The sequence below is a fragment of the Triticum urartu genome, chromosome 2A (genome assembly GCF_056163025.1).
Source record: "Triticum urartu cultivar PI428250 chromosome 2A, HENAU_Tu73, whole genome shotgun sequence".
Lineage (NCBI taxonomy): Eukaryota > Viridiplantae > Streptophyta > Magnoliopsida > Poales > Poaceae > Triticum > Triticum urartu.
In genome coordinates this window covers 688,539,962-688,612,050 of record NC_141874.1, presented here as the reverse complement: position 1 = coordinate 688,612,050, position 72,089 = coordinate 688,539,962, and the positions used below count along the sequence as shown (strand labels likewise).

Below are 72,089 nucleotides of genomic sequence, written 5' to 3'. Positions count from 1 at the left end.
GGAAGTCACGGAAGCACGCACCCCGGGTCGATGAGATGGCTCCATCTGCTGCTTCGTCCATTTGCTACGGCCTCCTCGTCGGTCGTACCCGTCGTCCCGCCTGGACCGCTTGAAGGGCGGCGACGGGGACCTCCTGGACGGCGGCGAGTGGCACAGGCGCGGCGGGGGCTGCAGGAGGCGCGGCAGTCGCGGTCGCGGATGCGCTCGGGACGCGAGGAGCCGATGGCGGCAGCGGCAGGCCGAGGGCCGCGGGGGCGAGCGGGTGGGCGGGGGGCCGCCGGGCGGTGACAGCTACACAGGGCGGTCCTCGGGGCTGTCGGGCGGCGGAGGCAGCGGGCGGGGCGCCCCGGAGCCGGGCGGAATTCTTTCATATGCAAGGGATTATTTGTAAAACTGAATCGTTTTCCCAGATATAATCACTTAAAGAGGGACTGCCGGTGCAATTTTCTGAAAACAAAAGGGCCTTTTTGTGAAAGTGTCATAATGACGGACGACCAAAAGCGATATATCTTTACCTACTAATAAAGCGGCTATCGCTTCTGGTCGTCCGTCATTAAAATTAACCTCCAAATTGATTAAAATTACTCATCAATGCCACCCGTAAGTGGAAAAACGAATCGTTTTTTGGGACCAAAAACAACACCCCCTTCGTTGTTTTATACGGGAGCGAAGAGTAGAGGTTACGCAATGAGGAGCAGCGGAGTGGTTGGCTGATTGCTCTTTTAGCGGCGATACCAGGGTTCGATCCCCAACTTTCACAAGGCAGAGAGCTGTGGCAGCCTCTACGACGCCGCAGGAGATCGATGCACCTAGCAGCCTCTCCACACTGCGTCATGAGGCAGAAATCAAGGCAACGAGGTTGATGACAGTGGCCAGGGAATCCATTGTTGTACCTCTTTTGGCCGTGGTGTGTGCTGGAGAAATGGCTTGCGTTGAGGTTGAGAGCTCGAAGATGGTGGGTTTATATATAAGGAGGATCCTTGGCCGGAGACAGGGCCGAGTGATGTTAAACAAAGTGGTCTTATGATTTTTTCCGTACATACCAAAACTAGAACCAAACCGATCCAAACTACATTTTGATTTTCTGAACTGAGTACGCGCTGTCGTGATCATCCTTAAGCAGAGACACTCGTTGGTGGAAGAAAACAGAGCAACAAATACGTATATATGTAAGGCAATCATGTTCGTTCTTATTTATTTATTTTGTGTTGGATTTGCTATTTCTTTGTTGTTTCAATGCAAAAACTATTTCTCAATTGCTCGAGTTGCATACCAGCACTGCAAATGTACAAATACGTTTATGCAACTTTAGGTATTAATATGTTCACATTCTAATCTCTGAATCTAAAGTCACCCATAAATATGCAACTATATGATTAACTGGTAGATAAATAATTAGCGTTCATGATATTATTCGGTTGACTAAGAAAACTTCTCCTTTTACGATAATACATTTTCTTTTTTCATTTCTTAAAATATCTTCTTTAAATAAACACAAGGTCATTGTAAGATTGCTCCAAGTGATAAATGACAGGCTCTCTATTTATACTAGTTTTTTTTCTTAAACTAGTCACGTTTCTAGTTTTGTTATCCACATGTAGCTATCATCGTCTACAAGTGACTGATATAACGTGTTGTTCCGTTATCACTATGATAGCGGAACCCGACACTTTTCGGGTTCGTATGGAAAAAAAGTGACTGATATAACCACAGACTAAAAATTGCACTTACACTTTACTACTACTATACAACTCAGAGTGCAATTTTACGCGAACTTTCAGAAAATCGGGCAACTTAGAATTATCAAAACTGAATCTATAAACCATCTTGTTGCTTGCTTGTAGTCAACCGTGTTTGTTTTTATTTTGTTCAACTTTGCTGCAAACTAGTAATTGTGTGCAAAGCATGTCTGGCAAATATAACTGGATCATGGAATAAATATTCTTCACTTGATATTTACTAGTATAATTTTAATAGTTTTTCCTGATTTTTTTGTGTTGGATATTGTGTAGAACTCTCTTATTTATAAAAAGCCTGTAAATACTAAATTACACATATAACAAACTCAAGAAAATTCAGAAATGTACATATCTCCAAAGCAAAGACATGTATAGTTTTCTTCCTGATAACACAATACATCATGTATAAGAAGAGAGCTCCTGCGATTGTACATGTAGCCATAGGTTTCTATCCTTGTTGATTGACTTTTGATTCCATATGTGATGCAAGTATTTGTGGGTTGCTCTGCCCAAAAATAAGTCTCTGGAAACTGGTCTGATTATCTTACTTGGAGGACCACAACAACGACAACGACCTGGCCATGACGGAAACCGAATGAAACCGATCAATGCCTTATCGTCTCTGTGCCGCCTTCCCGAGATGATTGACGGAAAGAGTAAGTGTACTTTGCTGGGAATATACACCGTCAAAGTTCAAAGCAAGTGAATATTGATCGACCTTTTGTGAGTGCGAACGCATTTCAAATATGGCGTTCTTGTCATACTGAATGAATATCCGTTCCTTCAGATTCAGATATGTATGCAAGAGAAGGGAACTGGAAGGCATTATACATGCGAGGGAAGGCAATGAATGAATGAAACTGGAGCGGGCTATGCCAGCTTTATTTCCCCGGAGTTACTGTTGGGCTTTGGTACGGCGATGGGACATTATGGCCGAACCCATCTGCAGGCCTTGGCCTGCTCCGTCCCATTTTCTGTTACATTTTGGAACTATATATACTCCACACTGAAGAAAGCAGCTCGTACAGTCAACAAGAAACAGGGAGCTTTATTGTGCCTCATTTTGATGAGAAGTTTTAGCGTGCCTCACATTCCCAACCACGGCTCCAGCAAGCTTCAGGCTCAGCTTCAAGAAACAGAGATTTGAAGTACGCACAGCAAACCACCACTGACAGAATGACTCCAGAGTAGCAAAATTCTGTGGAGATCCAACAACCATACCAAGATAGAAGAACCGTACAGAGTACAGATACACTGCATCCCAAAGATAGTCTGAAGCATTACAAAGATATAAAAGAAAATGGGAAGAAATGAGCTCATTAGGATGTAGTAGTACCAAGATAACACAGTACAAACACTGCATCACTCGTATCACAACAGCAAACTAGTAAACGGCGACGGCATACCAGGTTACAGGCTTGCATATTCATAATTAACAATTCAGGCACGCATAAGGGTGTCTGCCGCGAGGCTGTCCTGACTTCTCAGTCTGACTGATCAACAGATGAATTTAATTAAGATTGAAAGAACTACGATTGTGGAAGCGTATGTCTCTTGACAGGGACGCGTACGTGTTTATATAGAGAGACAAGTACATCATCGGCAGGTTGTTGTGGCTTGACCCCTAGTCCAAGATTATACACAAGATAGAGATCAAATCCACGTAACAACCTGCCTATCGGTTACAACTCAACGCACGTACACAAGTTACATCGTGGCACCTATGTCACGTACACAACTACTAGCCTATCTAACATCCTCCCTCAATCTAAACATGTCAAGGTTGAGATTGTTCCTGAAGGCTTGAAGTTGTCGAGCTTGTAGAGGCTTTGTGAAACCATCAGCAACTTGATCTCCTGTTGGGGTAAACCTGATGTCCAAGAGCTTCTTTGCAACTCTTTCACGAACAAAGTGAAAATCAATTTCTATATGCTTTGTTCTTGCATGAAATACAGGATTTGCAGAGAGATAAGTTGCCCCCAAATTATCGCACCATAAACAGGAGACCCGTGGTCTTGCAATTCCCAGTTCATCCAACAGAGTTTCTACCCACATTACCTCAGCTGTTGCATTTGCCAAAGACTTATATTCTGCTTCAGTGCTAGAAGTGAGACCGTAGCTTGTTTCTTTGCATTCCAAGACACAAGATTAGAACCAAAGAAAACAGCAAACCCACCAGTAGACCTTCTGTCATCAGGGCATCCTGCCCAATCTGCATCATCAGAGAAGGCACTTACTGTTGTTGAGGGTGACTTACAGATCTTTAGACCAATTCCAACACTTCCTTGAATATACCTTAATATCCTTTTAACAGTTGTCCAATGCAAAGATGTAGGAGAATGCAAAAATTGACAGACCTTGTTAACAGAGAGAGCTATATCAGGTCTTGTCAAAGTTAAGTATTGTAGTGCCCCAACTACACTTCTTTATTTTGTTCCTTCTTCTGGACTAAGCAATTCTCCTCCATGCAATGACAAATGTTCAGTAGTAGACAGAGGTGTACTAGAAGGTTTACAGTTCTTCATGCCTACACGTTTAAGTATTTCTGTTGCATACTTTTCTTGAGTTAGCAGAATAGCATCATGTACTTTCTTTATTTCAATGCCTAGGAAACAGTGCAACTCTCCCAGATCTTTCAAAGCAAAATCACTCTTCAAATTATTAAGCAATGCTAAGGTGGCCTCTTGAGAAGAACTAGCAACAATTATGTCATCTACATAAATGAGCATGAAGATGGTCACCTTTCCTCTCTTGAAATAAAACAAGGAGGTATCTCCCTTGGAGGGTCGAAAACCAAGTTGTTGTAGCTTTGAATTTAGTCTTGAATACCAGGCCCTAGGTGCCTGTTTTAACCCATATAGAGCTTTGTCCAACCTACACACATGTTGTGGTTTAGTATTATCCACAAAACCAGGTGGTTGTTGCAGATAGACCTCTTCCTCGAGAACGCCATGTAGAAACGCATTCTGTACATCCAATTGAAGAAGACTCCATCCCCTGGATACAACAATAGACAAAACAAGTCTGATAGTAGCAGCTTTAACAACCGGACTAAACGTGTCCTCATAATCAATGCCATAGCGTTGCTTAAAGCCTTTAGCCACTAACCTAGCTTTATACCTATCTATTGTCCCATCAGATTTTCTCTTTATTTTATACACCCACTTACAATCTATAATGTTTCTACCTAGTCTAGGTGGAACTAGATGCCAGGTTTTATTCTTCATGAGTGCATCATATTCTGCTTCCATAGCATTCTTCCAGTTTTTATCTTGCAAGGCTTCAATTGGGTCACGAGGTTCTTGAGTGGCAGCAAAGTTCACAACTTTAAAATTCTTATCATACCTGACTGTTCCATCCTTAGGAACCATGGGTTTGAAAATACCTCGTTTAGAACGTGTATTGGGACGTTCAGTAAGTGTGACCACAGAAGATCCAGTGGTTGGCGCAGAAGATCCACCACCTCGTACCATCAGAGGATCAGCCTCGTCTGACGCGTGGCCGGGCGTCGGATCCCGCGTCTGATCCAAGCGGTCGGGCGTCGGATTCCGCGTCCGCTCCAGGCCCACCAAATCTGGTGGAGGCGAATCAGGACCAGGAGACCGGTGCGTGCCATCATTACCTGTCCTGGATGGCGACCCAGGCCCACTCGGACGCCGCCAGCTGTTGGTGGGGGGTCCGCCTGCATCGGTGCCGCCGCCTCGCACGGGTGACTCGCGCCGCGTGTCACGTGCAGACGGGTTGCCGGCTGTTCCAGCACCTGGCGGTGTCGGAGGCACGCCCGTGCCAGGCTCCTTTGCGCTGCCACCGAATCTCTCGGGATCGGCATGTTGGAAATATGCCCTAGAGGCAATAATAAATTGATTATTATTATATTTCCTTGTTCATGATAGTCGTTTATTATCCATGCTATAATTGTATTGATAGGAAACTCAGATACATGTGTGGATACATAGACAACACCATGTCCCTAGTGAGCCTCTAGTTGACTAGCTCGTTGATCAATAGATGGTTATGGTTTCCTAACCATGGACATTGGATGTCGTTGATAACGGGATCACATCATTAGGAGAATGATGTGATGGACAAGACCCAATCCTAAGCCTAGCACAAGATCATGTAGTTCGTATGCTAAAGCTTTTCTAATGTCAAGTATCATTTCCTTAGACCATGAGATTGTGCAACTCCCGGATACCGTAGGAGTGCTTTGGGTGTGCCAAACGTCACAACGTAACTGGGTGACTATAAAGGTGCACTACGGGTATCTCCGAAAGTGTCTGTTGGGTTGGCACGAATCGAGACTGGGATTTGTCACTCCGTGTGACGGAGAGGTATCTCTGGGCCCACTCGGTAGGACATCATCATAATGTGCACAATGTGATCAAGGAGTTGATCACGGGATGATGTGTTACAGAACGAGTAAAGAGACTTGCCGGTAACGAGATTGAACAAGGTATCGGGATACCGACGATCGAATCTCGGGCAAGTATCATACCGATAGACAAAGGGAATTGTATACGGGATTGATTAAGTCCTTGACATCGTGGTTCATCCGATGAGATCATCGTGGAACATGTGGGAGCCAACATGGGTATCCAGATCCCGCTGTTGGTTATTGACCGGAGAACGTCTCGGTCATGTCTGCATGTCTCCCGAACCCGTAGGGTCTACACACTTAAGGTTCGATGATGCTAGGGTTATAAAGGAAGCTTGTATGTGGTTACCGAATGTTGTTCGGAGTCCCGGATGAGATCCCGGACGTCACGAGGAGTTCCGGAATGGTCCGGAGGTAAAGATTTATATATGGGAAGTCCTATTTTGGTCACCGGAAGAGTTTCGGGGTTTATCGGTAATGTACCGGGACCACCGGGAGGGTCCCGGGGGTCCACCAAGTGGGGCCACCAGCCCCGGAGGCTTGCATGGGCCAAGAGTGGTGAGGGACCAGCCCCTTAGTGGGCTGGTGCGCCTCCCATAAGGGCCCATGGCGCCTAAGAGGTGGGAAGGGGGCAAACCCTAAAGGGGATGGGCCTTAGGGCCCATCTAGCTGCGCCTCCCTCCCCTCTCCCCTCTTGGCCGCCACCCCCTTTGCCATCTAGGGCTTCCGCCCCCCTAGGGGTGGGAACCCTAGAGGGGGAGCAGCCCCTCCCCTTCCCTATATATATGAGGCCTAGGGCTGCCCCATAATAGACGCGATTCGATCTCTCGTTGGTGCAGCCCTGTATCTCTCTCTCCCTCCTCTTCTGTGGTGCTTGGCGAAGCCCTGCAGGATTGCCACGCTCCTCCATCACCACCACGCCGTTGTGCTGCTGTTGGATGGAGTCTTCCTCAACCTCTCCCTCTCTCCTTGCTGGATCAAGGCATGGGAGACGTCACCGGGCTGTACGTGTGTTGAACGCGGAGGTGCCGTGCGTTCGGCACTTGGTCATCGGTGATTTGAATCACGACGAGTACGAATCCATCAACCCCGTTCACTTGAACGCTTCCGCTTAGCGATCTACAAGGGTATGTAGATGCACTCTCCTTCCCCTCGTTGCTGGTCTCTCCATAGATAGATCTTGGTGACACGTAGGAAAATTTTTGAATTTCTGCTACGTTCCCCAACACGGCAACTCCAGGAGAATCCGCCTCGTGTCCAACGCTGGTCCAGTTTGGCCTATATGCTGCATAAAATGACAATTTGAAGGGCTGTTTTTTTCACTGTTTTGCTCAGCACAGCCTCCATTAGTGACAGGATTAGGATTATTAAGCACATGATCATCAGCAGAACATTCACCCCCATGATCAGAAGGATTTAATAAGTCGGGAGAAAGTAACAAAATTTCAGCACAGAGCCGCGCACCGGCGTTTGGATGGAGACTAGCAAAAGGAAAAACATTTTCATCGAAGATGACATCTCTGGATATATAGACACGACCAGTAGATATATCAAGACATTTAAACCCTTTGTGCAGATTGTTGTACCCAAGAAAAGCACATTGCTTAGACCGGAACTGAAGTTTGAGATTGTTATAGGGGCGAAGATTGGGCCAGCAAGCACACCCAAAAATTCAAAGGATAGAATAGTTGGGTTTTTCATGGAGTAATTTTTCAAATGGTTTCTCAAAGTTGATAACCTTGCTAGGGATTCGGTTTATCAAATAAGTAGCAGCAATGAAGGCCTCATCCCAAAATTTCAAGGGCATAGAGGCTTGAGCAAGAAGGGATAGACCTACTTCGACAATGTGTCGATGTTTTCTCTCACCCGACCCATTTTGTTGGTGGGCGTGAGGACATGAGACATGGTGAGATATCCCTATCTTGTTGAAGAAGGAGTTTAATTTTTCATACTCCCCTCCCCAGTCTGTTTGTAGGGCAAGTATTTTACGATCAAATTGTCGTTCTACTAGGTGCTGAAAATCATGAAATTTTTGGAAGACTTCAGACTTGTGTTTGATCAAATATATCCATGTGAATTTACTAAAATCGTCGATGAAACTCACATAGTACTTCTTTCTTCCTACTGTTTCAACAGCAGGACCCCAAACATCAGAAAACACAAGTTCTAAGGGAAATTTTGATTCACTTATTGACTTGGGATAAGGCAACTGGTGACTTTTGCCTTTTTGGCATGCGTCACATACAGAATCTTTATTGAAAGAATTTGCACACGAGAGATTATTCTTGCTAATGATTTTGCTAACAATAAGAGGAGATGGATGGCCTAGACGTCGGTGCCACCTATCCGGACACTAGTAGAAAAAGGGTCAAATGTGAAGCACATTAGTGCCGGTTTGAATTTGAGTCGGCACTAATGTGTCCATTAGTGCCGGTTCCAACGTCTAGGCGGGCGGACATCATTAGTACCGGTTCATGGGCAACCTTTAGTACCAGTTCATGCCACGAACCGGTACTAATGAGGCTGTGTCAGGCTGTGGTCAGGCTGGGGCCCCACGAAGACCTTTAGTACCGGTTCATGGCATGAACCGGTACTAGAGTTTCTTAGTAAGCTGATTTTTAGTCCCACCTTGCCAAGAGAGAGGCAGTATGAGCGGTTTATAAGACGTGAGTGCAGAGACGATGAAGGAGAGGCGCAATGCTCACCTGCACGTTGCTTAGCTTCAAGCCTTTCGGAATAACATAGATTGCACGGAGCTATGTGCAGTGCAGCCTACACTATTCCGAAAGGCTTGAAGCTAATTAACCAGCATTGCACCTCTTTTTTATTTTTAATAACTTATTTGAACTCCGGACTTTTTGTGTTCAGTATGCAGCATTCAAAGCGACGTCATTAATTTCCAACATGTTCTGACATCATTTTTTGTTTTTCAGTCATTTAACGATTTGTTTAGAGAGCTAAATGACCGTGAAATTGAAAATCACTACAAAATGAACTCTGAAAATGTTAAAACTTGGCATGGTATCATCATTTCACCCGCATAGCATGTGCGAAAGAGTAGAGAGGGTCACAGCAAAAACTGGACGCACTTCGTGTACAAACTGGACAATGTCTTTCGGAGTATCAGGGTTTCAGACAAGAACTCATCTGTTACATGGGCACTTCAATGTATTTTAAACTTATTTGAACTCCAGAAATTTTTTGCGTTCAGTATGCAGCATTCAAAGCAACGTCATCAATTTCCAACATGTTCTGACATCATTTGCTATTTTTCAGTCATTTACCGATTTGTTTAGAGAGCTAAATGACCGTGAAATTGAAAATCACTACAAAATGAACTATGAAAATGTTGAAACTTGCCATGGTATCATAATTTCACCCGCATAGCATGTGCTAAAGAGTAGAGAGGGTCACGGCAAAAACTGGACGCACTTCGTGTACAAACTGGACAATGTCTTTCGGAGTATCAGGGTTTCGGATGAGAACTCATATGTTACACGGGCACTTCAATGTTTTTTAAACTTATTTGAAATCCCGACTTCTTTTGCGTTCAGTACATAGCATTCAAAGCGGCGTCATCAATTTCCAACACGTTCTGACATCATTTGCTGTTTTTCAGTCATTTACTGAATTGTTTAGAGAGCTAAATGACCGTGAAATTGAAAATCACTACAAAATGAACTATGAAAATGTTGAAACTTGCCATGGTATCATCATTTCACCCGCATAGAATGTGCGAAAGAGTAGAGAGGGTCACGGCAAAAACTGGACGCACTTCGTGTACAAACTAGACAATGACTTTCGGAGTATCAGGGTTTCGGACGAGAACTCATCTGTTACACGGGCACTTCAATGTTTTTTAAACTTATTTGAAATCCCGACTTCTTTTGCGTTCAGTACACAGCATTCAAAGAGGCGTCATCAATTTCCAACACGTTCTGACATCATTTGCTATTTTTCAGTCATTACCAAATTGTTTAGAGAGCTAAATGACCGTGAAATTGAAAATCACTACAAAATGAACTATGAAAATGTTGAAACTTGCCATGGTATCATCATTTCACCCGCATAGCATGTGCGAAAGAGCAGAGAGGGTCACTGATACGTCCATTTTGCATCATGCTTTTATATAGATATTTATTGCATTATGGACTGTTATTTCACTTTATGTCACAATACTTATGGCTATTCTCTCTTATTTTACAAGGTTTACATAAGGAGGGAGAATGCCGGCAGCTAGAATTCTGGGCTAGAAAAGGAGCAAATATTAGAGACCTATTCTGTGCAACTCCAAAAGTCCTGAAACTCCACGGAACATCTTAAAATAAATAAAGAAAAATCCTCGCCAAAGATGAAGGCCAGGGGGACCACACCCTGCTCATGAGGGTGGGGGCGCGCCCCCTACCTCGTGGGCCCCCTGGTGGGTCTCCGACGTCCATCTTCTGCTATATGAAGTCTTTCCATGAGAAAAAAATAAGAAGGAACTTTTCGGGACGAGACTTCGCCGCCACGAGGCGGAACCTTGGCGGAACCAATCTAGAGCTCCGGCAGAGCTGTTCTGCCGGGGATACTTCCCTCCGAGAGGGGGAAATCATCACCATCGTCATCACCAACGCTCCTCTCATCGGGAGAGGGCAATCTCCATCAACATCTTCACCAGCACCATCTCATCTCCAAACCCTAGTTCATCTCTTGTATCCAATTCTTGTCTCAAAGTCCGGGATTGGTGCTAGTAGGTTGCTAGTAGTGTTGATTACTCCTTGTAGTTGATGCTAGTTGGTTTATTTGGTGGAAGATCATATGTTCAGATCCTATATGCATATTATTACCCCTCTGATTATGAACATGAATATGCTTTGTGAGTAATTACGTTTGTTCCCGAGGACAAGGGAGAAGTCTTGCTATTAGTAGTCATGTGAATTTGGTATTCGTTTGATATTTTGATAAGATGTATGTTGTCTAGCCTCTAGTGGTGTTATGTGAAGGTCGACTACATAACACTTCACCATTATTTGGGCCTAGAGGAAGGCATTGGGAAGTAATAAGTAGATGATGGGTTGCTAGAGTGACAGAAGCTTAAACCCTAGTTTATGTGTTGCTTCATAAGGGGCTGATTTGGATCCACATGTTTCATGCTATGGTTAGGTTTACCTTAATACTTTTGTTGTAGTTGCGGATGCTTGCAATAGAGGTTAATGATAAGTGGGATGCTTGTTCAAGTAAGAACAGCACCCAAGCACCGGTCCACCCACATATTGTTGGAAATATGCCCTAGAGGCAATAATAAAATGGTTATTATTATATTTGTTTGTTCATGATAATTGTCTATTGTTCATGCTATAATTGTGTTATCTGGAAATCGTAATACATGTGTGAATACATAGACCACAACACGTCCCTAGTGAGCCTCTAGTTGACTAGCTCGTTGATCAAAAGATAGTCATGGTTTCTTGACTATGGACATTGGATGTCATTGATAACGGGATCACATCATTAGGAGAATGATGTGATGGACAAGACCCAATCCTAAGCATAGCTCAAAGATCGTGTAGTTCGTTTGCAATAGCTTTTCCGAATGTCAAGTATCATTTCCTTAGACCATGAGATTGTGCAACTCCCGGATACCGTAGGAGTGCTTTGGTGTGCCAAACGTCACAACGTAACTGGGTGACTATAAAGGTACACTACAGGTATCTCCGAAAGTGTCTGTTGGGTTGGCATGAATCGAGACTTCGATTTGTCACTCCGTATGACGGAGAGGTATCTCTGGGCCCACTCGGTAATGCATCATCATAATGAGCTCAATGTGACCAATTGGTTGATCACGGGATCATGCATTACGGTACGAGTAAAGTGACTTGCCGGTAACGAGATTGAACGAGGTATTGGGATACCGACGATCGAGTCTCGGGCAAGTAATGTACCGATTGACAAAGGGAATTGTATACGGATTGATTGAATCCTCAACATCGTGGTTCATCCGATGAGATCATGGAGGAGCATGTGGGATCCAACATGGGTATCCAGATCCCGCTGTTGGTTATTGACCAGAGAGTTGTCTCGGTCATGTCTGCGTGTCTCCCGAACCCGTAGGGTCTACACACTTAAGGTTCGGTGACGCTAGGGTTGTTAAGATATTAGCATACGGTAACCCGAAAGTTGTTCGGAGTCCCGGATGTCACGGGGAGTTCCGGAATGGTCCGGAGGTGAAGATTTATATATAGGAAGTCAAGTTTCGGCCATCGGGAAAGTTTCGTGGGTAATCGGTATTGTACCGGGACCACCGGAAGGGTCCCGGGGGTCCACCGGGTGGGGCCACCTATCCCAGAGGGCCCCATGGGCTGAAGTGGGAGGGGAACCAGCCCTTAGTGGGCTGGTGCGCCCCCCTTGGGCCTCCCCCTGTTCCTAGGGTTGGAAACCCTAGGGGTGGGGGGCGCCCCACTTGGCTTGGGGGGCAAGACACCCCCTTGGCCGCCGCCCCCCCTTGGATCACCGTTGCTTCCACCACCACGCCGTCGTGCTGCTGGATCTTCATCAACCTCTCCTTCCCCCTTGCTGGATCAAGTTGGAGGAGACGTCTTCCCAACCGTACATGTGTTGAACGCGGAGGTGCCGTCCGTTCGGTGCTAGGTCATCAGTGATTTGGATCACGACGAGTACGACTCCATCAACCCCGTTCTCTTGAACGCTTCCGCGCGCGATCTACAAGGGTATGTAGATGCACTCCACTCCCCCTCGTTGCTAGATGACTCCATAGATTGATCTTGGTGATGCGTAGAAAATTTTAAAATTCTGCTACGTTCCCCAACACATATCAAATTATCAAAGTATCGAACGCGAATCATATGAACGTGATGAAAACTAGCTTGACGATATTCCCATGTGTCCTCGGGAGTTCTTTTCCTTATATAAGAGTTTGTTCCGGCTTGTCCTTTGCTACAAAAAGGATTGGGCCACCTTGCTGCACTTCATTTACTTTTGTTACTTGTTGCTTGTTACAATTTATCTTATCACAAAACTATCTGTTACCACTTATTTCAGTACTTGCAGAGAATACCTTGCTGAAAACCGCTTATCATTTCCTTCTGCTCCTCGTTGGGTTCGACACTCTTACTTATCGAAAGGACTACGATAGATCCCCTATACTTGTGGGTCATCAAGACTCTTTTCTGGCGCCGTTGCCGGGGAGTGTAGCGCCTTTGGTAGGTGGAATTTGGTAAGGAAAAATTTATATAGTGTGCTAAAATTTACTGTCACTTGCTACTATGGAAAGTAATTCTCTGAGGGGCTTGTTCGGGGTATCTTCACCTCGTCCGGTAGAGCAAAGAGTTGCTCCTCAACCTACTGAACCTATTGAAAATGAAACTCCTTTTGAATTTCCTTCGGGTATGATGGAAAAACGGCTAGCTAACCCTTTTACAGGAGATGGAACAAAGAATGCCGATGAGCACTTAATATATGTGGATGAAGTTTGTGGATTATTTAAGCTTGCAGGTATACCCGATGATGTTGCTAAGAAGAAGGTCTTCCCTTTATCTTTGAAGGGAGACACATTGATATGGTATAGGCTATGTGATGATATGAGATCATGGAACTATAAAATATTGAAATTGGAATTTCATCAAAAGTATTACCCTATGCATCTTGTTCATCGTGACGCAATTATATATATAATTTCTGGCCTCGCGAAGGAGAAAGCATCGCTCAAGCTTGGGGGAGGCTTAAATCAATGTTATATTCATGCCCCAATCATGAGCTCTCGAGAGAAATAATTATGCAAAGTTTTTATGCTCGGCTTTGTCATAATAATCAAACCATGCTTGATACTTCTTGTGCTGGCTCTTTTATGATGAAGACTATTGAATTCAGATGGAATTTATTGGATAGAATTAAACGCAACTCTAAAGATTGGGACCTCGACGAAGGTGAGGAGTCAGGTATGACACCTAAGTTTGATTTTGTTAAATCTTTTATGGACACCGATATTTTCCGTAAGTTTAGCACTAAATATGACTTGACTCTGAGATAGTAGCTTCTTTCTGTGAATCTTTTGCTACTTATGTTGATCTCCCTAAGGAGAAGTGGTTTAAATATCATCCTCCCATAGAAGTAAAAGTAGCTGCACCTATTAAAGTTGAAGAAAAGACTGTCACTTATAATGATCCTATTGTTCCTACTTCTTATGTTGAGAAACCACCTTTCCCTGTTAGAGTAAAGGATCATGCTAAAGCTTCAACTGTTGTTCGTAAAAGCAATATTAGAACTTATACACCTCCTGAGCAAGTTAAAGTAGAACCTAATATTGCTATTGTTAAAGATCTCTTGTCTGATAATATTGATGGGCATGTTATTCAGTTCGAAGGTGAAACTGCTAGAATTGCTAAACCTTGTGCTAAAGATAAACATAGACCTGTGGTAGGCGTGCCTGTTATTTCTGTTAAAATAGGAGATCATTGTTATCATGGCTTATGTGATATGGGTGCTAGTGCTAGTGTTATACCTTATGACTTGTATAAAGAAATCAAGCATTAAATTGCACCTGCTGAATTAGAAGATATTGATGTCACAATTAAACTTGCCAATAGAGATACTATTTCAGCGATGGGAATTGTTAGAGATGTTGAAGTCTTGTGTGGGAAAACTAAATATCCTGCTGATTTTCTTGTTCTTACTTCTCCGCAAGATAGCTTTTGTCCCATTATATTTGGTAGACCCTTCTTGAACACTGTTAATGCTAGGATAGATTGCGAAAAGAATGTTGTTACTATTGGCTTGGATGATATGGTTCATGAGTTTAATTTCTCTAAATTTAGTAAACAACATCGTGAGGAAGAATTACCTAGTAAGGATGAGATTATTGGTCTTGCTTCTATTGCCGTACCTCCTAGTGATCCTTTAGAACACTATTTGCTACACCATGAAAATGATATGTTCATGAATGAAAGGAGGGAAATAGATGAAGTATTCTTTAAACAAGAACCTATTCTGCAACACAATTTTCCTGTTGAAATTTTAGGGGATCCTCCTCCACCCAAGGGTGATCCCGTGTTTGAGCTTAAACCGTTGCCTGATAATCTTAAATATGCTTATCTTGATGAAAAGAAGATATATCCTGTTATTATTAGTGCTAACCTTTCAGAGCATGAAGAAGAAAGATTATTGAAAACTCTGAAGAAGCATCGTGCTGCTATTGGATATACTCTTGATGATCTTAAGGGCATTAGTCCCACTCTATGTCAACATAAAATAAATTTGGAAGCAGATGCCAAACCAGTTCGTGATCCTCAACGACGTCTGAATCCTAAAATGAAAGAAGTGGTAAGAAAAGAAATACTCAAGCTTCTGGAGGCAGGTATAATTTATCCCGTTGCTGATAGTCAGTGGGTAAGTCATGTCCATTGTGTCCCTAAGAAGGGAGGTATTACTGTTGTTCCTAATGATAAAGATGAATTGATTCCACAAAGAATTACTACAGGTTATAGGATGGTAATTGATTTTCATAAATTAAATAAAGCTACTAAGAAAGATCATTACCTCTTACCTTTTATTGATCAAATGCTAGAAAGATTATGCAAACATACACACTATTTCTTTCTAGATGGTTATTCTGGTTTCTCTCAAATACCTGTGTCGGCTAGAGATCAATCAAAGACTACTTTTACATGCCCTTTTGGTACTTTTGCTTATAGACGTATGCCTTTTGGTTTATGTAATTCACCTGCTACCTTTCAAAGATGCATGATGGCTATGTTCTCTGACTTTTGTGAAAAGATTTGTGAGGTTTTCATGGATGATTTTTCCGTCTATGGTTCCTCTTTTGATGATTGCTTGAGCAATCTTGATCGAGTTTTGCAGAGATGTGTAGAAACTAATCTTGTCTTGAATTGGGAAAAGTGCCACTTTATGGTTAATGAAGGTATTGTCTTGGGGCATAAAGTTTCTGAAAGAGGTATTGAAGTTGATAAAGCCAAGGTCGATGCTATTGAAAAGATGCCATGTCCCAAGGACATCAAAGGTATAAGAAGTTTCCTTGGTCATGCCGGATTTTACAGGAGGTTCATTAAGGACTTCTCAAAAATTTCTCGGCCTCTGGCTAATTTATTGCAAAAAGATATACCATTTGTCTTTGATGATGATTGTGTAGAAGCATTTGAAATACTTAAGAAAAAATTAGTCTCTGCACCTGTTGTTCAGCCACCTGATTGGAATTTACCCTTTGAAAGTATGTGTGATGCTAGTGATTATGCTGTAGGTGCTGTTCTAGGGCAAAGAGTTGATAAGAAATTAAATGTTATTCACTATGCTAGTAAGACTCTAGACAATGCTCAAAGAAATTATGCTACTACTGAAAAAGAGCTTTTAGCAGTTGTATTTGCTTGTGATAAGTTCAGACCTTATATTGTTGATTCTAAAGTAACTATTCACACTGATCATGCTACAATTAAATACCTTATGGAAAAGAAAGATGCTAAACCTAGACTTATTAGATGGGTTCTCTTGCTACAAGAATTTGATTTTCATATTGTTGATAGAAAGGGAGCTGAGAACCCCGTTGCAGACAACTTGTCTAGGTTAGAGAATGTTCTTGATGACCCACTACCTATTGATGATAACTTTCCTGATGAACAATTAAATGTTATAAGTACTTCTCGTAGTACTCCATGGTATGCTGATTATGCTAATTATATTATTGCTAAGTTTATACCACCTAGCTTCACATACCAGCAAAAGAAAAAGTTTTTCTATGACTTGAGACATTACTTTTGGGATGACCCACATCTTTATAAAGAAGGAGTAGATGGTGTTATTAGACGTTGTGTACCTGAGCATGAACAGGAACAGATCCTACGCAAGTGTCATTCCGAGACTTATGGAGGACACCACGCTGGAGATAGAACCGCACATAAAGTATTGCAATCTGGTTTTTATTGGCCTACTCTCTTCAAGGATGCCAGTAAGTTTGTCTTGTCTTGTGATGAATGTCAAAGAATTGGTAATATTAGTAGACGTCAAGAAATGCCTATGAATTATTCTCTTGTTATTGAACTGTTTGATGTTTGGGGCTTTGATTATATCGGACCTTTTCCTGCCTCTAATGGATACACACATATTTTAGTTGCTGTTTATTACGTTACTAAGTGGGTAGAAGCTATTCCAACTAGTAGTGCTGATCATAACACTTCTATTAAAATGCTTAAAGAAGTTATTTTTCCGAGGTTTGGAGTCCCTAGATATTTAATGACTGATGGTGGTTCACACTTTATTCATGGTGCCTTCCGTAAAATGCTTGCTAAATATGATGTTAATCATAGAATTGCATCTCCTTATCACCCACGGTCTAGTGGTCAAGTAGAGTTGAGCAATAGAGAGCTCAAATTAATTTTGCAAAAGACTGTTAATAGGTCTAGAAAGAATTGGTCTAAGAAACTTGATGATGCATTATGGGCCTATAGAACTGCATATAAAAATCATATGTGTATGTCTCTGTATAAAATGGTTTATGGAAAAGCATGTCACTTACCTCTCGAACTAGAACATAAGGCATATTGGGCTATTAAAGAACTCAACTATGATTTTAAACTTGCCGGCGAGAAGAGGTTATTTGATATTAACTCACTTGATGAATGGAGAACCCAGGCTTATGAAAATGCCAAGTTGTTTAAAGAAAAATTTAAAAGATGGCATGACAAAAGGATACAAAAGCGCGATTTTAATGTAGGTGATTATGTATTGCTATACAACTCTCGTTTAAGATTTTTTGCAGGAATACTTCCCTCTAAATGGGAAGGCCCCTATGTTATCGAGGAGGTCTATCGTTCCGGTGCCATAAAAACCAACAACTTCGAGGGAACAAATCCGAAGGTGGTAAACGGTCAAAGAATCAAACATTATATCTCAGGTAATCCCATAAATGTTGAAACCAATATTATTGAAACCGTAACCCCGGAGGAATACATAAGGGACGCCTTCCAGACCGTTTCAGACTCCGAAAAGGAATAGTATGTGGTACGGTAAGTAAACCGACTCCAAAACAATTTTTAAGGCAATATTTCTCCGTCTTGGAATATTTAGAAAAATAGAAAAATAAGTAGCAGTCCGGGAAGGACACGAGGGCCCCACGAGGGTGGTGGGCGTGCCCTACCCCTCTGGGCGCGCCCCCCTACCTCGTGAGCACCTCGTGTGCCTTTCGGACTTCGTTTTCTTGCACGATACGTATTTTGGTCGGTAAAAAATCATTATATAACCTCCCGAAGGTTTTGACTCCCGTATCACGCAAATATCCTTTGTTTTCATATCGAGCTGTCCCGTTGCAGATTAAATCAACATGTCTTCCCAAGATTCGGAAGGAGAAAGCTATGTGGATGATTACTTAGCAAATCCCAAGGTCTATGGAGATGTAGAACACGATGGATGGACCACGGAGGAAGAAGAGGACTATGAACCCAAGGGGAAGGAGGAGACGAGCTCGGATGAAGATGAAGCACCATTACCTCAACCTGGGGACATGCACGTGGAGTTCAAAAAGTCAAGTCTCCCTGATAGGGTAAAGAAACCCAAGTTCGAGTTTATCCCTGACAATCCTTCAGGTAATTCCAACTTGTAGGCCACTTCTCCCATACGCTCCAAAACTCGATATGGTCCTACAAATCGTGGCGCTGACTTCCCTTTAACTCCAAAATGCTTTGTTCCCCGAAGTGGAGATACTCGAAGATAAGCTCTATCTCCGACTTCGTAAACTGTCTCCTTGCGTTTAGAATCCGCATAACTCTTCTGTCTAGACTGGGCTACCTTGAGCCTATCGCGAATCAACTTCACCTTCTGTTCAGACTCTTTAATCAAGTCAGGTCCAAACAATTGGCGGTCTCCAACTTCGTCCCATGACAACGGTGTCCTGCACCTCCTTCCGTACAATGCTTCGAAAGGGGCCATCTTTAAACTGATTTGGTAACTGTTGTTGTATGAGAACTCTGCATATGGCAAATTATCGTCCCAACTAGATCCATAATCTAGCGCACAAGCCCTCAACATATCCTCCAAAATCTGATTAACTCTCTCGGTCTGTCCATCTGTCTGTGGATGAAAAGCTGTGCTGAACTCTAGCCTGGTTCCCAAAGTTTCGTGCAACTGCTTCCAGAACTTTGAGGTAAACTGGGTTCCTCTATCTGATACGATACTCCTTGGAACTCCATGCAAACATACGATCCTGGTCATGTATATCTTTGCCAACTTAGCACTGGTGTAAGTGGTCTTTACTGGGATGAAATGAGCTACTTTCGTCAATCGATCGACTACAACCCAAATCGAGTCATAGCCTGAAGGAGTCCTGGGCAATCCCGTGATAAAATCCATGCCTAGCTTATCCCACTTCCATTCGGGTATCGGCAATGGTTGTAACAATCCTGCTGGCATCTGATGCTCTGCCTTTACTCTCTGACATACATCACAAACTGCTACATACTCCGCAATATCCTTCTTCATTCCGTTCCACCAAAAAATATCCTTCAAATCCAAATACATCTTTGTATTTCCTGGGTGAATTGAATATGGTGAATCATGTGCCTCTTGCAAAATCAACTTCCTAATCTCAGGGTCATTGGGCTGGCACATAAACATGGTCTTCAAACCATAGGGTATCGTGCTCATACTCACGAAATCCTTTAGTTTTTCATTTGCTCAGTTTCTCCTTTATAGCGGCAATCTCTTTGTCAGCTTTTTGAGCTTCCCTGATTTTATCCACCAAAGTTGACTGAATCTCCAATGCTGCTACATAGCCTCTCGGAATTATTTCCAAACATAGTTCACGAAGATTTTCTGCTAACTCACTTGGTATTTCTCCCGTCATTAACGTATTGACATGACTCTTACGGCTTAATGCGTCAGCTACTACATTAGCCTTTCCAGGATGATAATGCAATTTCATATCATAATCCTTGATAGGCTCCAACCATCTCCTTTGTCTGAGATTTAACTCCTTCTGTGTGAAAATGTACTTCAAACTCTTATGATCCGTGTACACCTCACAATGATTTCCAATGAGGAAATGTCTCTATGTTTTCAATGCATGCACTACAGCTGCTAAATCCAAATCATGCGTGGCATAATTCAACTCATGAGGCTTCAGTTGTCTTGAGGCATATGAAACAACTCTCCCTTCCTTCATAAGCACTGCTCCAAGTCCTCGACGTGAAGCGTCGCAATACACCTCATAATCTTTGGTCTGGTCTGGCAAAATCAACACTGGTGAGGTAACCAAATGTTTATTCAACTCCTAAAAACTAGCCTCACATTCCTCTGTCCATATGAACTTGGTATCTTTCTTCAACAACTCAGTCATAGGCTTCGCAATCTTTGAAAAATTCTCAATAAATCTCCGGTAGTATCCTGCGAGTCCAAGAAAACTCCGGATCTCTCCAACTGTTGTTGGGGCTTCCCACTTGGTCACGGTATCAACTTTAGTGGGATCAACTGCTATACCTTCTCCAGATATAACGTGTTCGAGGAATCCTACTTCCTTCAACCAAAACTCACATTTGCTGAACTTGGCATATAATTGATGTTCTCTGAGCTTTCCAAGTACCAAACGCAAATGCTCCTTATGCTCCTCTTCATTCTTCGAGTAAACTAAGATATCATCAATGAACACTACGACAAACTTATCCAAAAATTCCATAAACACTTTGTTCATCATGTTCATAAAATAGGCAGGTGCGTTAGTCAGACCAAATGACATAACGGTATACTCATACAGCCCATACCTGGTGGTAAAAGCTGTCTTAGGAATATCCTGTTCTCGAATCTTCAACTGGTGGTATCCTGATCGCAGATCGATCTTGGAAAATACCTTAGCTCCTTGCAATCGATCAAACAGATCATTGATCATTGGTAGTGGGTACTTGTTCTTGATTGTTACTTCATTCAATCCTCGATAATCAACAACCATCCTTAACGATCCATCCTTCTTCTCCACTAGAAGTACTGGCGATCCCCAAGGCGAAGAACTCGGGCGAATATATCCCTTCTCCAGTAACTCCTTAATCTGCTTCTTAATTTCCACCAAATCCTTTGCTGGCATCCTATATGGTCTCTTTGATATTGGCCCTGTGCCTGGCAATAGCTCAATCAAAAACTCAATATCTCTATCCGGTGGCATGCCTGCTAACTCCTCTGGAAATACATCAGGAAAATCCCTTACCACTGGTACTTCCTCCTGCACAACTCCTGTTAAGCAATTTACTTGAGTCCTCTTTGGCACATGCTGGGATACATACTTGATCCTTCTCCCTTCTGGTGTGGTAAGCAAAATTGACTTACTAGCACATTCAATATTCCCTTCATACTTTGATAACCAATCCATGCCTAATATCACATCCAATCCTTGAGATTCCAATACTATTAGGTCTGAGGGAAAAACATAGTTACCAATCCTTAATGGTAACCGATCACACCATAGACTAGCCACATACTCTGCTCCGGGCGAGGTTACTAACATGGGTGACCTAAGGGCTTGGGTTGGTAGGTTATACTTATCCACAAATCCCCTTGAGATGTATGAATGCGATGCACCAATATCAAAAAGAACGAGTGCAGTAAATGACTTAACCAAAAAACTTACCTATTACTGCATCGGGCTGAGCTTCAACCTCCTCCACGCTAACGTGGATCACCTGTCCCCTGTTGAAAGGGTTCAGCTTCTTCCCAGAACTTCCATTGCCATTTTGGCCTTCAGGACATTCATTGGCATAATGTCCGGTCTTCTGACACTTAAAACAAGTGACTTGGCTCAGGTCCTTCTTGGCTGGAGTTGAGGGGTTGGTGCGGTTCTGGCCATTGCTTCCTCCATTGCTATTTCCATTCTTGGTGCCATTGTGATTGTGCGAGCTACCTCCTCCATGAGTATGCTGAAAATTTCCTCCCGGTCTAGGGGTAAAACGTGGCTTCTGCTGAGCTCCTGAATTATACTTTCCTTGTCCATACTTCCTCTTGCGATTCTCAATTTGTTGCTGCTTCCCTTCAATCATAAAAGCACGATCTACCAACTCATGGTAGTTGTTGAAGGTTGCTACCATCAACTGCATGCTCAACTCATCATTCAGTCCTTCCAGAAACTTCTCCTGCTTCGCTGCATCCGTAGCGACGTCATCTAGGGCATAACGTGCTAACTTACTAAATTCCTCCACATACTGGCCAACTGTCCGTCCTCCTTGGCGCAAGTTGCAAAACTCACGCTTCTTCATGGCCATAGCTCCTGCTGAAACGTGTGCAGTACGAAAAGCCTACTGAAACTGGTCCCATGTGACAGTGTCAACTGGGAAAGTGGCTGTGAAATTCTCCCACCATGATGCTGCGGGTCCTTCTAACTGATGTGCGGTAAACTTCACCTCCTCCGCATCTGTGCGTCCTGCTGTGGTCAACTCTCTAGCTGTCTTGCGGAGCCAATCATCTGCTACTATCGGCTCCGTGCTACTGGAAAACACCAGCGGATTCAGCCTAAGAAAACGGGCTAAGTGGTCAACAGGTGGTGGTGGTGGTGGTGGGTTGTTGTTGTTGTTGTTCCCCTGATTCTGATTCTGGACTAGCAACTGCATCAATGTGTTCTGCTGCTGGATCAACTGGGTGAGCTCCGGTGAAAAGGCAAATCTGGGGTCACGTCTCGGAGGCATCTAAGGGTTTTAGAAAAGATGAGGTGTAAGAATAGAGGGGGTCTAAAGAGAAAACACTACCCATATGCACATGAGGCAAAAAGCAAACAATTCACTTCAATCAATCAAACAAAGGCATACAATCGATCTAACTATCACAAAAGTGCTCGGACTACTATATTTACATGGTGGATTACTACTACTGATGGGATGGTCTACTAGAAATATTCTTTGATTGCAGACTCCATGATATCTGCTCCAGCCTCATCAACATAGTCATCATCGCTACTATCTAGATCCGAGTCGGTGTTGTCCATGATGATGTAGTCTTCCGGGCTAATCTCCTGGGGTTCTTCGTCTTCATCTACTGGTGTAGGGCCTCCCATAAATATCCCGATCTTCTTTGTTAGGTCGGCATTCTTATCCACCAATACTTCAATTTCTTCTTCATAATCTTCACGTGTAGCCTTGAGTTCTTCCTCCAGTTCCTTGATTCTAGTCTTAGCCTTCTTCAGATCTATCATGTCGGCGCACATCTGGTTCTCCTATCGTCGAATGTGCTGGTTTAACTCCTGGATAAAATCTGCGATTGATCTATCCTTCCTGGTGCTGATCATCTCCCAGTGTTCATCTCGGCGCCCCCAAATCTGGTAGATAGTATCCTTGAGATCCTTGCGGTAGACTTCTCCAATGCGTCCCATGGCGATGTGAGCTGCCATGCTCTTTCCTAGACTCCAAGTTGGTGCATCAAAAGAAAATTCTATGGGCTCAGTGACTGGTATGAACGTCCTTCCTGGAACTTGAACTTGAATCATCCAGCGCTCTTCTTCAGGTAAAGTGGCGTTGTAGGTTCCCGTGAAGCTTGGTACTCCTATGTTCAGGTATCTAGTGACTTCCTTCAAGTGACGTCCAAAGGGTGTATCTTCATCCGGTTATGTGAACTTGTTCCTTGCATCCGCCATCCTAAATGAGTAGAAAATATGAGGAGTCAGAAAAGAAGAGGGTGAATAGTGATCTAGGTCTTTAGCTTAGTGGTCGTGTCCTATAGTCAGCGTGTCCTCTGATACCATCTCTGTAGCGACCAGACCTCAAACAGTCTGATCTCTGTGCTCCGGTGTCATCCCTGGATCAGTAATGCTAACACCACACAGTACTCGGAGGATTTATAGCAGAGTAGCAATCACACACTTATTACATCGAGTGTCTCATAAGAGAACTTATTACAATAAATATGGCTTAAGGCCATCTAATAACGATAACAGCGGAAGGCTTGGAAGATAAGTGAGTCCATCAACTCCAACGACATCACTGAGTATAGAACCACGACCTAAAAACTCCTTAATCGTCGTCTAAAAAGCCTGCAACATTAACGTTGCAGCCCGAAACGGGTCAGCACATGGAATATGCTAGCAAGGTAACACATAGAGAATAATGGAATGAAACAGCTATACTATATGCATATTTGGCTGGTGGAAAGCTCTATGGTTACAGTTTTGCGTAAAGCCAATTTTTCCCTACTTCAAAGGAATAATTTTATTTAACTATCATGGTAGTTGTTAAACATTGAGAATGGTTGACAGCATTCTCAATCCCAATTAAGCATCATCATTAAACATAACCCAACAAAATTAATTTAGAGTAACATGTTGAGATTCACATGATAATCCAAGTACTAGATACTCAAGATGTCCATAACCGGGGACACGGCTAACCATGATTAGTTTATTACACTCTGCAGAGGTTTGTGCACTTTTCCCCACAAGACTCGATCGCCTCCGCTTGGTTTCTCGCACTATGGAGATGTGCAACACAATGGATGGACCACGGAGGAAGAAGAGGACTATGAACCCAAGGGGAAGGAGGAGACGAGCTCGGATGAAGATGAAGCACCATTACCTCAACCTGGGGACATGCACGTGGAGTTCAAAAAGTCAAGTCTCCCTGATAGGGTAAAGAAACCCAAGTTCGAGTTTATCCCTTTTCGTCTCTTGCAGGAAAATAAGCAGGACCTATGCAAAAAAGATATTAACCCTGGAGTGGGAGATTGATGATCTGAGGGATCAAAATGCCGTCCTCAGGCGCAAATTAAGGGAGAATCCTAAGTCATCAACTAAGCCAACATCACCACCACCTTCTTCACCGACAAAGGAGACATAATCACATGGGTATGGGTACTCCCCTTGGCAACTGCCAAGCTTGGGGGAGGTGCCCCGGTATCGTATCACAATCACAACTCCTATCTTTACCGTTTTTTTTAGTTCGATCCTAATAGTAGTATCTTGATCTAGTAGAATAAAGTTTATGGCATGATCTAGTTTTGAGTTTTGCTTTATGATCTTTCTTTGTAATCGAGTCCGTGAGCTATATATAATAAAGATTAGTGTTGAGTCAAGGGCTTGATTATTTTTCCATGATCTTGGGTGAATTAAATAAAGAAGAAAAGAATAAAAAGAAACAAAAAGTTCATATTGATCTTATTGAGAGTAATGACTTCACATAGAAAGAGTATGATGATTAAAAGTTGTTGGGAGTTGGCAGACATAGCTTTGGTCATTGTTGCAATTAATAGGAAGTAATAAGGAAAGAGAGGTTTTCACATATAGATATATTATCATTGACATATTTTATGATTGGGAGCACTCATTAAAATATGACATGCTAAAGGGTTGATGTTGGACAAGGAAGACAACGTAATGAGTTATGTCTTTCTTATATCTGAGATAAAGTATGTTGTCATGGATCCTCTAATGTAGCGACCAGACCTCAAACAGTCTGATCTCTATGCTCCGGTGTCATCCCTGGATCAGTAATGCCGACACCACACAGTACTCGGAGGATTTATAGCAGAGTAGCAATCACACACTTAGTACATCGAGTGTCTCATAAGAGAACTTATTACAATAAATATGGCTTAAGGCCATCTAATAACGATAACAACGGAAGGCTTGGAAGATAAGTGAGTCCATCAACTCCAACGGCATCACTGAGTATAGAACCACGACCTAAAAACTCCTTAATCGTCGTCTGAAAAGTCTGCAACACTAACGTTGAAGCCCGAAACGGGTCAGCACATGGAATATGCTGGCAAGGTAACACATAGAGAATAATGGAATGAAACAGCTATACTATATGCATATTTGGCTGGTGGAAAGCTCTATGGTTACAGTTTTGCGTAAAGCCAATTTTTCCCTACTTCAAAGGAATAATTTTATTTAACTATCATGGTAGTTGTTAAACATTGAGAATGGTTGACAGCATTCTCAATCCCAATTAAGCATCATCATTAAACATAACCCAACAAAATTAATTTAGAGTAACATGTTGAGATTCACATGATAATCCAAGTACTAGATACTCAAGATGTCCATAATCGGGGACACGGCTAACCATGATTAGTTTATTACACTCTGCAGTGGTTTGCGCACTTTTCCCCACAAGACTCGATCGCCTTCGCTTGGTTTCTCGCACTACAGGGTGTTTGAGAAGACGGATGACCGAGACATAGTCTTTCAGAAGCGCTAGCACCTTACGATCGGGTAGACCGTACCACCTACATCCCCTACATCTGCTAGTCTACCACTGTAAGAGTTCGCACAACTTAGTCAACTATGCTAGAGCCCATAATAGCTTGTGGCTGCACATGGAAGTTTCTAGTATGAATAGTCTCATGATCCCTTTGAGCCTGGGTGGCGGTCCAAAAGAAAACAAGCAAGTCCTGGAATACCCAGGTGCCTCAATCCACCCAGATGTGTGTTTAAATTGCCACCTTAGATAAACCATTAATTAACAATCTCACATCTGTCATGGATATCACTCGCCTGATTCTGATAAACGAGCGAAAAGTTATACTAAAACGAAAATCGGATCAGGAATCGCGATCAGGAAAATCGCGGATTTAATCCGAGAAAAGAAAAACGACGAACCCTCGCTAAAACGAACGAACGGACGAACGCTCGCTATTTAAATAAACCAGAAAAACCGATCTATTTAAAAAACCGAATCTAATAAACCAGCGAAAACCGACGAAAACCGATCGGTTTTTTGTTTTTTAAATGATGACACGGAAGTCGAGGCGGCGGCGAACCTCGGCGGCGGCGGCGGCGTCCGGCGACGGCGGGCGGCGGCGGGTGGCGGCGGCTAGGGCAGGGCTGGGGCTGGCTAGGGTTTTCCCCGGGGCTGGGCCTTGGCTTATAAAGGCCCCCTTCGGGCCGGAGTCCTAGTCGGACACGGCCCGTAGGTCGGTTCGTTTTTTTATATATTATTCCACTCGGAAGAAAAATAAAAAGAAATACTAAACAGACTCCAAAAATTCTGAAACAAATTTTCACGAGCTTCTAAAATCAAGCCGCACAAGGTGAACATTTATTTGGGACCTAAATGCAATTTTGAAAATCGCATTTTTTCCTAAATTCAAATAAAACACCGAAAAATCCAAAATAAAAATCTTATTTGATTTTACTATTAAATCCTCAATATTTCTTTATTTTGGGAAAGTCATTTTATTCCCTCTCTCATATTTTTGTAATAGAAATAATTGATGATAAAATAAATAAAATCAAATGATCCTATTCTCAAAATTTGAGAAAACTCAAATATAAAAATAACGGCATCCCCAACTCTCTCCGTGGGTCATTGAGTTGCGTAGAATTTCTAGGATCAACCAAAATGCAAAATAAAATATGATATGCATGATGATCTAATGTATAACATTCCAAATTGAAAATTTGGGATGTTACGTCTAACTTGTTGAGTTTGCCTTTCCCCCTCATGCTAGCCAAATTCTCAGCACCAAGTAGAAATACTACTTGTGCTTCTAAATACCATATCTACCTATGAGAGTCCACCATATCTACCTATGGATTGAGTAAGATCCTTCAAGTAAGTTGTCATCGGTGCAAAGCAATAAAAATTGCTCTAAATATGTATGATTGATTGGTGTGGGAGAAATAAGCTTTATACGATCTTGTGATGTGGAAGTAATAAAAGTGACAGACTGCATAATAAAGGTTCATATCACAAGGAGCAATATAAAGTGATATTCTTTCGCATTGAGATTTTGTGCATCCAACCATAAAAGCGCATGGCAACCTCAGCTTCCCTCTGCGAAGGGCCTATCTTTTATTATTATCTTCTACCTTATGCAAGAGTCACGGTGATCTTCACCTTTCCTTTTTCATTTTATCCTTTGGCAAGCTCAGCATGTTGGAAAGAACATGATATATATATATATATATATATATATATATATATATATATCTAATTGGATATAGGGGAGCATGAATTATTATTGTTGACATTACCCTTGAGGGAAAAGGTTGTGGGGCAAAACTATAAGCCCCTATCTTTCTCTGTGTCCGATTAAAACTTCATAACCACAAGTATTGCGTGAGTGTTAGAAATTATGAAGGACTAAATGATAGTTGAGTATGTGGACTTGCTTTTTAGCTCTGACATAGACTCTTTCCGATGTTATGATAAATTGCAATTGCTTCAATGACTGAGATTATAGTTTGTCGGAGCCCAATAAGGTTTATGATTTATACTTTTGCATTGTGAATAGATCATCACTTGAACATAAGTAATCATATGACAAAATCTATATATGTTGCTGTTATGAGAATAATCATGATGCCTTCATGTCCGTATTTTATTTTTATCGACGCCTCTACCTCTAAACATGAGGACATATTTATTGTTATCGGCTTTTCGCTTGAGGACAAGCGAGGTCTAAGCTTGGGGGAGTTGATACATCCATTTTGCATCATGCTTTTATATCGATATTTATTGCATTATGGACTGTTATTTCACTTTATGTCACAATACTTATGGCTATTCTCTCTTATTTTATAAGGTTTACATAAGGAGGGAGAATGCCGGCAGCTGGAATTCTGGGCTGGAAAAGGAGCAAATATTAGAGACCTATTCTGCGCAACTCCAAAAGTCCTGAAACTCCACGGAACATCTTAAAATAAATAAAGAAAAATCCTTGCCAAAGATGAAGGCCAGTGGGCCCACACCCTGCTCACGAGGGTGGGGAGCGTGCCCCCCTACCTCGTGGGTCCCCTGATGGGTCTCCGACGTTCATCTTCTGCTATATGAAGTCTTTCCATGAGAAAAAAATAAGAAGGAACTTTTCGGGACGAGACTCCGCCGCCACGAGGCGGAACCTTGGCGGAACCAATTTAGAGCTCCGGCAGAGCTGTTCTGCCAGGGATACTTCCCTCCGGGAGGGGGAAATCATCACCATTGTCATCACCAACGCTCCTCTCATCGGGAGAGGGCAATCTCCATCAACATCTTCACCAGCACCATCTCATCTCCAAACCCTAGTTCATCTCTTGTATCCAATTCTTGTCTCAAAGTCCGGGATTGGTGCTAGTAGGTTGCTAGTAGTGTTGATTACTCCTTGTAGTTGATGCTAGTTGGTTTATTTGGTGGAAGATCATATGTTCAGATCATATATGCATATTATTACCCCTCTGATTATGAACATGAATATGCTTTGTGAGTAATTACGTTTGTTCCCGAGGACAAGGGAGAAGTCTTGCTATTAGTAATCATGTGAATTTGGTATTCGTTTGATATTTTGATAAGATGTATGTTGTCTAGCCTCTAGTGGTGTTATGTGAACGTCGACTACATAACACTTCACCATTATTTGGGCCTAGAGGAAGGCATTGGGAAGTAATAAGTAGATGATGGGTTGCTAGAGTGACAGAAGCTTAAACCCTAGTTTATGCGTTGCTTTGTAAGGGGTTGATTTGGATCCACATGTTTCATGCTATGGTTAGGTTTACCTTAATACTTTTGTTGTAGTTGCGGATGCTTGCAATAGAGGTTAATCATAAGTGGGATGCTTGTTCAAGTAAGAACAGCACCCAAGCACCGGTCCACCCACATATCAAATTATCAAAGTATCGAACGCGAATCATATGAACGTGATGAAAACTAGCTTGACGATATTCCCATGTGTCCTCGGGAGCGCTTTTCCTTATATAAGAGATTGTTCTGGCTTGTCCTTTGCTACAAAAAGGATTGGGCCACCTTGCTGCACTTTATTTACTTTTGTTACTTGTTGCTCGTTACAATTTATCTTATCACAAAACTATCTGTTACCACTTAGTTCAGTACTTGCAGAGAATACCTTGCTGAAAACCGCTTATCATTTCCTTCTGCTCCTCGTTGGGTTCGACACTCTTACTTATCAAAAGGACTACGATAGATCCCCTATACTTGTGGGTCATCAGTCACGCAAAAAATTGGACGCACTTCGTGTACAAACTAGACAATGTCTTTCGGAGTATCAGGGTTTCGGACGAGAACTCATCTGTTACACGAGCACTTCAATGTTTTTTAAACTTATTTGAAATACCGACTTGTTTTGCGTTCAGTATGCAGCATTCAAAGTGGCATCATCAATTTCCAACATGTTCTGACATCATTTGCTGTTTTTCAGTCATATACCGAATTGTTTAGAGAGCTAAATGACCGTGAAATTGAAAATCACTACAAAATGAACTCTGAAAATGTTGAAACTTGCCATGGTATCATCATTTCACCTGCATAGCATGTGCGAAAGAGTAGAGAGGGTCACGGCAAAAACTGGACGCACTTCGTGTACAAACTGGATAATGCCTTTCGGAGTATCAGGGTTTCGGACGAGAACTCATCTGTTACACGGGCACTTCAACGTTTTTTATACTTATTTGAAATCCCGACTTCTTTTGCGTTCAGTATACAGCATTCAAAGCGGCGTCATCAATTTCGAACACGTTCTGACTTCATTTGTTGTTTTCAGTCATTTACCGAATTGTTTAGAGAGCTAAATGGCCGTGAAATTGAAAATCACTACAAAATGAACTCTGATAATGCTGAAACTTGCCATGGTATCATCATTTTACCCGCATAGCATGTGCGAAAGAGTAGAGAGGGTCACGGCAAAAACTGGACGCACTTCGTGTACAAACTGAACAATGTCTTTCGAAGTATCATGGTTTCGGATGAGAACTCATCTGTTACACGGGCACTTCAATGTTTTTTGTACTTATTTGAAATCCCGACTTCTTTTGCGTTCATTATGCAACATTCAAAGCGACATCATCAATTTCCAACACGTTCTGACATCATTTGTTGTTTTTCAGTCATTTACCGAATTGTTTAGAGAGCTAAATGACCGTGAAATAAATGAACTCTGAAAATGTTGAAACTTGCCATGGTATCATCATTTCACCCGCATATCATGTGCGAAAGAGTAGAGAGGGTCACAAAGAAACTAAATACACAAAGAAAATTACTCAGAAATAAATAGAAGAAAATAAATAAAGCAGAAAAGAAAAAATTACTCAAAAATAAATAGAAGAAAATAAATAATGCAGAAAAGAAAAACTATATAAAAAATTACTCAAAAATAAATAGAAGAAAATAAATAATGCAGAAAAGAAAAAACTATAAAAAATTGTTGGGGCACTGCCCAGTGGGCCTGCCAGACCTAGGGTGTGCAAATTCAGGCTCAGAAGGTACGGCAGACTCACAGGGCAGCACGCAATAGTTAGGCCGAGAAGCCTGCTATATAGAGGAGTTCGAAGGAGCAGCCGCGGCTGGGTTTATAAACCAGTGCGGCTGCCCTTCGCTTGGCGAGGTGGGACTAAACATTGTGCAACGCGGGTGGCAGGCAACACCTTTAGTACCGGTTCGTGGCTCCAACCGGTACTAATGGGGGGCCTTTAGTACCGGTTGGAGCCACAAACCGGTACTAAAGGGGTCCGCTTCCCGCCTCTTGACCTGGCCAAAATTGGCCTTTAGTACCGGTTGGAGCCACCAACCGGTACTAAAGGTCCCTCCTATATATATGGCACTTACGAAAAAATCAGTTTTCATCCGCGCGCCGCTCGTCTTCTATCCAACTAGCTTCATCGCCCGATATCGTCGCCGCTGCCGCCGCCCGTCGTCCCCGCCGCGCGCCGTACGTCGTCGTCGCCGCCCGTCGTCGCCGTCTCGCGCCGCCCCCGCCGCGCGCCGTACGTTGTCGTCGCCGCCCCCGCCGCCCGTCGTCGCCGTCTCGCGCCGCCCCCGTCGTTGCCATATCGCCCCCGCCGCCCGTACGCCGCCGCCCTCGATCATACACACAAACACACACACACACACACACAAGCACGTACACGCACGCGCGCGCACACACACACACACACACACTTTTTTTTACTTATTTTCTGTTTCTGTTTTTTAGATTAATGCATGTCAAATTGTTAATTAGATGATCGAATTAGATGAATTACCTAGATAAGAATGGTAGAATGTTAATGTTAGATGAATTAGATAGAGAAGTTAAATATTAATGTCAATTGTTAGATGAATTAGCTAGATATTAATTAATTAGGTATATGAGATTATTTGAACTAGTTGAATTAATATAGCTAGTTTATTTTTAGTAAATGCTTAGTTGAACTAGCTAGTTGAATTAGTACTAGTTTATTTTTAGTAAGAAAATTTAGGTATATGGGATTTGATGATCTAATTAAAATATTACTATATATAGCTACTTTATATATTTTAGTAAGAAAATTAATAGAACTAGTTTATTTTTAGTAAATTATTAGTTGAATTAGTTGAATTAATAGAACTAGTTATTTTTAGTAAGAAAAAATTTAGGTATATGAGATTTGATGATCTAATCAAAATATTACTATATAGAACTACCTACTTTATTTTAGTAAGAAATTAATAGAACTAGTTTATTTTTAGTAAATGCTTAGTTGAATTAATAGAACTAGTTTATTTAGTTGAATTAATATAACTAGTAAGTGTTTAATGTTTCACCTATATATAAACATATGTTAGATATTAATGTCAAATGTTAGATGAATTAGATATTAATTATATGTTAGATATATATTTAATTTAGTTATATGAGATTTGATTATCTAATTAACATGTTATTATATAGAACTAGCTACCTTATTTTTAGTAAGAAAATTAATAGAACTAGTTTAGTTGAATTAGTTGAATTAATTAGTTGAGTTAGTTGAGCTACTTTAGGTAAGTGCTTAGTTGAATTAACAAAACTAGTTGAATTAGTTGAATTAATAGAACTAATAAGTGTTTAATGTTTCACCTATGAACATAGGAATGTCGTCTGACGACGAACACGATTTTATTATGTGTGAATACTGCGAAGACCAGCGCGTCCTGTGCGGCAGAAATTTTTTAGTTGATGATAGACGCTTCAACATCAAGCTGGATGAGAACTTCGAAGTGGATACAGTAAGTCAGAACGATAAGTCTTTTTCATAATTAAGTATGACTTATGCTTCATTTGCTTCAACTTTTAATTTTAATTTTTTCACTATTCTATTAGCGTATCCCCTGCCATGCAAGAATTGTTGTCTTGGATAAGATAGGTTTTAGTCCTAACAAAACTATGGAGGCAAAAAAAGTTTACTTGAAGACCGAGCATGGTTATACCTTCAACGTCAAGTTATAGAATGCAGAGACATTTACCTATTTTGAATGCAAAACTTGGCAAGCACTATGCAAGGCTTATGCATTTGAGCCTGATATGGTTATCACCTTTGAATTCGTCCGGAAGATGATATTGAAGGTAATAGAGACATCTGGGTCGATGTGAAGACGCCTCCAGTTCTACCATTATGTGAGTTTCTCAATCATATTTATGTCTTCGATATTGTTTATTCAAAAAGAGTTGACAAGTAATTTATATTGACAACTTATTTCCAATCAAGCAAACATGTTCGGTGCTTGGTAGACAGGACTGTCCACTATCCCGGTGCTGAACTAAACTGCGAGGAGACAAGTCATTATGTTTCATGGTTTGAGGATCTTGATGCTGTCAAGACAAAAAAAATTCCTGCACTTAGAAATGTTAGTACTCAAAACGTGCGACCAATAGTGTTGGTACTGAACTATGGTCACATATATTTAGGAAAGATGGTAAGATTTATACTATTTCTCCTCAGTGCATCTTTTGCATACATTATTTTTTTAAGCTAAACTTCATTGCTAAGTATGTTACTATACGATGTTCTTCAACAGGGACTCCCGATGAATGTTGTGCCTGATTGGATCGAGACTAAAGGTACCATGAATATTGTTAGCTTACGACCAAGATATCCTACAATGCACTTTAGTGCATTCATGATTTCTAATAGCGAGGAATGCTTAATAGTAAAAGACTGGAGCAAAATTGTGAACGATCGCAGAGAAGTACTAGGGGGCAGCAATCAGAAGCGCAACCCACGATTAGGAGACAGGTTCATCTGCATGCTCCAATATGATGAATCAGGAAAGCTATACATGTTCTATGCTATTTTACCTGAGAGAGAGCAGCAGGAGTGATTAGCTAGTTCATGTTCTTAGTATTTGTCCTCTCATGTCTGTGTTCTTCGTCCTGAACTTAATCTCAAAGAGTGATTTTCTTTTGTGGTGTTATGAATGCTTATAATATCATTACCATGTTGAATTCGATGATATATTTGCTTCTGGTACAAGTGAATGTTTCTTCTTTAAGCTAGTGTTGGTGGTGATTAGATAGCGGTAATGACTATATGATGATTAAGTAGTGGTAATGAGACGACTAATATATGATGATTTTTAGCTAGCTATGAAAACTGTTGTTGGTGATGATATATATGATGCAAGAGTTTTTATATTAATATGATGATGATGATGAGTTATTATATCATTTATGAAAGAAACCGCAGATTAGTTTCAACTGGATGGATTCTAGCTAAGTGATCGAGTATATGCCATATCCATATTACCTCGATCACTTAATTAGGTGATCAAGTATATATAATATGGATATGGCATATACTTGATGACTTAGCTAGGATCCACATGCATCCAGTCAAACTAATCTGCGGTACTTTCACCTAATGATTTAACAACTAATTATAATGTAAAACAATCACTAAATTAAATTGAAAACACAAAATTAAAGTAAAAAATAAAAAATAAAACCAAAACACACCCAAACATTTAGTACCGGTTGGTGTTACCAACCGGTACTAATGTCCTACGCGCCCCCGGAGCTGGCTCGTGCCACGTGGTTGCCCTTTAGCATCGGTTCGTGCTGAACCGGTACTAAAGGGGGGGGGGCTTTAGTGCCCACACTTTAGTGCCGGTTACCGAACCGGCACTAAAGGGCCTTACGAACCGGTGCTATTGCCCGGTTCTGCACTAGTGGGAGACAACTTGGTGGCACTGAGCATATGCTTCTTGACGTCGGATCCCGTGTACCTAACTGGGTAGAGTCCTCGTCTACCCCTGCCTCGAAGGAGCACCTTCTTCGTTCCCCGTTCCTTGACAAGAAAAGAATAGGGATGAATTTCAACAAAGGAATCGTTGTCAATAGCAAGGCGGCTAGCAGAAATTAGACTTTTGTTTGCTTGGGGCACATGAAGAATATTGTTTAGAAGAAGACCACGATCAGGAGTGTGAATAGCTGAATGACCGATGTGTTTGATAACCATACCCGACCCACTGGCAGTATGAATCTGCTCGTTTCCATTGTAGCGGTCACGCACGGTCAGCTTCTCCAAATCTCCTGTGATGTGATCGGTGGCACCACTGTCCAAGTACCAGTTGGTGTCCACCCATACTGCGGTGCAGCTAGGTTGGCCGACTTCTCCTCCACGCCTTGGTAGGATTCGTCGTAGCGCTTCCAGCACTTCCAAGCTGGATGGCCCATCTTGCCGCAGATCTGGCACTAGACCCTAGGGGCAGCAGAGGCATGGTTGTTGTAGTTGCCCCCGCCGCCACTGTTGTGTCCGCCGCACCCTCCTGGTTTGGAGTAGCCGCCGCGCCCGCCGCGGTCACCGCAGTCACCACCATTGCCGCCTTGGCGGCGGCCGCGATCACCACCGCCGCCGTTTCTATGGCCTCGAGTGGCGGTGTTGGCAAAGGATTGAGACCCTCCACCCCGAAGATTGAGCCTCGTCTCGAAGCTAAGCAGCTGTGAAAACAGCTCGACCACGGTCACCGGCTCCACCCGGGAACACATGGCGGACACCACCGGGTCGAAATCTTCATCTAGCCCGGCGAGGATGTGGGAGACGATGTCGTCGCCGTCCACCTTCCCTGCAGCGATCAGTTCATCGCAGAGGGACTTGATCTTCCCGACATAGTCGGTGATGGAGGAGTTGCCCTTCTGCAGGTTGTCGAGGGCAATCCTGACGTTGGTGGTCTGAGAACGGGTGTGAGATGCGAGCATCCCCTCCACCGTGTTCCAGAGTTTAGCAGCGGTGTGACATGAAGCAACCTGGATGACTATCTCACGAGGCAGTGTCGTCAGGAGATAGGAGAAAACTTGTTGATCTTGAGCATACCAGGTTTGGAATTCAGGGTTTGGCGCCTTCGTCGTCTTGCCATCAGATGAGGTCACATCAATCTGCATGGGCGGCGGTGGCTGCTCGACGTCGAGGTACTTGGCCATCTGTGCGCCCCGGATGGCCGAGAGCATCGTCGCCTGCCATAGGGCCTGATTGCCCTTCGTGAGCTTCTCGGTAGCAGCGTGCGCGAATGGCAAGGATGGGAAGGAACTTGAAGACGACGCCATGGATGTGTTCGAGGATGGCTCTGGTTACCATGAAAGAACTACGATTGTGGAAGCGTATGTCTCTTGACAGGGACGCGTGTTTATATAGAGAGACAAGTACATCATCAGCAGGTTGTTATGGCTTGACCCCTAGTCCAAGACTATACACAAGATAGAGATCAAATCCACGTAACAACCTGCCTATCGGTTACAACTCAACGCATGTACACAAGGCGAATCAACTGTGGTTGAGTTGGTTAGGTGGACAGCGGTATCCCCAACCCACCAGGGTTCAAATCTTGGTGCTCGCATTATTCCTGAATTTATTTCAGGATTTCCGGCGATGCGCTTTCAGTGGGAGGAGACATTCCCGTCGACAACGAGGCGCCTACGGTGACTTCGTAAATCTCAAGATGATATGCCGGCTCAGTCTCTCGGAGGTGCTCATAGGGGTAGGGTGTGTATGTGTGCCTTCATAGGGGTGAGTGTATGCGCGTGTATATGAGCGCTTGTGTCTGTACTGATGCTCAAAAAAACGCATGTACACAAGTTACATGGTGACACCTATGTCACGTACACAACTACTAGCCTATCTAACAAAGATAACACAGTAGACACACTGCATCACTCGTATCACAACAGGACACTAGTAATCGGCGACGGCACACCAGGTTACAGGCTTGCATATTCAGATTTAACAATTGAGGCACACAATAGGTGTCTGCCTCGAGGCTGTCCGGACTTCTCAGTCTGACTGATAAACGGATGAATTTAATTAAGACTACCCCCACATATCCTTCTTTTGTCAGACGAGAGGTAACATTACGATCTCTGAAGTGCATTATTGTAGCTGCAGAGCATATGTGCATCGTGTAGCAAGGAAATTCCGGACTGAACCAACCTGTGTAACAAACAACAGAACACATCTTTGGATTTATGTCTTGATGAAGATCAATCATCTTTTTTGGTTTGCAAGAGGAAGAGGAGATGAATAACAAATAGCCAGACATGGCGGTTTACCTGTAATGTGATGTATGTTGGGCAGGGCAGCTTGATTGCCATCAGGGACAGCTCGTTCTGGAGTGAGCACATTTTATGAGTGTATGTCAACTCTGAGGATATATCGCAGATGATTAACTCAAAAGCAGCCCGGCGATATATGTTGTGTGTGTAGAAACATGGTCTTAACTTGGCGTCCAGGTATCAAGAATTACATCAAGTAATTACGACTAATAGCTTGCTTGTTGCTAGCAGCCTGCATTGATCGGCGAGCTCCTTGCTGCATAAGTTGAGTTCCAGAAGTTCCAGAGAAAGTGGGAGGCCTGTTTCCGGCAGCCTTGAGATGCCTGGACACCAACGAATCCTCAAACTCTTGAGGGAAGGAAGGGTGTGAAGCCCCGCGGGAAGATCTTTGAGTGCAAAACTATGGAATTCGAGCTCTTGTAGGGACTTGGGTAGCACAAGCGCTTGCTCTTGCTCATCTGTTAGTCTCTTCAATTGCAACGAATGACTTCTAAGACATAGGCGTTGCAGGGAGGTGAGGTGCTTGCAGAATGACGTGGTAAGGACAAATGGGTCATCGATCTCAAGCCTTTCAAGCGGGGAGCATAGCCTATAGTCCGGGCTTGAAAAGCTCTCCAAACATGGTGGCAAGCCAGGGCACTCGTATATATTCAAGTTCCTGAGTCTGCCAAGGCATTGCAAGCCCTCTAGTGCAGTAAGCGATCCACAACCCCCAATCGTCAACTCCTCCAGTGCTGTGCATGAGCCCAACTGTATAGATTGCAAACCTGGGCTCTCCCGTACCTCTAAAGTTTCAAGGCTGGTGCTATATGTAGGAAAGCAAGGTTGCAGAGTTTCTTGGGAATGGCTATTATTGATTTTCAGTTGGCGAAGTGATGTTGGGAGGAGCCATCTTCCGTTGACCTGGTCATCATTCCCGTCTTCATGCACCAAACCAGGGCAGCCTGATATATTCAAATGCGTGAGTCTGCCAAGGAACTGCAAGCCCTCTAGCGCTGTGAGCGACCAACAGAATACGATCTCCAATTTCTCCAGAGCCGTGCATGAGTGCAGCTTTAGAGATTCCAAAAAAGGGCTGTCTCGTACACTTAAATTTCTGAGGCTTGTGATATCACTGGAAGCAGAGTTGCAGTGTTCTTTGGCGATAGCTATTGATGTCAAGTTCCTGAAGTGACGTCGGGTGGAGCCATCTTCCGTGCGCCCTGTCATCACTTCCGTCTTTGTGCACCAAAGGCGAGAGCAGGTCGGGGCATTCCCGAATAGTCAGCTTCTCAAGGGAGGCGAATACAGAGAAGCCTTCGTCGCTCCAGTTAGTAAATGTTAGACAAGGGCAGGACTCCATAGTTATCTTCTTGAGAGAGGAGGCGAGATTTAATGGAATGTATAAGTCTTCCATTCTTGCTGCCCGTGCATCATTTGGATCTCTTGATGATGAGTCCTCCCCGTCCGAGAGATGATTTCGTAGACTGTTCTCTTCCACCTCCGCCGGTACCTGTATTAAATTTAAATTCAATTCCTCTAGGTGCGGTGCATGTTGCAGAATCAAAGATAGCCACTTCCCTGCTATTCTGCATAAATCAATAATGAGGCTTTCAAGAGAAGGGAAGGCTGTCAAATCTTCAAGGGTATGCCCTGGCGTCATGTCTGAAGAGAAAAGGTCTTCACAACAATTTATTTTCAAACTCTTTAAAGAGACGAGACGACTAAAACCTTCAAACGAAAAAGACCTTAGATTTTTTTGACCATATATCTCCATCGATTTGAGGTTTCCAAGATTATGGAACGCCAAAAAGGTTTCATCCAATATTCTCAACTGATCAGAATAATCATCACACTCGTAGACCCGATACTCATCAATACACCCAATACATAAATGTTCACTGGATGATCCTTTCATACTTGAAAGTACTGAAACTCCATCGACGAATAACTCAGAACAGCTGGTTGAAGGTGGAAGAGGGTTCAACACTTTCAAATGAGGGCAGCCCTCCAGAACTAGTTTTCTAAGGCCAGTCAACCATGGCATCTGCTCGATTTCAAAGAGATCAAACGCCTTCAGTGCTTTACAGTTCTCGATCTTCCGCACCCTTAAGCTAGAGCTCAGACCCCCCACAGAAGTGCTTGAGCATCTCACCAACTTCGGCATTGTAATTAAAACTAGCTCCTCCAGTGAAGGAACCAGTACTTTTGTTACTTCCCGCATGCTGCTCAACTTCAGCTTTGTAAGAAATGGAAGACTTTCCAGAGATGGAAGTATTCTCCATCCTCCACAATCAACAAGATGAAGCGTACGCAACGAGATAACTGAGAGATTACTGGAAAGCCAAGTTGGTGAAGTAGTACCATTATATCCAGATATATGCAGATGCTTTAAGTTCATATGAGGTTCAAGTCCCTCAAGCACCTCTCTTGCTGTATCCACAGAAGGATCAGAACTTGGGCCACTAACATCCATTGTTGAGAGCTCCTTGCCTTCATCCTCGTAAGTGTAAGCATCACTGATATGTTCCTTCCAGGACAAGCGCAGCTTTTCCAAGTGCTCTTTGTATCTCAGTCCTGCCCCATGAGCCTCTTCTCTACTTCTAACGTTAGCAAGTTGACAGACCCCAAGTTGTACAAGCTCATTCATGAATTGGAGTTGTGATATCTCAAAGCCTTCAGAACAAAATTGAACCTTAAAATCATGTATCTCTTGAAGTGATGTCATGCTACCAACGCTAGCAATGGGATTTTCTGCTGCAACAAGATGTCGTAGGCTGACAAGGTTATGCATGCCATCAGGTATACTAGGCATGAAGCCAACATCTAGCACTTGAAGATGAAAAAGCTTGATCAAGATTTGTGGTAGAGCCCCATCCCACCACATAGGCTCACATTGTAGGTAACGAATATGCGAAGGATTTGCCATACCGCAAAGAAAGGTATTAAAATCATTGGATGTTGCCGACATTTTCAGCAACCGCAAATTATGTGCCTTTTGGAATATATCTTGCAATAGTTGTAAGAAGAAAGAGTCAAAGTTCCCGAGTAAAACCAACGTCCTCAATTTGCTAACTGATGTAATTGTATTTCTCAGATTTTCTTCAAACTTATCATTGCGACAAATATTCCCATGCCAATCTTTGTTATATGCAGAATTAGTCACAATTGACAAATGGCGTATAGTTGGTAACATATTATTGCAATGTAGACCATCTATGGTTCCACACCCAGTCCTTGAAACTATCCTTCCAAAATCGTGCATGAGACCACACATAGAGTACCAAAATTTACTGCCTAGAGAGGATTCTTCTTCCTCACCCTCATCCACTTCCAGTTGTTCTTCAAATTGTTCAAAAAATCCTAGGTTCACCAAATCATTCAGATATTCCCATCCTATCTCCTCCAGTCTCTTACTTAAATGGGTGCAATTCACAAATCCAAGAGAAATCCACATATAGATCAAATCCTTACCAAGAAACCTATATTTGTCAGGAAATATAGAACAATATGAGAAACATTGTTGTAAATGGTATGGTAGCTCATCATAGCTAAGCTTCAAAGCAGGCATGATGCCCCCATGGAGTCCCAACGATTTCCACTTCTCTGTCTTGAGAATGTTACTCCAATGATCAACGCTAAGATGTTCTCTTAACAGTGCCCCTGCAGTTACTGCTGCTAACGGGTTGCCCTTTAACTTATCTGTTATTTGCATCCCAATAGTTCTTAGATTTTTCTGGACCTTTATAGTCCCCAAAACCAAATGCACATGACTTGAGCAATAACCACATATCATCGTTTTCTAAAGCACCTAACTTGATGGGTTCAAGTGTTCTTAACCTTTGTGCAACAGACAAATTTCTGGTTGTGACTAGAATTATATTACCCTTCGCTTGACTTGATATCAAAGGGTACAACAATTTGTTCCATTTATGATAATCCATATTGTATGAGATATCATCTAAAACAAGCAGAAAACTCTTTGATTGGTACTCAATATGTCCTTTCAAGATCTCTTGAAGCTTTGCAAAGTTGCTAATTCCTTCATGCCTTTCTCGAGGAAAAAAGTCTAACATCTCCTTTGTGATCTCCACTTTGTCAAATTTGCGGGACACACAAACCCATATCCTGTGGTGAAATTGACTTTTCACGTCTGGATCATTGTACACAAATTGAGCAAGAGTTGTCTTTCCAACACCTGCAATGCCTACAATAGGTAGAACATTTACACCATTAGATTGGTTTTCAGTTATTGACCTTTTGATCTTGTTCTTTTCTGCAACTCTGCCATAAACTTCCATTGGAACAAGACTTGATGTTGTTGGGCGCTGATCTGAGGCTGTACTCGGACGATGATGACTTGAACTTGAAGTAGCGCTAGGTCCATATGGCTCAATAACTTTACTCAAAGCCCCTTGGATGTCCTGTAACTTTTTTTTTTGGAACGAAGGCTCAAGAAAAGCCCGACTTTGAATTAACAAAGCCATCAACCGGCCAAGATTACAAGGACAACCGCTTACAACGCAAAGAGAAGGGAACCGAGCGACGGATACAAGGAACTCAAGCAAAACAACTCAAGGCAGCAACAAATACACGCCGCTACCAACACCCTACTGGACGACCTACACCAACAGACCAAAACTAGGGTCTTGGGAGGAATGCACCGCCGCGCAAGCTTCGTGATCACAGCCACCCTTGGAACCAGCCATGGACCAGACCACCATCTGTTACTGCCTCTGCAAAGGGCCCCTACCCCTTCATCCTGGCTCGAAGGATGCCGTACCGGCAGACGGCAGCTCGGTTCACCCCAGAACCCAAATGGATGGCCTCCAAGCTGAAAGGAGAAGAGACCAGAGCAGGACCGCAAGCCCAGGGCACACTTCAAACAAGCACCATCGTCGTCTGCGGCTCAGCCGCACCAAAGGGCGAGAGCTGCCGGCCACAGTCGCAGAAGCAAGGGAAGCAGCGAAAAGTAGAACAAAGGCCAGCGCTGGATTCGCCGGAGCACCATGCTCCCACCCAAAGGTATATCGTTGTCGCCGAAGAGGGGAACCCGATCCCCTCTTGCCCAGGCTCGTGGGCGTCGACCCACCGGCGACCTCGTCAGGGACCCTCCAGCCAGCAACCTATGAAGAAACCAAGCTGTCTCCCGCCACCATCACGTTCACAACCAAACTCTCTCGCCGCCCCTGCAATCCCCGGACGGTGCCTCCAAGAAGGAACACGACACGAACGTGTCGTCGCCGCCCGAAGCAGGGGACCTAGGTTTTCACCTAGCAGGGGACGGAAGGAGGGGGGAGGATCCACACCACAGCTTCCAAGGAAGGGAACGGCGCCCAAGGCGTCGCCTTTGGTGTGACCGCCGTGCCGGCCAGGGGTTTCCCCCGGATCCAGCCCCGCCCGACGAGATCCGCGCAGCCAACAACCGAGAGCAGTGGCCTAAGCCACCAGGACCCAGATCTGGCCAAGGAAGGAGCTGATCGGGGCGGAGGGGATGGACTTCATCAGTGGCATACCTACGAGGAGGGATGCACACCAGCGACCGTTGACCGCCGCCACCTCGTCACCCACGAGACCGAGGAGGCGCCTAGCTCGCACCGGCAGGGCGGCCCGCCGCCAGGACCACCCCACCCTCACCTGCCGGGGCCGCCGCCCCGCGTGCCGAGGCCCTGCCTGAGGCGAGCAGCCGCCGAATCCCCGCCGCCACCTTCATTGGTGTCGAGCGCGCGCGCCGGAGCACACCTCAGGCGGCGGCAGAGAGGAAGGGGGGGAGGAGGGGGGGTGCGGCTGTGGCGGCTAGGGTTGCCCCCGGGTTGCCTCGGAGGAGACGACGCAGGGGGGGGGGGGGGGGGGGCGATGTCCTGTAACTGTAACTGGCCGGTAATTTTAGTTATCCTATTGGAAAACTCAGCATTGTCCCATTGGGCGTGTATGTTAGCTGCGTGGTCTGCGGTGGATCCTCATTTGTTCTCTTTCTTTTTCCGTTGGACGAACTACCAACTTCAACCGACGTCACATTACAAGCAGCATCACCGGTGCTGCAATAAGAAACGGATGGTGGGTCGGTTATCAGAAGAAATGTTGAGCAACAATGGGCTCTCAAGCAGATGTATATAAACTTGTAATACAAATGCGCTGGTGCAACATACAATTTCCTTTGGGTACCTTGAAGGGTTTGGTGGATGGGCTCCAGGTTTCTTCGTACAAGTTACGGAATGCTCTTTCTCCAAATGCTTTTTCATAGATGAAGTCCCGTTTGTCTTCGTTTCGCAATTAAAATCCTTTCTACAGTACTTACATTTGGCTTTTGAACGCTTCCCGTCGACAGTTTCTGTGATCGTAAAGTGTTTCCATACCGAGGACCGTAATTTGCCAACACTGACATTCAGTGTATCGACATGGCCCCTTGATATTTCATCCACTCTTTCAGCTCCGCGCATACCGTCAGTCTTGTCACTTGTAACTGTGTCGAAAAGAAACATGGACCAGAAAGTAAGATCAAACTACTCCCTCCATTCCTAAATATAAGTCATTTTAGAGATTTCAATATGGACTACATACGAAAATCTTTAAAAATACAAATCTCTAAAAATACTTATATTTAGAAACGGAGGTTTATTTAAAAAAAACGGAGGGAGCATTGAGTAGCACACATAGATTCGATATAATGGGATTATGCTTACTACCTCCTTCGACTTGCTGTTGGAGCCTGTAGTAGTCGAGGCCGTCGACCACGTCGTCGGCGTCGTATAGAAGCTCCTTGAGACGAGCGAGAGCCCGGGACAGAGGCCTGTTCCCGGCTGCCCTCCCCTTCACAGCAGCCACCACCATGTCGACTCTCTCCACCTCTGACTGGAGCCTCTTGACGTCGTCGGCAAGCCCGACTTGGCGAATCCACTCCTCCATCTTGTCCATCAGGAGCGTTGCAAGGATGGTCTGCACCAGCCATGCAATCGCGGCCTCCAGGGAAGAGTCTCCCGCCGGCTCCATCATCAGATCCGGCAGGAGCAGGTCTCGAGCTCGAGTGAACAACGAAGGAAGGAAGGGGAATTCAGCGTGTGGAAAGGGGAGCAGCCGAGCGGGGAAGATCACCAGCCACAGCCCACGAGGCACTTATGGTTTATCTCCATTGAGGAAGAAATGAAAGGGTGGGAAATAAAAACACTTCGCTTTCGCTGGAAACGCTTAGAATGGTGCATTGGGCCAGAGCAGAAAGAAGGTCTATTGAGCTGGGTTGGCTGCACTGAGTTCGACCGCCCCATATTATTATATTCAGGGACGCGTCTAGGGAGCAGCCGAGCGCTCCCTAGCGTTTCCTGGCAGCCACCCAGATATAGTAATTTTCTGTCCACCTTTCTAGGATAGGAAAGCATCTGGTCCCTGCCTCCCGATTCCCGCAGCCAACCATCGAGCGGGCAAATCACCTGGTCTTTCCCCTTCGCCCGATCCCTCCCCTATCCCTGCGCGTCTTCTTTTCTCCTTTCTCCTCACCTAACCCCAGCCCCATCTTCTTCTCTCCCAAGCAAAAAAAGACAGCATGCCCCTTCCCCTCACCACTTCCAGATCTAAGAAAACCTTCACAGCCCTCCAATGGCGGCTTCATTGATGTTTCTTCTCTAGGCGCCTCATTCCTGATTGGCTTGCAAAAAGGCAAAAAAGCAAGGCAAAAATGTCAGATTTAGCTCATCTTCCAGACCCCCCTCCTCTTTCCCCATGATTTGTACAAGGCTTCAGTTGTGCAAAACATTGTGTAAAAAAGATGTGATGTTAAGCATGTTTAGTCTGCTGTTTAGGCAAGTTTCAGCCCCCTGATTTGGGCAAATTTAGTCTGATGTTAAGCATGATATTTCTTCCCAATTTTCAAAATCTATTTGCAAATCTGTTGCATATGAACACATTTATAAATCTGTAGGCAAGTGCTGATAGTAAATGCTGGGGACAAAAATATTAGGAAAATATAATGCCTTAAGCTAGAAAAACAACTGAGCAAAAACAGTACTTATAAGAGGATGAGAAACAACTGATCATGATCTATTTCTGATGTGTTCCGGTTCTATTAATTGCTTATAACAGTGCAAAATAGACATTCTGTTTGAGCAAAAATAGTGCTATAATGAGGCAATTAAGTATATGTATGCACACAACTTTGAAAACTTATGCCATGGCAAAACATGAACACTTTTGAAACTTATAAGACAATGAATACTGACATCACTATGGAAAAGAAGGGGAAAACAAGGCTTTTCCCCCCTATCAGATCTTTTGGGAGCATGTGGACCAAAAACAAATGGCTTATTGAAGCAACTTACATTATAGGATTAAGCAAAAAAGCATAATGATGTGAAGGCAACTCTTGAAGAAACTAGAAAAACATTCCTCTTGGACATTTGTTTCCATTATTCCTTGGTTTCGATAGTGAAAAAACACTAGAAGAAAAAAATGTAACTAAAATTGCAACTAAAAACAAGAGACAGTTGCGTAGTACAATTTACCTTTGTTGTATCATATCCTTCGCCATAATCCAAGAAAAGTTGGAAAGTTGCCAGGATACAGTGGCAAAATTATTAGTATTTCATCCTGCAAAAGAAGGAAAAAGCCAACAAGAAAATCCATATACCAACAACTATCTCAGCTGCGAAATGTTACTTCAAAACATACTGAGCATATCCAAAAACACACAAACTTGCTGCTGTAAAAGATGAAACCTAAAAATGTCAACTTAAGTTCTTTCTAACACACAAACATAGGTACTGAAAGCAGAAATAGGCTGAATATAAAAGAGCAATCATGCCCATAATTCTAACTTAAGTTTTTCCTAACACTAAACATACTCTAATCTCTCTGATTTGGGAGTGAATTCCATTCTGAAGACACTTCAAAGTAGCACTTCTATGGCAGTATGCTTGCTTCCCCAAAATCAAATGTTGCCTGTGTTTAAGAAAACCAAATAAGAAAATATATTATGAAACACAAAAAACAAAAAGCCTATGTTATGTTTATATGTACAAACATGATTCATTAATACAAAAAAAACCATGCATCTCCTGAAAATAATATATTGCCTGACATATATAGTTTGACTTGCCTGATTATATGGTTTGGGTTGCCTGATAGTGCACTTTGAATTGCCTAGTTATGTTCAATTGCTATCTTGTGAATCTGGTGTGCTTGTGTTGCTGTGTTGTTTGCTTGCCTGAGTTTAGTGTGGTACTAGCTTGCCTCAACAACGTAAAAATTGCTTTAATTTTTCTGGTTGAAAAAATGCACAGGTTGAACATGATTGAGCTATTTTTGTGTGCTTGGGTAGGTGTGCTACTGGCTTGCCTGTATTTACTGTGCTACTTGCTTGCATCCCTCTGCTGACTTGCTTTACTTTTTCCCATATTCTCAATAAATAAACAGATTGACAATGATTGACCTGAATAAGGAACCAGCTGAAAATAATGATGATCCATTGTACTGTACACAACATGCTGCTAGAAATGCAGAATTTGTGGCGGAATCACCTAATCCCCGTATCATCCAAAGAGTCGATGGTGCTGCTACAGAAGCAATGGAGACAGATGGGCAGTCAAGTCATGGGGTCCGTGCTCCGGGCAGTACACAAGTACCTGCAGCTATAGTAGCTGGGAGTGATGATCATACCCTTGATGGCATAGGTGCTGCAGGTGATACCGGTGGCACTGTTGGTAATGGTTTGGGTGCTGAAATGATGATGAAGCTTGGTCACAGCCCAAGGAGCCTTACATGGGCATGAGGTTCGACACTTTGGAAGATGCTAAGGTGCATTACAATGCATATTCCATGCAAATGGGGTTTTCAATCAAAATGAATAGTTCAAGGAAGGATCTCAAAACCAGGGAGTTGATAAAACAACAGTTTGTTTGCAACAAGTTTCGGAAGCCTGATGTTGATGATGGAGGGGTAGAAAAGATTCCCGTGCTAGATGACATTGTTGAGCAAGCAAAAGATGATAATGAAGATGAGGCTATTGTCTTTTTTGATGATGATAGTAAAGGCAAAAAGAGGAGCAAGAAACGAAAAAGAGATAAAATTGTGCAAACTGGTTGCAAACTAAGATGATTGTGAAGGTAATAGATGGCAGATGGGAAGTGATCTACTTTGTTAGCGAGCACAACCATCCGTTGGTTGAAAAGCCATATTTGACTAAGTATTTGCGATCACACCAAGGGATCCCGCCAGAAGAAAGGGCCTTCCTTACTCATCTTCATAACTGCAATTTAACTACAGGTATTGAACCACACCCACCTCCCCCCTATCTTCTAACTTTAAGAACCTGGACATGCCTACTGGTTGTGTGTTTCTTAGGCCATCAACAAGTACCTGTTTTTGCTTGAAACATGTCACTGATTTGCTTCAAACAAATGCCTTAGTTGCTTGATAGTGCCACTAAATTGCTTACAACAGTAGAAAAAAGACATAAAATGCCTGAGTTGTTTCTGGATGCTGGACTTGCCTAATGTTTACCTGTTTGTTGCTCAATGCAAAGTTCCTGCTTGCCTAGTTTCTTTATAAAACAAATTTGGTGTTGAATCTGAACTTGCCTATGGTTAGTCTCTTTGTAGCTAAAATGTACAATAGTACTCGTTTCTGGATGGGGTCAACTTGCCTATGATTGAAATTTGTATTGCTCACTAAATGCATAGTTACCCCCTGGTTTGTTTTGTGTATTTTGCTCATGTGTTGCCTGGGGCATATGGTTGTAGTTGCTTGTATATCTTCATGAATTGCCCAAGCTTTGCATTTGAGTTGCCTTGCTGAAAACAGAAAAGAAACTGTTTTTGGCACTGTTTTTGTGTAGAAAAAGGATTGACCACCATTGTGACTTCATGTCAACAGGTCGTATGATGCACATCATGTCAGATTTCTATGGGACAGAACTCATTGTACCTTATGACACTAAACACATTAAAAACCTCAAGACGCTCTTGAACAAGGATGATACAAAAGAAGGGGATATGATAGAGACAGTTGCTTACTTTAAAGATCAGCAGAGAGAGGATCCAGATTTTTTTTACAAGATAAAATATGATGAGGAAGACAGGATTGAGAATATTTTCTGGGTCGATGGTGCAGCAAGGAAGGCGTACGTGGAATCTTGTCATGATTGTATCTCCTTTGACACAACGTATATGACTAACATGTACAACATGCCCTTTGCACCATTCATTGGGATTAACAGGCATGGGCAGTCGTTCATGTTGGGTTGTGGCTTTGTTAGGCAAGAGTTGGCATCGAGCTTTGATTGGCTATTCCAGACCTTCCTTGAGGCAATGCATAATGTAGCACCCACCAACATCATAACCGACCAAGACATCGCAATGACACAGTCAATTAAAAAGATCTTTCCTACAAGTGTGCACTGCTGTTGCCGCTGGCATATTATGAAAAAAGCACAAGAAAAGCTTGGAGCATTGCTGGGGCGAAACCCTGGCTTGTCCAAAGATTTCAACAACTGTGTTGACTTCAGCTTGACGCCAGAAGAATTTGAGGCAGGGTGGTGTGAGCTGATGATGAAGTATGAGGCTATGACTGACTCCCACTTCGAGAATCTATACAAGTACAAAGAGACATGGGTGCCCTGCTACTTCAAGCACCAATTCTTCCCTTTCTTGCAGTCAACTCAACGCAGCGAGGGGTTCAATGCTGTCCTTAAGCGATATGTGAACCCACACAAGTCCATTTTGAACTTTGTGAAGCAATATCAGAGAATCCAAACACACATACTAGTCTGGGAGGGTTCAAAAGACTACAGGACAGGACATTTACAGACTGAAATGTGGTCATCTTACCCAATAGAGAAGCAGGCGTACGGTTCGTATACTAGGGACTTGTACGAGAAGTTTCGTGATGAGTTTCAGTTGACTACAAGGTACAATGTGCGACCGCATGGTGAAAACTTGTATGAGGTTTACCCCAATCAAGAGTGGATTGCAAAATATGGTTCTAGGGGCTATTTTGTCACGGTGGAAGCTAGTGCTGGAGACTACAGATGTGACTGCTGCAAGATTGAGAGGGACGGCATGCTTTGCTGTCATATCTTGAAAGTTTTCAACCAACTTGGTGTTGATGAAATCCCAGCACAGTACATACTTAGAAGATGGACACCTATGGAAATTCCCAACGCACCCCCTGCTGTCGAAGAGCAACCTGATGAGATAACACCACAGTCGAAAAAGGAACTCAGGCATGCAAATTTGATGATGGATTTTGGTACTCTTGCCCGGGTTGCTAGTGCGTCAGATGCTGCGACGGATATTGTAAAAAAACATATGCGTGGTGCGCGTCATGAAATCAAAAATCTCAACATGTCAAAGAAGAAGAAACCGGCAGCACCAACAAGTGGGCCCTCTGGTGGTTCTCCACCATCAGCTGATGGTTTTGCACCACAACCGAGTAACTCTCGGGCAACTGGTGGCCCTGCGGTGCGTCTTGAAGGGTCTTCACAAGCCCCTTCTGGACCTAGGCAGCAGCGACCTACTTCTGCGCCACCACCGAGAAACACTCAGGCAACTAGTGGCCCTGCGGTGCGTCCTGATGAACCTGCACAAACCTCTTCTGGACCTAGACAGCAGCGACCTACTTCTGCAACGCGGAGAAAAAACGCACCAAACCTAACTGGCAACTCTATGAGTGAGGATGGACACCAACAAACAGCATTCAGAGCTGCAGCGATGCAAAAAGGGGCTGTACCACTACCCATGAGCCCTCCCACACAAGGCTGCTGGTCTGTACAGCAACGGTCAGGATATGTGCCACTGAACAGTGAAGCAGCGCCGCACCTTTCAAGGGGCTCAACAATGACAAGACCTGTGCAAGTGCTAAGAGGAGCAGCACCACAAATTTTGATGGATACGACACTAGCAAGAGGGCCTGCGCGACCTCCTATGGGTCCTAGACCAGCAATTTGGCCTGCACCACAAACTATGGGGGCTATACAACCACCGCGGGGGACTAACGCAGCAAACACAACCTATGTGGCTGGTCCTGGACTGGCACCAGGGGCGGAGCCAGCGCCCGGCGACCCTGGGCACTTGCCCGGGCTCACTGGCTACTGGACAGCACACGTACGTAATAAACAATGCAGCAAATCTTGTTCGACAACGTGGATCAGTGTGGTTTACCCGGGCAGACTATATTGGGCTTTCTTTAGTAAAATAATGGGGTAATTAACCTGGCCTACCAAAGTGCCGTTAATAATTGAGTAATGGGCTAATTAACTTGGTGTACCAATAGCAGTCACAGCCCATTTTATTTCCAAAACTATTAGGCTAGTGATAGGCGCCGGTCGACCGACCCAATTTGGGCCGGTTGCCGCACAGCCCTTCGATTAGACGAAGGGGGATCGACTCGATTGCTCCATTGTTTCTTTCTCTGACCCTCCTCCTCACGAACACCGCACCCCGCGTAGGCCGTCTTCTCAACCGCGCTTCACGGGAGCCCCACCGCCTCTGCCATCGGCGAGCTCGAAGTACCCCCTCCACCGTCGAGCTTGAAACATCCCCGCCGGCGAGCTCGGTCGAGTTTTGCAGCAACTTCCCCCTTGCATCATGCCACCACTGTTCCCATCACCTCCTTGCTAGATGCAGCTCCGAAACACCCCCTGGCCAGTTGCAGCTCCTGTCGATGTCGGTTCCAGCATCCATAAACACTGCTTCTAGCAAAAATCTGACAAACAAAAACTCGCCGTTAAAATCGATTGTAGCAAAAAACACAACCGGTTCCAGCAATAATTTACTATGGTTCCAGCAAAAATCCCACAACATAAAAAATCCAACAAATTTGATTGTAGCAAAAAAACAGCCGGTTCTAGCAAAATTCCACAAAATAGTAAACTCCAACAAAATCGAATGTAGCAAAACAAATACGTGGTTCCAGCAACAGAAAACTCTGGTTCCAGCAAAAATAAAACACGCCGCCCACGGCCGTAGCTCTGTGTCTGTTGGTTGCATCTTCCCCTTGAAGTAGTGGCCTGCTCTCCATGTGTACGGCGCAGGAGGAAGTCGATGTAGCATGCATGGAGCTCGTCGCTGGGGAAGACGGGGATCTGAGAAAAAAGGCGGGAGGAGGACGGCCGGCCGGAGCTCGCCGGATTTTGTGGAGCAAGGAAGCTGGAGAGAAGGTCTGAGACCTCCATGGCCGCTGGTGACGAGCCCCTTGGGAACTGGAGTCTGGAGGATAACGATGGGCGGATAACGATGGGATCCAAGCGGTGGGTGAGGTGCAAAGCGGGGCCCACCAAAATAATGATGCATGCGTGAGGGGCTGTGACTCATGGACGCACGATTATATTAATCACACGGCGCGCGTGTAACCGGTGGAATCTTAGGCCGGTCCGCCGTTCATAAACGTTTCCCAAACTATTACTCGAGAAGCAACACGAGCAGTCGGAATTTGGCACTTCGTTTCTCACCCATCGTGGAGACGGAATGGCGGCGGCGAACCGAGGTGCCTGGGATCCATCCCCAGGACTATCGGACTGGCGGTGAACCGAACTGTGGGCTACCGATGGCGGGAGGAGCTGGTCCATCCCCAGGATTGCTTTGCATCCTGGACTGCTTGTCCTATATTCTCTGATTAGGTAAGTTTTATTTAGAGATTGATAGACTTGGGACTTAAATTTTGAGGTTGGGGCAGGGCGAATTGACCGTTGGGGAAGATCAAGTGTTCATGAGCTTAGTCTTTGGTTTAAGGGTTTGTTCTAAATAGATGCTAACTTCAAACTTAAATCATTGAGTATCTTTTTTAGGACAAATCATTAAATTTCATAGATGAGGGATTTCAGTGTATGAAGCTGAACATTTCATAGATGTAGTATAATTTGTTTTAATGAAATTTAAATTTCATTAAATATATTAGTTCATTTTATAATTCCATTTATAGGGCTATTGTGTTTATATTTTTATTTTACTACATATTATTTATATGCATTTGTGGTTCGGAAGTTTGATGCTATTTTATATATTTTTATCCGAACATACAATATTTAATTTTAGATTAGACAATTAGACTCAAACTCGCCCAGGCTTCGCAAAAGTTCTGGCTCCGCCACTGACTGGCACCATTGCTTGCGTCAACAGCAACACTGGATGGCTGGATTGGGCAGCATCCAGGGTCTTCAACAACACAAGAAGAAAATGCCAATGCAATTTCATCTCCTATTGCGCAAGCTCCTGGTGGATATGCGCACCAGCTGCTCAGTATGGCATCTCTACATGCAGCTGTTGCGGCCGCACAAGGTACTACGATGGTTGAACCACAGTTTGGAAGACCTGCTACCACACTTGGCCCTGCAATTCCTAGAGACCCTCCAAAATCAACAACAAAAGGGAGGGCAAAGTCAAAAAGAATTCAATCAGCACTTGAGCTGCATCCGAAGAGAAAGAACAAGTGCAGCTATTGTGGTTCTTTTAACCACAATGGTGCAAGTTGCCCGACCAGATCGGTGTAATGGTCACACAGTGACCAGATGGCTGAAAAGATGTGTCGAATGGCATTGACGAGTTAAACTATTTGTGGGTCTGTATGTTTGAACATCCTAAACTATTATTTATGGTTTACGGTTTCTTGTGGCTGACTTGCCTCACACTAGAGTTTTGAGTTGCCTGGTTATAAGTTTTGAGTTACCTGTTGTGTGCTTTGAATTGCCCCGCAAACACCCTTGCCCTCCCCATAATAGTCGAAAACTTACATACATAAGATTCTGCAATGCTATAAAATGCAACAATTCCCTAGTTATGTAATGATCATACTATTTGTCTTTCATTCGTCTTTTATGGGTTCTTCTAAATAACTTGCCTCAAATTAAAGCTTAAATTGCCTGTTTATGCAATAGAGTTGCCTGGTCCAAGTTGTTATACAGGCAACTCCTCCCCCGGCAGTCCAAAAGTTCACAAAAGAGCAAAAGAAACAACACATGCATTTACATGGATGTAGCGCGCGTGAGGGGAGAAAAAACTGACCTATGCTAACTTGAGTATGGTTTTCCATGGAGCCTTGTTGTTGGCATTGTCAACCCACGTGTTAGTCAATTGTTTCCTGATGCTTGGAATATCCTCAGCTGTGAATTTTGGAACAACCCTTTCCTCCCAACCGTTTGCTATCGTCAGAGCAAAAACACCACAGTCGAACCTAAACAAAAAATTGAAAAAAGAACTGGATGCTTACTCTATGTAGTATTGTGTCGCTTGTAAAAAACTAAACAAAAAAATAGTTAATATGTGAAAAGAAGTGGATGCTTACTCATTATTTTGTTTTCGAACGTCGATGTTGGTAAGCCCAAACTCATCCAGCGAGACGCGGGAACTGGCGTAATGCTCTTCCCACAGAGACCGAAAACTTGCAACCATTTTCCTTGCGCAAACATCTAAAGACTTGTTTTTGAGCGTCCACCAAGAATCAAGAGTTTCAAAACGTCGATCCCTTATGTTCACGTTAAAAATCCAGTAATGATTGCCTGTTTTAGGTTTTGTCTTGTCGATGTTCTCTAACACTGGGAACATAATCTGTTAGAAAAAACAAAAATGGGGTTAGTAAAAAAATACAATACTAGAAACTGGATGTAAGCAATTTTTTCTGTGTGCTCTCACAAATTAAGAAAATGGACTGAAGAAGCAAAAATGCACATGCCGGTTTTGTGCTAGTGTGAGTAATTTGCCAAAAACAGAAGATGGATAGGCAAGTTATCTACTTATATAAGCAACCAGCCAAAAATGCACAGGCAAGTTTGTGAAAAAAATGTAAGCAACATGCCACATAGAAGCAATTAAGAAATGGGCTGAAGAAGCAAAAAATGCACATGCCAATTTTGTACTAATGTGAGTAATTTGCCAAAAAACAGAAGATGCATAGGTAGGTTATCTACTTATGTAAGCAACCAGCCAAAAAATGCATAGGCAACTTATCTACTTATGTAAGCAACCAGCCAAAAATGCACAGGCAAGTTGTGCAAAAAATGTAAGAAACTTGCCACAGAAAAGAAATTTCATGAGTGTAGTCAACTTGCCCACCACCCCCCCCCCTAAGAAATATTTACATTTGTGTGAGCAAAAGTTTTAGCATAAAAAGTCATATATAAAAAATGCATTGGTAAAAAGTAAAGAAACCATTAACTTACCATGTCTTTACGGTCCAAGCGATTCGACTTCTTGAACCGGGAAATGAGCTCCTTGCCGTTCAATTCCATGTTTTGCATCTGAATCTGATGTAAAAAAAATACAAACATGAACATGACCTTTTATGAAAAAAAGAAAAAAGAAAGAAACGCAAAACTACACTATTAGTTGCTTCGCGTTTTCTTACCGAGAACCTGACGGGCATCACGAGCTTCTTTGAGTCTGCTGGCAAGTTCATCATTATATTCTGTATACCAACTTCCATTACATGGCTCAAGACAAAACCTTCCTTCTTTATTGAGTTTGCGAGCTCCCTGACCGTGACAAAGTTTTTGCCATATTCAATTACCCTTACGCTGCATGAAAAAAAAAGAGGCATTCAGCTCACAAAATCCTTCCATGAATTTCCTACCACCATTTCAACTCAGGGAAAACACATGGGGGCATGGGCATATCAAAGGAGAAACTACTTCAAAAAATAAGAATTTCACACTAAGCCAAGTCGCCTGATTCTATAAATGGATTGCTTGTAAACACAGTTTGAATTGCCTGGATATCATGACAGACCTTGCCTGGGGGAAAGTGCATTGTGCCATGGCTGACAAAAAGAAATGCAGTGATATACTGTCATACCTGGTATCCACATCTGGTGATTCTTCTTCATTAATTCTTCCATGCAAAATAACTGATGCATACAATATATTTGCTTCGGGTTTGGACATGTAGACTTTTTCTCATTATAGTCAATGAAAGGTGACCTCTTGCAAGGAGGTGGCTTGATAATCCTTCTCTCGAATTGATGTGGATGCATCTCTCCTGAACTACTACTACTGTAAACCTTGCTGCCTGACCCCATTTCTCCTTGGTTGGAACTTTTTTAGGTGTTTGGTACGCATTTCCTTCTACTTGAACACACGGTTCATCTATGCCTTCACCGTCCAACAGATAATCATCGTCGGTTATATCGATGATTGGCTGGTTATGTACTGGGAGTTCCTTGAACTCATGCTCTGTAAATGTGCTTGACCCAACATGTTGATGTGTTCTGTTATCTGCAGATCTTGTGTGCAAATCATCTATGCCTAGATCGAAACTTGGTGCTGGGCAGTACTCTCTGAAAAAATTATTTGATCTTTCGGTGTCCCTTTGCTCAAAATGTTGTTTATCTTTATTCGCTGAGTTGTGATTTGTGGAGTTGGATTGGGCATTCTTGCTGTTTGGATCAACACACCTTGCAAACAGCTCACTCACATCTAGAACATTGATTTCTAGTGCATTGGTTGTCTTCCCACTAACACGCATGAATTCATGGTACCTCTCCTCCACATTAGAGAAATGGGAAGTGTTCCCCTGGCCAGTTGCTTCTACTGCTTCTGGAACACTTGTGGCCTCAGGTTGGGCAGGTACAGTTGAGCAGACAGGCAATTTCCCTAGGGCTCTTAGCAACTTTTGTTCCGGACTTTTTCCCATGGTTGTAGCTTCGGGCAGGTCTTGTATCCTATTGATCTCCGTACATGACATCGGAGGGATGTTCTCTTTCTCCTTTTTGTGTCCTGCATGATTTAATGTTGTAGCCTCGGGTGATGCGTTGAAGTCTTGCACCTTGGCCCTCTGGATACCATTGGCTGACTGCATCACATTTCCCCGGGACGGGGGTGGCACTTGACCATTTAAGTCACCTAGTGGTTGTGTTCCGCTGTGGTTTCCTGTGCTTACTAGCACTGTGGGTCCCTTCTTGAGTTGAACTGGCCTTACTTTTGTGGGGTCCAGTGTTTCCTCTGCAGAACTTGCCTGAAAAACAGCTGGTCTTGCTTCCTCCTTAGACTGAGTTGCCAGAATATGTGATCCACTTGCTTGACATTGGGAATGAAAATTACCCGACTGCTTTGAATCTACTCCTGTAGGTACTGCCTCATCTCCAACTTTGTTGCACGGGGGTGCTGCTGAGCTTGATGGTGTACTCTTTACCACCTGTGTTTTGGCATTCCCATGGATTGCCTCTTTTGTTTCAGAAATTGCCTGTTGTTGCTGCTGGGGAGGACCAGATTATTTCATGGCTGACTGCCTTGACTTTCCCCCTTGGCTGTAACCAGGATTTTCAGCACGATATGCCTGCGGATGAATTGTTGTTTCATTCATCATAGATGGCTCCAATACGAAACTAATAGTTTTATTCATCTTCTTTGATGGCGGGAGTGGTGGTAGTTGGTTTCGACAAGCAGTCTTCTATTCTGTAGCTTCATTTAGAGCGCCAAGTTCTCTCATTATTTTCTGCCGAGTCGCCTTTGGGCATATTTGCTTGGGGTTGAATGTGAAGACCATATCCAAATCTTCCCCCCTCAGCAACTCTTTGAACATCCTCCTCGCTTTGGTTGCCATATGTCATCAATATCCAACATTTCTTTCACTTCAAAAACAGGGAAGCGTGGTTTTGGGGAAACAGCAGTTTTGAATTCTGTCATCACAAGGTCTCTGATAGATATCCTATCTGCCTCATCCAATCCTTTTGCCTTTCTGTCCCTCTTCTTTTCAATCAGAAATTGCAGCGTGCATTGTTCATCATCATCGCTGCTTGCATTTTCAGCTGCGGGATCCCCGTCCCGATCGGAGCCACCATTGCTGCCTGAACCACCGTTGCCACCTCCGCTGTCATCCTCATCATCTTCATCCTGCTTCCCCTGCCCATCATCTTCCTTGTCTTTGTCATCCCCATCGCCTTCTTCATCGTCATCGTCCTCCTTTCCTTCGTCACCTTCTTTTTCGTCATCCTCTTCTTCATCATTGTCCTCGTTCCCCTCAGTTCCGTCTTTACCTCCCATCTCAGCACTTGCCCCCTCGTGGTGATCAACCGTTTGTCGTGCTCCCTGGCTACTTGATTTCCCCTGAACTACACTTGATCCATCATGACCGTCATCGCTGTCTGAACTTCCATCGGTGTCGCTTTCATCACTACCTTCATCCCTGCCATCTCCCTCACTTTCACTGTCGGCTGCCTCGCTGTCGTCGCTGTCAGAATTAAACGACTCCTCCTCGCTTGGTAAGCTGTCTCTTCTGGCTGGTACTCGCTTGCCCCTTCTGTTAGACTGCCGACTGCTTGTCTCCGCAGTAGTAGGATCTGCCTTCTTTGTCCCCCATTCATCATCATCTATCTTCCCAACCCCAGTCACGAGCTTCCCAACTGCATGTGAAATTACAGAACACATATCGTGCACCAACCCTGTGAGCTTCTTTTACTTCTGTAAAACATAAAAGTGGATGGTAGAGAACATGATAAGTACATATCTTCTATTGAAGATTCTGAAAAAAAATGGTTGAATGTACAAATGGCAATAAAAAGGGGAACAAGAGTGAGAGGAAAAAACAAGTGCTAGATAAACTTACTGATTTGTCATATGACTCGGGCAATCTTGCGGCAACAAATTTGGTGATGTGGTCCATACTGCCAAACAAGCTATCATCCGCACACCGGGAAAACTCCGTCTTGAGCTGGTGATTTTATAGCCAAAGAAGATTAAAAAAACTATGAGTGACAACAATTCTGGCACTCCCATACCAAAAAAGACCTGAGAAATGAAGAAAAATAGTACTACTAATAGTCTGAAAATTCCTGCAACCATTATGCCACTTCCCTTGTTGCCTACTATTAGTTGATACTGTAATCAACAAAAAATGAAGAACTAGTATGTAAGTTGCTAGTTTTCAGAACATAAGTTGCTTGTGTTGTTGTGTAAATTTGCTACTTTTCAACATGTAAATTGCTCAGACAGAAAAAAGAGCTAAAAAATGTACTACAGAAGCTACTATTAAATACAACAACAAAACAAATCCTTCCTGTGAACATTATCCAACTGTGTGCATGGTAAACGAGAGAAGGTCCGAATAAGTCTGATAACTACTTGGACATACTTGAAAATATATGTATGGCACTTGCCCAAAAAGATACATTACCTTGCTTGCTCTTTGAAAGTGAATTGCCTACTCTAAAAAAATGGTAGCATTTCCTAAAAACAATATGACAATGATATGTATACTAAAACAGAAAAATTCAGTTACCCGCAATTGGCCATATTCTCCTGGAGCCTTCCTGTCTTTCTTGACAACTCTGGAGATTAAATCTGAATTCCAAACTGAACCCCTTGGTACCAAGTTCGGTATTGGCTCATTAACATCCAGAGAGTCTAGGTACAACAGCTGCGTAGAGACACGGAAAAAGAACAGAAAGTTTAAATTAGCTAATGATTGCAAAAAGAAAAGAAAAGATAAGTAAACAAATGGATGCTTGAAAAAACAAAACAGCTTGAAGCACTTACAACAAGGTGGAAAACACAACAACAAACAGCCTTCTTGTTGGCACGCCCCGAAGTGAACGCAAGCTTTAATTGATCAACAACAAACTGGCATATATTGGTTTCCGTTATTCCATTGACATCCATGACCGCCGGGAAGCTCTTTGGGGAAATACTCAAACTAGTTGAAGGGGCAAGGAAGCACGAAAAAACAAGAGCTAGCCAAGCACGGACAAAGTCATCATCATGAGATCCTCCCATGTCTACGATCATCTTGCACCATTCTGTGAGGGTTGGGGAGTTTTTGGATGTGATGTTGTAAATACTGTACATTGCCTTTGTGATTTCAGGCCGATTCTCGAAGCACACCTTCCTGCCCCTGTTGGGCAAACCCCATATCCTACGGACACTTGCGGCATCTACAGGAATCTTCCCCCTTTCTGGAATGACTATCTGCGAAATCTCCGGGTCGTAATGCTTCATTATCCACTGGCTAAAATCTCCGGGCATGCTACTCGCTGCAAGGTCCAGAATGCCACCAAATTCTTTTCCGATGATGACACCCTTTTGGTCAAGAACCAAGTCCTTGTTCAACTTGAAGAGCCTTGCAGGGCATGCCCTGTTCCTACGACCATATTGTGCATAAGGAAAAAACAGAAACAGGGGATTAGCAAAAAAGGAAAAAGGTTCATCACAACATAGGCAACTTAGGCAGCATTGATGGGCAACTGCTCAGTGAAACTAAGGCAACTATGCAAAATACCTCAGTTCCTCCCGTCTTCTGGCGTTTTGCTTTTGGAGGCTGGTCGACGTCTGCACCTTCAACATTTTTATTCCCAGCATCTGCAGCTTGGCTCTCATTACTATTCTCATTACTAATGATATCATCAGGGCGCTTCCCCCGTGAAACAACTGCCTTAGTTCTCATACGCTTGTACCCAGTTATTGGTGCATTGCTCCGTAGCTGGGAGATGGAAACCACATAAATCAATAAAAAATGGAAAAAAAAAACAAACTCTGTTATGTACAGGAAGAACATAAAACTTCCTGAGCATGTGCACACCTGTGCTTGATGCTCTTCATTCCCATGAGATGCAAGGTCGTCATGACTTGATCCAGCAGGTCCATCCTGTTTTGACTTATGACTTGTCCCAGCCATCTATTTTCTGCTGCATATTTAAAGGACAAACAGTGAGATTCATCATAAAAAACACAATTAGAAATGATTCTAAAAGAACTCTATATCATCCAACGAATTTCGTTTGACTAAATTCTTACTGAACTTAACAAACAACAACTTACAAAAAGTGGGCATTGAAAAGGGTTGTAAACTATCTGATTTTCACTATATTACAACTATCCTATAATTGGCCCTATTACCCTCCCTCTACATGTCCTACAAAATCTGAAACAAAACAAGGCACCTAGAACAGAAAATCACAGAATGAATTCTCGTGAAATGCTTAAAATTGTCCTACAAATAGCCCTATTAACCTCCCTCTACTTGATTACTTCCTACCTCACACACACACAAAAATCACATGTGCATTTTCCATTGCTAAATCATTACTTTCCTGCACTAAAAATCAGAACACGTCGTCAAACCCACCTTCGTAGGCGACACACGAACCATATCAGGCAAGTCACTAGCAAAAACAAGGGCAACATTAGCATGGGAGAGGCATTACTGTCCTACACTAAACCAAAAACACACTTTAAAAACAACTTCGTAGGCGACACGTGAACCATGTTAGGCAAGTCACTCACGATACAGGGGCAACATTGACATGAAAGAAGCATTGCTGTCCTACACTAAATCAAAACACACTGTCAAAAACACCTGCGCAGGCAACATATCAAACCGTATCAGGCAAGTCACAAGCAAAAAAGGGCAACATTGACAAGAGAGAATCATTATTCTCGTACACTAAATCAAAAACACTGTCAAACCACCTGCGCAGGCAACACATGAACCATATTCAGGCAAGTCAGTCGCCCATCAGGATCAACCTCAACATCTACAACACCGGAAATCTACAGCCCCAAGGCTTGCCTTCGAAACCTACTAATCCTAGTTCACCGGTAGCCTAGGAACACAAAATGCCCTGTGTCATCGTCCAATCTCCAAATTAATGAGTGCTCCAAACAATTTCTATCATCTGCTACTCGATTTCATCAACTTAGTCAAACGTGGAGGAGCACGTCGACCCGCCGCGATTCGGCACCTCTGCAACAACCGCACGATGGCCGTACGCGCGCCGTTCCTCCTCTGTCCGCAGCGGAGCGGCAGAGCGCATCGATTTGGACAACCTAAACGCGGAGGACCGGAACAGATCGATGGGCATACCAGGTATTCGCGGCGATTTTGCCCCTCTGCACCAACAGAAGAACGGCTGCGCACGCCGTTCCTCCTCTGCCACGTCTCCGGTGCTGCTCCTTCCGACGCGGCCTGCAGCGCGTCGTCTCTCCGCGGTCGCGTCTCCGCCGCTGCACCGCCTTCCTTCACGCCGTGCCCGCAGTCCCGCCCTCGCTCCGGCGGAAGACAACCGCCGAATCGCCGACACGCCGCCGGCTGCTCTCGCGCTGGATTTGGGGGATGGGTTGGGGGGATTGGAACGAGATCCGCTGCGCTGCGCTCGGGGGCAGTTTCGAATGGGAGGGATGGGAGTGGAGAAGAACAGGAGAGGGGAGCCGAGACGCAACCGCACTGAGAGCCAACGGGTCTCGACCACGAAGCCACGACCGGGGGACACCTGGCACGCGCATCGATGGTTTCGCCCGTCTCCGCTGGAAACGCTCGTGGCCGCGAGATCTGGATCGGACGGCGCACGAGCCCGAGTGCTCTGTAAGACAGATTAGCAGCCGGCCACATTTTAGGATTTAGGTATATTCAGAAGCAGTTTTTTCGACACTGGGCCGAGCTTTACGCTAGAGAATACGGCCCAAATAGACCACAGGAAGCACACTTCTCTCCTTGCTCTGCTTTCCAACAAGGGGGCCTAAGAAAAACAGGGGATTCGAAGCAGTACAATTGCAAATAACCAAGCAGATGGCATACTTGTCGATCCAAAGCCACAGCACAACCCAAAGATTCATTAGTACAAAAAATCGTTCAATAATTTACACATATTAGATTACAAGCGTCAAATGGAAAAAGAATGAAAGTAATATATGAAATCTAAAACACTCATACTGGTACAGCATACTGATCCACCTGTCCCCACAGTACACACTCGTTATTGTATAACACACTTCCATCAATTGTACAGTACAACATGATCGAGCTACGTCGATCGAACAGCGGGTGGAGGCCGAGTGTCTCAGTTCAGGACGATGAAGCCTGCGAGCGCAGCGACGAAGACGAGGGGCAGGATGGACACCCATAGAATGGTCTTTCCGGCGGCACGCCGTCCGGCCACATCGCTGGACACCCAAAATCCGGCGGACGCCTCCACAAACCCGAATATCACTATGGCAATGAGGATGCCGTAGTACAAATAGAAGGGCGCCCTGCCATGGTGAAGAAACAAACCTCTCGGTGTCCTGGAGATGATGAGGAAGAGCGCCGCCGCGGCTTGGATGACGCCGCAGGAGATCAGAGCACCGGGCAGCTTCTCCGCGTTGCGTAATGCGCCGGAGATCAGGCCCACCATTCTGAAGAGGAAGGTGAGGAGCTCCATCTACTGCCTCTCTGTACATGCCCGGCGAAATGGTTTTGGCTTGAGGCTCTGAGCTTTGGAGAGAAGGAACGCAGCTTTGTGTGTGGATATCGTGGAGACGGAGGCTCGGCGTAGCTTAGATGCATCGAGAGCAGAAGACGCGTGCGCTTACTCTGGGAGAGATCTGGGTCAAGTAGGGAACCTGTATGTGTCAATTGTTCTAGGTTTTGGGTCAGATTTCCCCGTCTGTTTTTGGTTCTCCGACTATCGACCGGATTTGTTTCACAAGACAGCAGGACAGACGTTCGTACAAGCTTCACGTCGTTTATATAGGAGGTAAATACACCAGAGGTCTTAGAGCTTGCGTGCGGCGGTCACTTTGGTGCACAAAGTTGTAAAATATGTGTTTGTGGTCACTAAACTTACGAGGCCGTTCAAATACAGTCACTCTCACCGTACGCATGCGTATCCGTAGACGCCAGCATGGCACGGGCCCGCTGTCAGCCACCGTAATTGCTCTTGTATGATAGATTTGTAGAAAAGCCCGCAGTTCTTTTTTTATTTACATAGGAACCCCTAAAATAAGAAAAAATAGTGGGGCGGCAGGGTTCCATACTTGGACGTACTGCTAAGTGGCACGATTGAACAACCACCACGCCAAGAGTATCATGTGTTTACTTTGCACTACTATATTAAACTGTATATCCTATCCGGGTGGACCCAAAAAGTGATAATGAAGAAATTTATGTCTTCTAATAATAAGAATGCAAAGTGCAACCGGTGGGTTCGAACCTGTGACATGGAGATTCACTCGCGCATAAGCCAACCACCAAGCAACTGCGACATGTGATGTAATTTAGAGATAGACAATGTATATGTTTTTATCACTCTTGTTCTCCGTAAGTATGTGCCATTTTAAAAAATGTTTAAACATTGTAAAAAATGTTCGTGTAATTCAAAATATGTTCATGCAATAGAAAAACTACGCGAACAGTTCTTTGAACCATGCGAGCATAATTGTACATTGTGTAAAACTCACAATTTTTTTTGAAATGTGTCAACATTTTTTAAATGCAATGTACATTTCTTAATTTACATGAATATTTTTCACAGTGTTTAAACATTTTTATAAATGCCATGTAGGTTTTTTAACGCATGTACATATTTTGAATTGCACAAACAATATTATTTGAAAATAATACATGAACAATTTTTTCTGATCCACGAATTTCTCAAATAAAACGAATAGGTGTTATTATGAATATTTAAAAACTATTTGTGTTATTATTATGCAAACATTTTTATAATTCATAAGTATTATTTTAGAATAATACATGAAAATTATTTGAAATTATCTTATTAATGGCATTATAATTTGCATACTATCTACAAATTTCTGAAAAATAAACAAGTGCAAAATGGGTCGCCGGACCACAGCCCATTTCTGTTCCATGAGCGCTTCCGTTTTTGTACATTAATCTTAGTTACTCTTAATAGCTGTCTACAGATGTGTGGCGCAGTTTGTGTGACCTGTATTGTCCTAGCATTAGGTCAGGGTTCGAGATCTGGCAGTTAAACTTTTCGTCCCATCGATTGTTGATTTTTTATTTTGCATAGAAGAAGACGAAGAAGAAGGGGTTTTGTGCAAAAATGCGTCCATGTGTCATTGACAGTGGGCCCATGCCATGCTGGCATCGACGGATACGCTCGCGTACAGAGAGAGTAACTGTATTTGAACAGTCTCGCAAGTTTAGTGACCACAAACACGTATTTTGCAACTTTGTGCACCAAAGTAACCGTCGCGTGCAAGTTCTAAGACCTCTGGTGTATTTACCTCTTTATATAGGGCGAACACGCGTTTCGTACGGACCAGTGGCGGAGCTTCATGGGGGCCAACCTGGGCCATGGCCCCCCAGCTCACAACAAACCAAGCCTATATACCTTTGTTCTAGGGCTATTTCCTACCAAAAATCAGCTGAAATTAATCATGTTTGCCCCCCCCCCCCCCATGATTTAGGCTAAAGCTCCGCCACCGGTACGGACAGTATAAAGGATGGGTCTGTTTAGGACACATCTAGATGTGACAGTATAAAAGATGGGTCTGATGTCCACTCTATTTGTGGTCTAGTTTTTTGTCCTATTTTTTTGTTTCTTGTTGCTGCATTATATATTTGTGGGAGCTTAGATGTGACATCTTTAAAAAACATCTAGATGTGAATTAGACAAACTGATAAAAGATACTAGCAGACGGAAGCATGGCCGCACGCCGCGCCCATAGGAGAGCCTTTTGAATCTTTGATGTTGATTTTGTTAAAGAAATAGAATATAAGATCTGTTTGAATCACTTGAAAAAGAAATGGCAGGTATGTTCATTATGGAAATGCCTAACATTCATGCAACCAAAGCAAGAAACATGATCAATTCATTGACATGAAAACTCAAAGACTTGCATTATAGTTTTAGGAACCTAAGAACAGAAACAAATATATAATGGCATGATTAAAGTCTACTAAAGCATTTTGTAGAAGATATGGGATTTGTGAAGAAAAAAAATCATAACTTGTTAAGCACAGATCAAAAACTAAATTCCTAGTTTGAGCATTTTCATAGCGCCGACCATGCTTCGCTTTTGCTTGGGGCCAATTAAAGTTGCTAAATTTATTGTCCCAATCTTAGTGGCATACGAACTTGGCCTATGTTGGCATCAACTTCATGATCTCCTACTCAGATTTTTTTTTTTGCCATGTGAATTGCATCCCTATCAAATGAGCATATGGTTGTATCAATTTATACTGGTTCTTGTGTTCGCTTGCACCTCTTAAGACCGGTAGTTCCATTGTAAGAAACTGGTCGGAACATAAGGAAAAATTAGCATTATCTCGACTACTAAACTTATCTTTTTTTTAGTATTACTTATATTTATAGGAGCATATAGTTGTGGTCAGCCAAGAGAATGAAGTGGTTGTGCTTGAATTAGTAAAGATTCTTGGAGTACTTCATGACTTCGTTGTAGAGGTTGTGGACCATGGTCCATGGACATCCTGCGGTGGCCGGAGTTGGCCTTATCGACAATATCAATGGCCAGGAACCGGATTGTGTTGGCCAACTTGTGGAGTAGCCCGCCCCTAGCGGCCTGCCCGGCGAACATCCCATCTCTGGCAGCGTGCCACTGAAACAACCCCACGGGATCTGACGGCCGCTTTCCTTTGCAATGGCCGAGCTTGGCCAATTCTGACCTACAGAAAGGATAGCGCGAACTCAAGGCGGGGCCCTCCCATCATCGCTGGGCGGCGGCGTGGTAGTGAAGAAGGAGCACAGGTGGAAATATTTCATAAATATTCTATTTAAAAAAAATGAATTGCTAAAAACATAATATGATTTTTAAGTGTTCCTTTTGGTTAAAATAATAATTTTCAGAAAAATGTCCATAATTTTTAAAAATATTAAATTCCTTTAATAAATGTCATTAAATTTTATTATAAGTTTTGCACTTTTTATAATGATATTTTTTAAATCGAATGAAAAAAATGACTGATAACGTTAAAAAAACGATAGAGGTCCGAGTCGCTAACTTCAAGCGTTAATTGGCCGGGCCAGTCGCGTGGCCCTTGTGTGTTTACTGGCCATTTAGACGCACTATTTCGGCAGGTGCAAGTTCGGCCCAGACTTGCCGGACGCATGTTCTGTTCTGGACTGCCTCGTTCCTCTGCTTCCGATCAAAAACAAATGCAGTTTCGTTCTCGCGTAAAAAAATGCAGTTTCGTTCTTATTGAAGAAACTGATGACAAAAACATCGCTTAAAAGGCACAGGATAATCACAGCCTAATAGCCCAAATCTCACGAACATAACAAACACAAACAGATTACAAGCAGAAGCAAATGAAACATCAAATTCACAGGTACCGACACAACTGACGACACAAAGCAAACGCCCCAGCCCTTGTTATTTTGCAACAGTAGTAGTATATGACAGCAAACGAAAAGAACGAGAAATACTTCGAGAAATTGGACCAGCTACTTCACGTTCAGGATGACGAGCCCTCCCCCCAGCGCAGCCACCATGACCAGGGGCACGATTGACACCCACATGATCGTTTTCCCGACCGCACGCCGGACACCCAGAAGCCGGCCGACGCCTCGAAGAGCCCGAAAGATGGCCACGGCGACGAGGATGCCGTAGTACAAGTAGTAAGGTGCCTTACGGTGGTGGAGAAACAAGCCTCTGGGCGCGCTGGAGATGATCAGGCCGAGTGCAGCCGCCGCTTCGACGATGCCCCACGAAATAAGAGCTCCGGGCAACTTCTCCGCTTCCTGCCACGCGTCGGAGATCATGGCACCGAGCTCGGTGACGCTCCCCATGGAATCCACCATTGTATTTGTTCCTCGTCTGCACTTGTGAGGTTTAAGCATCGAAATGTCTTGGGAGGATTTATAGGGCTAGCACACACGACAAACGGACAACGTGAGGAGTCCAAGAGAGGGATAATCAAATGTGGAATCCTAAGTGGAAGTATGCATTTCTTTAGTCATTCCCGGAACCGGACCCGGACCCGGACCCCGACATGATTGACAATTCTCCCTGTAGTCGTCGGCCTTCGTAAGCATAATCACTCCTTTGGGCATACAAAGAACAGAGCAACACAACAACACCACCAACAAACTGCAGCCAAGTTCTTTAGATTTTTCTTCTTTTGGATTCACTATTTTTCGATCGCTTGATTTCTCGGTCGAGGCAAGTCTACTATTACAAAAGTAAGGTGATGCAACCTCGTCTTTGAAATGTATATTGTTCCATATCATCAAATCTAAAGTTGCACCTTTTCTTTCATTCTTTTAGATTTATTCAATTTTACCCCATCTTTTGGTAGTTTAAACTTGGATTACCTCATTTAAGCGAAGCTCGTCAACCAAACACGTGTGATGTTTGTGTGTGTGTGTGGGGGGGGGGGGGGGGGAGGGGGGGATTGTGCTACGGGAAATCCACCAAAGCTCTAGTTAGAACACTGGGGGCTTGTTTCACTACCTCTCAACTAAACGGTAAGCTCGGCATGGCTACGGCGAGCGAGGCACGATGGAGGGACGCAAGGCACAACAGGGACACAGGGAGCTACCTAGGTTTGGATCACCGCGCGGTGTACAACCTTACTCCTGCTTGGTGGGATTGTTGTGAAGATAGTGCTCTGGAGCTACAAGGTAAGTGAAGGTCTCAGCAGCCGATCCCCCTCTACGGGGGCAACACTGCCCCTTTTATAGCTTCCTTGATCCTCTTCCCCAAAAATATTGGCGGGAAGGATTGCCACACGGGCAGTTCAAAGAGGGACAGTCGCTCAGTCCTATCCTGACAAAAACAGTCTTCGTCTGCTAAAGACGCTATCCATGACACACTGGTGGGCTCAGCGGTGACGTCCCCCCTAGCGTGATGCGTCGTCCTGATCTCCTTGCACCGAAGGGGCAAGCTTTGGGACTTGCTTTTGGGGGTGGGGGGGGGGGGGCAAATGCCGCGGCTCCCTTATCACCAAAGAGGAAACATCTTCCAACCGCACCTAGTGGCACGGCCTCTAACATACGAAGAACAGAGCAACACAACAACACCACCAGCAAACTGCAGCCAAGTTCTTTAGATTTTTCTTCTTTAGGATTCACTATTTTCCGGTCGCTTGATTTCTCGGTCGATGCCAAGTCTACCATTATAAAAGTTAAGTGGTGCAACCTCGTCTTTGAAATGTGTAGTGTTGCATATCGTCAAATCTAAAGTTGCACTTTTTTCTTCTTCATTCTTTTAGATTTATCCTGAAATTCGTACCCTTGGGGTGGGAGGTGTGGGGTTACTAAACTCGATGGATAGGTGGAAGCTAGCCTGTACCCTCAATGACAACAAATGTCTCGCCTTGTTCTTTGAGTCTTGGCCAACAAATGCCCTTGCTCCCTTCACTAAAGAGGATGCCTCGCTTGAAGCTTAGATTAATCTCTCATTTTTTTCTTTTTTATTTAGTTATTTTTCTTTTCTCATTTGCATTATTTTTTATTATGTTTTCTTATATCTGATTTCTTGCCTCTTCAACTTTTTAAAGTCACATTATATTCTAAAGCTTTATCTTTAGTGTTCCATTTTATTGTTATGTGACATGAGACTTTTTCTATTAATTGACTTATTTTATTATTTATTACTTATTTCCATTTTTACTATTATTTCATCATAAATGTGTCGACATTAATTTTCATACATCTAGACATTTTGATCTGAAATATTTAAGCAACTTTTTATGATATGAAAAACATATATATATATATATTTGAAATGCATGAATATTTTCAAATTAGAAGGAAAAAATTATTTCACGTATAATATGGTTTTGAACATTTTTTTTACAATTCTAAGATTTTGTTTCTAATAATGTGAATATTTAATTTCATATACATGAATAAGTTTCACAAAGCCGTATGAGCAAAATTAAATAGGAGATGAAACTTTTTTATTGACCTGTTAAATTATTCACTAATATGTCGTTTATTAAAGTAAGTATTTTTTGGAGTAATAGTAAAGTGATTACTTAATAGTATATTTTTTAATATGTATAATATAAATATATGTTTGTTTAGAAGAGTATAATATAAATATATGTATGTGCTAATGGCCTGTGCCAATGTCCAGCCCATTTAGTTAGTTTGTCTTCTTCAGGCTTGCCCTCCCACGCCACGCTCCGATAGTTGTATTTGGCCACTGGCATGAGGAGTGCGGAGATGGAGTTCATGATGAGTCCACTTTTGAATGGGGGGAGTTTGTTTTAGCTGACAATGCAAGCTTTAGGCCTGTTGGCCGGGGGAACTTTGGCACCCAGCGAGGCAGGGGAGGCCCTGGGAGGACGGGGGGGCGAGGTAGAGGGAGGGAACCCTATAATCCCAATCAGAGCTGGCGCTGCAATGCGCAACAACAGAACCAGAACGTTTCCAGGGCACCAACAGAGGAAGTGACAGAGCCGGGAGTTCAGGTTGTGACAGTAGAAAAGCCCAGTGGTGATCTTGAAGGGGCAGATGGAAATCTATCAAAGAACAAGCGGGCTTCTGTGGAACATCAACCCAGCACGTCAGAGGAGGAACAAGTTGTGGGCGAGAAAGTAAATGATCACAACACGGGGGCGGTCATAGTGCAGGAGAAACAGGTTCTGGTCCCGCCGCTCCCCCCGGTTTATGTTTCACCACGCAAACACATTAAGAGGCCGAAGAATACTGGAAGTGACAAGGATGTGACCGGGAAGAGGGAGTCCCTCTCTTTTGAAAACATGGCTGAAAGTGATGCACCAACCAAGGAAGTTTTATCGGCGGGCTCCTCCGAGGAGTGCCGCCGGGCGCAATGAGTATTCTAAGTTAGAACTGCCGTGGTGCGGGCAACGCTGCGACAGTTCGAGAGCTTCGCGAGATCGCAAAGAATTTTTCCCCTACTCTTTTTTGTATTATCGAAACTCAAATTGATAGGACAAGAGTAGAGAAGCTAGCAGGAACTATAGGTTTTGGTAATGGCTATGCTGCTAGTAGTCAAGGTAGAAGTGGTGGTTTAGGGATTTTCTGGAATAATCCAATAAATATCGAGGTTCTTGGTGATTCGGTTTATCACATTGATTGCTTAGTACAAGATTCCGGGAGTGATCCGTGGAGAATGACCCTGATCTATGGTGAAGCCAAAACACATTTACTGGGATATAATGAAGGGGATAAGCACGTTGAGCAATATCCCGTGGGTTTGTTTGGGTGATTTCAATGAAGTCTTACGTCCGGAAGAACATGAAGGCATTGGGGAGCAAAGTAATGCTCAAATACAGGGTTTCCGAGATGCGGTGGACATGTGTATGTTAATGGATATAGGCTATCAAGGCCGGTTTTGGACTTATGAGAAGAAAGTGGTGGGAGGCACCTATACACGGGTTCAGCTGGACCGAGCCCTTTCCACGGCAGAATGGAACGAGAGGTTCCCAGCAGCCCACTTGAAACATTTATCAGCTGCAACTTCAGACCATTGTCCTATTCTGTTATGTCTCCATGAGGAAGTAGCAACATTTCATAAGAAAGATTTTAAGTATGAAGTAATGTGGGAGACGCATGAAACATGGAGTGACACAATCCTGGAGAGATGGCAGGCTGGGGGCATGGCGGAAGGGATGAATGAACTGCGTATGAAGTTGAAGGTTGTTTCCGCAGAATTGGGAACATGGAACAAGAACACTTTTGGTTCTGTTCGGAAGGAGATCAAAAGCCTGAAAGTTGAGCTTGAGAGATTGCAAAATGACCCAGCAAGGACTAGACCCACACATGTAGAGCTTAAAATAAATGAGAAGCTCATTGAAATGTACCACAGGGAGGAGCTTATGTGGCGGCAGCGCTCGAGGCTGGAATGGCTTTCGGCAGGAGATCGTAACACAAGATTTTTTTCACCTCCGAGCCAGCCAAAGGCGCAAGAGGAACATGATTAAGGCCCTAGCTAATTCACTGGGTGTTCTAACAGAGGATATGAATGAGTTGAAAGCAATGGTGAATGATTTTTACAAAACTTTATACACCACCGAAGGAGAAGAAGGAATTGATCAAGTACTTTCCAGTGTACCCGTCAAAGTTAACCAGCAAATGAATGAGATGCTGCTTGCGCCGTACAGCAAGGAGGAGGTCAAGACCGCACTCTTCCAGATGATCCCAACCAAGGCCCCGGGACCGGTCGGGTTTCCAGCTCATTTTTTTTCAACGGCATTGGGACATCTGTGGAGACGAGGTTACTAAATCGGTGCTCAGAATTGTGACAGGTGAGGAGGATGCAAGTTGTGTCAATGACACTGTACTAGTGCTTATTCCGAAGGTGCTGAATCCTACCCATCTTTCTCAGTATCGCCCTATTAGCTTGTGTAATGTAATTTACAAGATTGCGTCCAAAGTTGTTGCGAACAGGCTAAAGCTCATCCTCCCAGAAATTATATCAGAAGAGCAATCGGCGTTCGTATCAGGCAGGCTCATCACGGACAATATTATTTGTGCCTACGAGTGTTTGCATTTCATGAAAAGGAGCTGGGCCAAATCAAATAGCTACTGTGATTTGAAATTAGATATGATGAAGGCATATGATAGGTTGGAGTGGGATTATCTTCAGGCCATAATGGAGAAGTTGGGCTTTGCCCCCGCATGGATCCACACAGTGATGAGCATGGTTCGGTCAGTTTCTTTTTCAGTACTTTTTAATGGGGAGAAGTTAGAAGAATTTTCACCTACACGAGGTATCCGACAGGGAGATCCGATCTCCCCTTATCTTTTCTTAATTGCAGCAGAGGGCTTTTCGTGCCTTTTAAAAACCGGTTCTCAATTGTCCGTGCTTGAAGGGATTAAGGTGGCACCTACAGCTACATCTGTAAACTATCTCCTTTTCGCGGACGATAGCCTGTTGCTTTTTAAGTCAAGTGTTGAGGGAGCAGTGATGGTAACAAACCTATTGGAAACATATTGCAAGGCGTCTGGGCAACGAATTAACCATGAAAAGTCTTCCATATTTTTTAGTAAAAGGTGTCCACAAGCCAGGAGAGATGAGGTAAAGCAAATCTTAAATGTGCACAATGAATCTCTAAGTGAGAGGTACTTGGGCATGCCCACTGATGTTGGTCAATCAAAAATGGGCACTTTCAAATATTTGAGAGATAGAGTATGGGAAAAAGTGAGAGGGTGGATGG

General features: G+C 43.5%; 1 protein-coding gene and 3 pseudogenes across 1 annotated transcript; 1 reads left to right on the top strand and 3 right to left on the bottom strand.

Moving 5' to 3' along the window:
* Positions 1-35,708: 35,708 nt before the first annotated feature.
* LOC125541904 (small nucleolar RNA Z247) lies at positions 35,709-35,847 on the bottom strand (annotated as a pseudogene).
* A 1,300-nt stretch (positions 35,848-37,147) lies between these two features.
* Positions 37,148-44,298, bottom strand: LOC147986750 (disease resistance protein RGA2-like; annotated as a pseudogene).
* Positions 44,299-47,387: 3,089 nt separating this feature from the next.
* On the top strand, positions 47,388-52,780 carry LOC147986749 (protein FAR1-RELATED SEQUENCE 5-like). The gene is made up of 3 exons (XM_087544948.1): positions 47,388-47,559; positions 48,169-49,661; positions 52,592-52,780. The coding sequence occupies exons 1-3, from the start codon at positions 47,388-47,390 to the stop codon at positions 52,778-52,780; spliced, it is 1,854 nt and encodes a 617-aa protein (XP_087401074.1).
* A 3,709-nt stretch (positions 52,781-56,489) lies between these two features.
* On the bottom strand, positions 56,490-57,262 carry LOC147986748 (uncharacterized; annotated as a pseudogene).
* Positions 57,263-72,089: the final 14,827 nt, after the last annotated feature.

Coding starts and splice junctions, on each gene's coding strand:
- LOC147986749 (XM_087544948.1), top strand. CDS start 47,388: ATGATTGTGAAGGTAATAGATGGCAGATGGGAAGTGATCTACTTTGTT. Junction 47,560..48,168: donor TAACTGCAATTTAACTACAG/GTATTGAACCAC, acceptor TCATGTCAACAG/GTCGTATGATGCACATCATG. Junction 49,662..52,591: donor CAAAGAAGAAGAAACCGGCA/GCACCAACAAGT, acceptor GTTGAACCACAG/TTTGGAAGACCTGCTACCAC.